Raw genomic sequence first — 72,089 nt, 5'->3', positions numbered from 1 at the left:
ATATAATTAAGCTAAGTTCAAGGATAAATTCGAAACTCATGTACTTCTTGTTCTTTTGAATTAAAACATTTTTCATTTAAGAGAGGTGATGGATTCATAGGACATTTATAACTTTAAGACAAAGTTACTAACTACTAATGATCATGTAATGAAGACACAAACACAGATAAGCACATAACATAGAAAACGAAAAAAACAGAAGAAATAAGAACAAGGAATGAATCCACCTTAGTGATGGTGGCGTTTCCTTCTTGAGGAACCAATGATATCCTCGAGCTCTTCTATGTCTCTTCCTTGTCTTTGTTGCTCCTCCCTCATTGCTTTTTGATCTTCTCTTATTTCATGGAGCATGATAGAGTGCTCTTGATGTTCCACCCTTAGTTGTCCCATATTGGAACTCAATTCTCCTAGGGAGGTGTTAATTTGCTCCCAATAGTTTTGTGGAGGAAAGTGCATTTGAGGCATCTCCGGGATCTCATGGTGATGAGCTTCATACGCCTCTTGAGCTCCATGAGTGGGCTCTCTTGCTTGCTCCATCTTTTTCTTAGTGATGGGCTTGTCCTCTTTGATGAGGATATCTCCCTCTATGTCAATCCCAGCCGAATTGCATAGGTGGCAAATGAGGTGAGGAAAGGCTAACCTTGCCATGGTGGAGGGCTTGTCAGCCACCTTGTAGAGTTCTTGAGGTATAATCTCATGAACTTCCACCTCTTCTCCAATCATGATGCTATGGATCATGATGGCCCGGTCTATAGTAACTTCAGACCGGTTACTAGTGGGAATGATTGAGCATTGAATGAACTCCAACCATCCTCTAGCTACAGGCTTGAGGTCCAATCTTCTTAGTTGAACCGGCTTGCCTTTGGAGTCAACCTTCCATTGAGCTCCTTCTACACATATGTCCATAAGGACTTGGTCCAACCTTTGATCAAAGTTGACTCTCCTTGTGTAGGGGCGTGCGTTCTCTTCCATGTTTGGCAAGTTGAACGCCAACCTCACATTTTTCGGACTAAAATCTAAGTATTTCCCCCGAACCATTGTAACATAGTTCTTTGGATCCGGGTTCTTACTTTGATCATGGTTCTTGGTGATCCATGCATTGGCATAGAACTCTTGAACCATTAGGACGCCGACTTGTTGGATGGGATTTGTTAGAACTTCCCAACCTCTTCTTTGAATTTCATGTCGGATCTCCGGATACTCATTTCTTTTGAGTTTGAAAGGGACCTCAGGGATCACCTTCTTCTTGGCCACAACATCATAGAAGTGGTCTTGATGGGCTTTGGAGATGAACCTTTCCATCTCCCATGACTCGGATGTGGAAGCTTTTGTCTTTCCTTTCCCCTTTCTAGAGGATTCTCCAGTCTTAGGTGCCATCAATGGTAATGGAAAAACAAAAAGCTTATGCTTTTACCACACCAAACTTAGAATTTTGCTCGCCCTCGAGCAATAAAAGAAAGAATAGATGAAGAAGAGGAAGAAATGGAGGAGAGGGAGAGTGGGGAGTGTTTCGGCCAAGAAGGGTGTAGAGGGGTGTGTTGTGTGAATTTGATGAAGAATGGAGGGCTTTATATAGGGAAGGGAGGGGGGGAAAGGTTTCGGCCATATGGGTGGGTTTGGGTGGGAAATTGGTTTTGAATTTTTGAAGGTAGGTGGAGTTTATGAGGTAGGTTTATGGGGAAGAGTGGATGGATGTGAGTGGTGAAGAGGTGATGGGGAAGAGAGTTTGAGGTGATTGGTGAAGGGTTTTTGGGGAAGAGTATTTATGGGGTTGTGTGAAAGAAAGTGGTGAAAAGAAGTAAGTGGAGGTAGGTGGGGATCCTGTGGGGTCCACAGATCCTGAGTGGATCCTGTGGGGTCCACAGATCCTGAGGTGTTCAAGTATTTACATCCCTGCACCCATTAGGCATGTAAAAATGCCTTAGCACACAACTCTGGGCATTCAGCGCCAGGTTCGTGGCCATTTTGGGCGTTCAACGCCCAATTGTGTGCCATTTCTGGCGTTGAATGCCAGAACCATGCCTGTTCTGGCATTCAGCGCCCAGAAGATGCCCATTTTGGGCGTTCAGCGCCAGAACCATGCTCTGTTCTGGCGCTGAACGCCAGACAGATGCTCCTCCAGGGTATGATTTTTCTTCTGCTGTTTTTGATTCCGTTTTCAATTTTTTTATATTTATTTTGTGACTCCACATGATCATGAACCTACAAAGACATATAACTAAGAAAAATATAGTTAGATAAATAAAAATTGGGTTACCTCCTAACAAGCACTTCTTTAATGTCAATAGCTTGACAGTGGGCTCTCATGGAGCCTCACAGATGTTCAGAGCATTGTTGAAACTCTCCAACACCAAACTTAGAGTTTGGATATGGGAGTTCAATACCAAACTTAGAGTTTGACTGTGGGGGCTCTGGTTGACTCTGTTTTGAGAGAAGCTTTTTCTGCTTCCTCTCCATGGTTGCAGAGGGAGATCCTTGAGTTTTAAACACAAGGGAGTCCTCATTCCATTGAAGGACTATTTCACCTCTGTCAACATCAATCACAGCTCTTGCTGTGGCCAGGAAAGGTCTTCCTAGGATGATGGATTCATCCTCTTCCTTTCCAGTATCCAGGACTATGAAATCAGTAGGGATGTAAAGGCCTTCAACCTTTACTAACACGTCCTCTACTTGTCCATATGCCTGTTTTCTAGAATTGTCTGCCATCTCTAATGAGATTTTTGCAGCTTGCACCCCATAGATTCCCAGTTTCTCTATTACAGAGAGGGGCATGAGGTTTATTCCTGAACCAAGGTCACACAGGGCCTTAAAGATCATGGTGCCTATGGTACAGGGTATTATGAACTTTCCAGGATCCTGTCTCTTCTGAGGCAATGTCAGTTAATCCAGATCACTTAGTTCATTAATGAACAAGGGAGGTTCAACTTCCCAAGTATTAATGCCAAATAATTTGGCATTCAGCTTCATGATTGCACCAAGAAACTTGGCAGTTTGCTCTTCAGTAACATCCTCATTCTCTTCAGAAGAGGAATACTCATCAGAGCTCATGAATGGCATAAGGAGGTTCAATGGAATCTCTATGGTCTCTAGATGAGTCTCAGATTCCTTTGGTTCCTCAGAGGGAAGCTCCTTATTGATCACTGGACGTCCCAGGAGGTCTTCCTCCTTGGGATTCACATCCTCTCCTTCCCTTACAGGTTCGGCCATGGTGCTTATGTTAATGGCCTTGCACTCTCCTTTTGGATTCTCTTCTGTATTGCTTGGGAGAGTACTAGGAGGGATTTCAGTGATTCTTTTACTCAGCTGGCCCACTTGTGCTTCCAGATTTCTAATGGAAGATCTTGTTTCATTCATGAAGCTCACAGTGGCCTTGGATAGATCAGAGACTAGATTTGCTAAATTAGAAGCATTTTGTTCAGAGTTCTCTGTCTGTTGCTGAGTGGATGATGGAAAAGGTTTATTATTGTTAAACCTGTTTCTTCCACCATTATTAAAGCCTTGTTGAGGCTTTTGATCCTTCCATGAGAAATTTGGATGATTTCTCCATGATGAGTTATAGGTGTTTCCATAAGGTTCACCTAAATAATTTACCTCTGCTATTGCAGGGTTTTCAGGATCATAAGCTTCTTCTTCAGAAGATGCCTCTTGAGTACTGTTGGATGCAGCTTGCATTCCATGCAGACTATGAGAGATCATATTGACTTGCTGAGTCAATATTTTATTCTGAGCCAATATTGCATTCAGAGTATCAACTTCAAGAACTCCCTTCTTCATAGGCGTCCCATTACTCACAGGATTCCTTTCAGAAGTGTACATGAACTGGTTATTAGCAACCATGTCAATGAGTTCTTGAGCTTCTGTAGGAGTTTTCTTTAGGTGAATAGATCCACCTGCAGAAATGTCCAGTGACATCTTTGATAGCTCAGATAAACCATCATAGAATATATCCAGGATGGTCCATTCTGAAAGCATGTCAGAAGGACACTTTTTGGTCAACTGTTTGTATCTTTCCCAAGCTTCATAGAGGGATTCACCTTCTTTCTGTCTGAAGGTTTGAACATCAGCTCTAAGCTTGCTCAGCTTTTGAGGAGGAAAGTACTTGGCTAAGAAAGTCGTGACCAGCTTATCCCAAGAGTTCAGGCTGTCTTTGGGTTGAGAATCCAACCATAATCTAGCTCTATCTCTTACAGCAAAAGGGAAAAGCATGAGCCTGTAGACTTCAGGATCTACTCCATTAGTCTTAACAGTATCACATATCTGCAAGAATTCAGTTAAGAACTGAAAAGGATCTTCAGATGGAAGTCCATGAAACTTGCAGTTCTGCTGCATCAGAGAAACTAATTGAGGTTTCAGCTCAAAGTTGTTTGCTCCAATGGCAGGAATGGAGATGCTTCTTCCATGTAAATTGGAATTAAGTGCAGTAAAGTCACCAAGCATCTTCCTTACATTATTATTATTTTCGGCTGCCATCTCCTCTTCCTGTTCGAAAATTTCTGAAAGGTTATCTCTGGATTGTTGTATTTTAGCTTCTCTTAGTTTTCTCTTCAGAGTCCTTTCAGGTTCCGGATCTGCTTCAACAAGAATATTCTTGTCTTTGCTCCTGCTCATATGACAAAGAAGAGGGCACAGAAAAAATAATAATAATAATAGAGACCCTTTATACCACAGTATAGGGATCCCTTTGTGAGTGGAAGAAAAGAGGGAGAGATAAAGAATGTAATGTAATGGAAGAAACACAACTGTGAGGAGGGTTGAGATGTGAGATGAGATGTTACTAAATGAATGAATAAATAGAATAAGATGGGAGAGGGAGAATTTTCGAAAAATATTTTTGAAAAAGAGTTAGTGATTTACGAAAATGGTTTTTGAAAAATGTTAGTATTTTTCGAAAACTTTTTTTTAAAATCAAAAATAAAAATAAGAATAATTAGTTAATTAAAAAGAAATTTTTGAAAAAGAGGGAAGATATTTTCGAAAATTAGAGAGAGAGAGTTAGTTAGGTAGTTTTGAAAAAGTTAAGAAACAAACAAAAAGTTAGTTAGTTAGTTGAAACGAATTTTGAAAAGATAAGAAGTTAGGAGGTTAGAAAAGATATTTTGAAACCAACTTTTTGAAAAAGGTAAGATAAGAAGATATTTTAGAAATTAGTTTTGAAAAAGATTTGATTTTTAAAATCTCAATTAATGACTTGATTCATAAGAAATCACTAGATGTGATTCTAGAACTTAAAGTTTGAATCTTTCTTAACAAGCAAGTAACAAACTTCAAATTTTTTAATCAAAACATTAATTGATTATGTTATTTTCGAAAATTTGATATAAAAATAAGAAAAAGATTTTTGAAAAATATTTTTGGAATTTTCGAAAATAACTAAGAATTTTGAAAAAGATTTGATTTTTGAAAAAGATTTTGAAAAAGATAAGATTTTCAAATTGAAAATTTGATTTGACTCATAAGAAACAACTTGATTTTAAAAATTTTTGAAAAAGTCAACTCAAATTTTCGAATTTGATGAGAGAAAAAGGGAAAGATATTTTTTTGTTTTTTTAAATTTTTATGATGAGAGAGAAAAACACTAAAGAGATGCAATGCATGAAATTTTTAGATCAAAACATGTGATGCATGCAAGAATGCTATGAATGTCAAGATGAACACCAAGAACACTATGAATGTCAAGATGAACATCATAGACACAATTTTGAAAAATTTTTAATGCAAAGAAAACATGCAAGACACCAAACTTAGAATTCTTTAATGCTTACGCACTAAGAATTCAAGAATGCATATGAAAAACACCATACAACACAAAACAAAAAATCATCAAGATCAAACAAGAAGACTTACCAAGAACAACTTGAAGATCATGAAGAACACTATGAATGCATGAGAATTTTTGAAAAATACAAGATGCATATGCAAGTGACACCAAACTTATGATATGACTCATGACTCAAACAAGAAACACAAAAATTGTTTTTGATTTTTATGATTTTCTAATTTTTTTTGTACTTTTTTTTCGAAAATTATTTGTAAAAGAAAAAATAAGGATTCCAAAATTTTTTAATATGAATTCCAGGAGTCTTGCATTCTTATTCTAAAGCTTCAGTCCAGGAATTAGACATGGCTCACTAGCCAGCCAAGCTTTCAATGAAAGCTCCGGTCCAAAACACTAGACATGGCCAATGGCCAGCCAAGCTTCAGCATATAATTCAGACATGACACGCCTGACATACTCATTCCCAAAGGAATTAGACATGGCTTTACAGCCAGCCAGGCTTCAACATGCCTCATGAAACACTAGAATTCATTCTTAAAAATTTTGAATAAAATTTTTGAAAACATTTTTATTTTTTCGAAAACAGATGAGAAAATTTTAGAAATATTTTTGAAAAATTTTTGAAAATAAAATAAAAAGAAAATTACCTAATCTGAGTAACAAGATGAACCGTCAGTTGTCCAAACTCGAACAATCCTCGGCAACGGCGCCAAAAACTTGGTACGCGGAATCGTGATTACACTTTAATTATGTAAAGTTCATTGCTCTTTCTTTTCCTGGAAATGGTGCCAAAAACATGATGCCAAAACCACGGTTCACAACTCCGTGTAACTGACCAGCAAGTGCACTGGGTCGTCCAAGTAATACCTTACGTGAGTAAGGGTCGAATCCCACAGAGATTGTTGGTATGAAGCAAGCTATGGTCACCTTGAAAATCTCAGTTAGGCAGATATAAATTGATAATAGTGTTTTCGAATAATAATTAATAGAATAGGGATAGAAATACTTATGTAATTCATTGGTGAGAATTTCAGATAAGTGAATGGAGATGCTTTCGTTCCTCTGAACCTCTGCTTTCCTGCTATCTTCATCCAATCAGTCTTACTCCATTCCATGGCTGGCTTTATGTGATACATCACCACTGTCAATGGCTACTTTCGGTCATCTCTCGGGAAAATGATCCAATGCCCTGTCACGGCACGGCTAATCGTCTGGAGGCATCACCCTTGTCAATGGCTTCATCTTATCCTCTCAGTGAAAATGGTCAACGCACCCTGTCACGGCACGGCTATTCATCTGTCGGTTCTCGATCATGCTGGAATAGGATTTACTATCCTTTTGTGTCTGTCACTAACGCCCTGCAATCGCGAGTTTGAAGCTCGTCACAGTCATTCATTCATTGAATCCTACTCAGAATACCACAGACAAGGTTTAGACTTTCCGGATTCTCTTGAATGCCGCCATCATTCTAGCTTATGCCACGAAGATTCCGATTAAGAGATCTAAAAGATATTCATTCTAGCTTGTTGCATGTAGAACGGAAGTGTTTGTCAGGCACGCGTTCATAAGGGATAATGATGATGAGCGTCACATAATCATCACCTTCATCATGTTCTTGGGTACGAATGGATATCTTAGAAGCGAAATAAGATGAATTGAATAGAAAACAGTAGTACTTTGTATTAATCCTTGAGGAACAGCAGAGCTCCCCACCTTAATCTATGGAGTGTAGAAACTCTACCGTGAAAATACATAATTGAAAGGTCCAGGCATGGACGAGATGGCCAGCCCCCAAAACGTGATCAATAGATCAAAAGATAATCCAAAGATCCAAAGATCTCTAATACAATAGTAAGAGGTCCTATTTATGATAAACTAGTCACTAGGGTTTACAGAAGTAAGTAATTGATGGATAAATCCACTTTCGGGGCCCACTTGGTGTGTGTTTGGGCTGAGCTTGAGTGTTACACGTGTAGAGGTTATTCCTGGAGTTGAACGCCAGTTTCTGTGCCAGTTTGGGCGTTCAACTCTGGTTTTGGATCCTTTTCTGGCGCTGGACGCCAGAATTGGGCAGAGAGCTGGCGTTGAACGCCAGTTTGCGTCATCTATTCTTGGCCAAAGTATGGACTATTATAAATTGCTGGAAAGCCCTGGAAGTCTACTTTCCAACGCAGTTAGAAGCACGCCATTTCTAGTTCTGTAGCTCCAGAAAATCCACTTTGAGTGCAAGGAGGTCAGAATCCAACAGCATCAGCAGTCCTTCTTCAACCTCTGAATCTGATTTCTGCTCAAGTCCCTCAATTTCAGTCAGAAAATACCTGAAATCACAGAAAAACACATAAACTCATAGTAAAGTCCAGAAATGTGAATTTAACATAAAAACTAATGAAAACATCCCTAAAAGTAACTAGATCCTACTAAAAATATACTAAAAACAATGTCAAAAAGCGTATAAATTATCTGCTCATCAGTCTTCCTCATCACTCGAGTCATAGATTGGAGGTTGAGAGAAATCTACCTCTGCATCATCTTCGTATTCATCTGGGGAAGACTCTTCAATCTCAGAGACTTCACTTGCGGATGCAAGTTCATTACTAAGAGAGCTAGACTTGTGACTATCATCATCAAGGGAATTTGTGTCCTGGGTTATTCCGTCTGATTCTTCATAAACAACTTGCCTTGGAGATTGTACAATATCCTCCTTAGCATCAACTGTAGCGTCCTTGATGGAGTTCTCCTCAGTTCTGGATTCCCATGGAGGTTCAGCATCTCCTAGATCTTCAACCAACTCTTCTTCTTGAACAATGACAGTTTCTTCTACTTGTTCTAGTACGAATTCATTCTCTGTCTTGTTCATTGGAGTTTCTGGTATCTCCTTCATGCTACGCTCTTTTTTTAGACTGTTCACATGGGGCTGCGGCTGATCCTTGTGTAATTGAGCGCCTAGAAACCCATTGAATTACTACTTGCTCCAGTTGTCGAATGGTTGTTTGAAATTTATTTACTGTTTCCTTTAGGCGAACCTCTGCTTCGCGGGTTGCCGGACTTGGACATGATACATAGGAAAGTGGAGGTGATTGGGAGTGATTGGATTGATACTGGGGTAAGGAAGGATCATATGGTGGCGAATGGTGAAGAGAAGCTTGTGAGTGTGGTGGTTCGAGGTTATGTTGAAAGGATGGTTTATATACACGGGGTGGGGCTTGTTGGTAGTTACAAGGTTGTCCACCATATCTTTCAGCTGGGTATGCACGGTAGAATGGTCTTTGTCCAGGATATCTCGGAGGGTGTTGCTGCCTAAAGGGTTGATTAGATCCTCTTGGCTCCATCCATCCTTGATTGGTCTGACCTTGATGCACATTCCTGCTGTAACTTCTATTTCCTTCAACAAAGTTAGAACCAAACTCAAAGCGAGAGGGGTGAGAGTTCATGGTAGCAAATAAAGATAAAAAGGAAGAACAAAAATAAATAAACAAGTAAAAGAAAAATATTTACAATAATCAATAATAAGGCACACGTTAGCAGTTCCCCAGCAACGGTGCCATTTTGAAGAACTGAAGATTGATAGTTTAGAGGTTATAAAAACCCTCGTTGTAAGTATAGTTACTAAACCAAGCAATCAACCTTTCTTACAAACATTTTGGTTGTCACAAGTAACAAACCCCTTTTAAAATTGATAACCGAGTATTTAAACCTCGGGTCGTCTTCTCAAGGAACTGCAAGGAAGTATGTTCTTATTATTGGCTATAAAGGTCGTAATTGGGGTTTAGAAGGTGAGAAGCAAGTGATTTGAATGACAAGTAAAGTAAATGGCAATTAAAATAAATAAATACTTGTAAAGTAAACTTTTGGCAAGGTAAGAGAAATTGGAAGTCCAACTTAACTATCTCTCTCAACAATAATGAAAGTTGAATCTAAATTCCACTTAGTTGACCTTTACTAAAGCAAAAGAAAGTCAAGGGGCTAATTAGTTTAACCTTCGAATCCTATTTATTTCCTAAGAAAAAGTTGGGATTAGTGAAGTTCAGTTCAATTAGCAAGATAGCGATTATCAGTTATGTTGAGTTTGATAATGTTGAGTTACTGATTTCTTAACCAAGACCAAAAGGGGAAAAAGTAAAATTGCTGGAATAAAGATGTCCTTAGATGGAAAGCAATGGTAACACAAATTAAAGAGAAAGCAATCAATAACTGAAATACCTCAAATAATCATTAATTCAAATCATAACATGGAAAGGGTTCATAAGTCAAGTTGGCAATATTTATAGATACGAATAAAAGCATTAAAGTAAAAGTAGCACAGAAACATAAATCAAAGTAAATAGTAAACTTGGATCAAGAGTTACTCTTAAAAACTAAGAGAAGTCCTAAATCCTTATCCTAATCCTACGAGAGAGAGGAGAGAACCTCTCTCAAACTAAATCTAAATCATGGAAAGTGAAAATTGGCGAGCTCTCTCTTTAATGGATGCATTTCCTCACTTTATAGCATCTAATCTGTGTTTTCTGGGCCAAAAATTGGGTAAAAACCAGCCCAGAAATTGCCCCCTGCGTATTCTGGTACGTTCAGGTCGCGGACAAGTGACGCGGAGGCGTCGTCCATGCGGCCGCGCGGATTGAAGTTCGCAGATGCAACGCGTCCAAGTGGATCACGCATTCGCGTCGCCTAGCATCAAGGAAACTATTGCCTATTATATATCAAATCGAAGCCCCGGACGTTAGCTTTCCAACGCAACTAGAACGACATCGTTTGGACCTTTGTAGCTAAAGTTATAGCCATTTGAGTGCGAAGAGGTCAAGCTGGACAGCTTAGCAGTTTCTCCAACTTCTTGTATTCCTTCCACTTTTGCATGCTTCCTTTCCAACCTCTGAGCCATTCCTGCCCTGTAATCTCTGAAAGCACTTAACACACATATCAAGGCATTTAATGGTAATAAGAGAGGGTTAATAATAAGCAAATATAAGATCAAAGAAGCATGTTTTCAATCATAGCACAAAACCAGGAAGGAAAATATAAAACATGCAAATAGTATGAATAAGTGGGTAAAGAGTTGATAAAAACTACTCAATTGAGTACAAGATAAACCATAAAATAGTGGTTTATCAACCTCCCCACACTTAAACAATAGCATGTCCTCATGCTAAGCTCAAGAGAAGCTATAAAAATGAAGAGGAATGGTAGGATGTATGAAATGCAATCCTATCTATATGAATGCAACTACATGCAAAATGTTTCTACCTACTTGGTTTAAAAGTAAACAAGTTCTCCAAGACAAATACAAACCAATTTTCACTAATTCAAATCGTACAATAAAAAGCAAGTAAACTTGTAAGAAGACAGCTCATGAAAGCAGGGAACATAGAATTAAGCACTAAACCCTTACTGGTAGTGTATATCACTCTATCTCTCAAGTGTCTAGGGTTAATCACTGTACTCTTCTCTAGTCATGCTTTCTAAACTTTGTTCTTCATCTAACCAATCAACAAGTATTTAATGTATCAATGCAAACATCATGAGGTCTTTTCAAGGTTGTAATGGGGGCAAGGTATGGGTGAGGGTATATATATGGCTAAGTGAGCTATAAATTGAATCCTTGACTAGTCTAAGATCTCACCTAACATATACATACTTTATACAATTTTAAAATACTTTACCTAGCTACCCAAATTTTTCCCAGTTTTGTATTACATGCTCATGTATCAAACTTATTTTTGAATTTTGTTCCATGTGCATTGATTCTTTTTATTTTGTATTTGGGATAATATTATTATTTTTTTCTCTTTTTTTTTGTATCCCCTTATTTAATTACTTATAATTTTTTTTTTCAATGCACATGGTAATTTAATTATTTTGATTTCACATGAGCATGCTTTCCAAATTTTCAAATAACTCATTTAATTCCCTACTTTTTCATATCATCCCATGTTCTAATAAAATTCTCCATACTTAAATTATACACAATAACTGTCTTAAGCTAACCAAGGATTCAACTTGGGATTTTTAATTTGTTTTTCTGCTTAAGGCTAGTAATGTGGTTATAAAACAGAATAAATGGGGATTAAAAGGCTCAAAGTGGTTGACAAGGGTGATTTAAAGGGTAGGCTTTATTTGGGATAAGTGAGATAAAATCAAACAATGGCCTCAATCATATGCAAGCATGTAACACATTAAACATTGGACATATAGAATGGAACAAAGCAAAGATTGCAATAATAGAGAAGAAAACACTCAAGAATAAAAATTTATGGTTAAATAATGTAACCATGTAAATAAGCTCAAAATCTCACAGGTTGTGTGTTCTTTGACTCAAAAATCATGTTCCAAATACAACTTCAAACAAGTTTTAATAGAAAAATTTTTAATTTAAATTAGTGAAATTTTTCAAAAATAGGGTCTTTAGAAGAATTTTATTACTTTAACCAAGTAGTAACTAGATGCATAAAATCAAACAAATATGCAAATGCAACAACTAATTTAACAAAGAAAATTAAATATTGGTGCTAAAATATGAAGTGACTAACCCATGGAAGTCGGTATCGACCTCCCCACACTTAAAGATTGCACAGTCCTCGGTGCATGCTGAGATGTGCAAGTGGACAGGCTATTCCAACTGATGCTTTTCTTCAAGGATTGTGCTGATGGACTTGTTTCTCTCCCCATGTAAACGTCTTCCGGTTCCCTTCCGGGTGGCCATCCTGAAAGAAAAAGGGAAGAAGAGTAACCCAGAAATAGAGATAAGAAAATAAAAGAAGTATGGGTGGGTTAATGCCAAATGATAAGGGTCTCATTTACATGGAAGCTTCAACATGTAAGTGAGAAAACAATAGAAGCCATGGCATACCAGTGGTGCAAAATTGCAACAATGGAGAAGAGAGTGGGGAAAGAGAGATAATATAAATTCATGTCAATGCAAAAAGTAATACAGGTATAAAAAATTGGCATTGATTTAAATAATATTATCTAACCAGAATAAAACAAGTCATAAGCACCAAGATAATACCAGAAAAGATATAACAGTTGAATAAGAACATTTGAACACCATATAAAAATATGCAATGAATGAAAGTATGCAAATAAATTAAATAAAATAAAATAAAAGATAAGAAGAATGGGAAGGGAAAGAAGGGAAGAAGAAGTAAGTAAGAAAGGAGGGAGGAAAAATTAGGATTGGGGGAGAAAATAAAAGATATTTGGCAAATTAGGATAAGCTGTGCGGCGCAAACGACGTGGTCGCATTGGTGACGCGATCGCGTGACCCGTTTTATGCTACTGGCGCGAGGGCTGCGGCTGATCCTTGTGTATTTGAGCGCCTAGAAAACCATTGAATTACTACTTGCTCCAGTTGTCGAATGGTTGTTTGAAATTTATTTACTGTTTCCTTTAGGCGAACCTCTGCTTCTCGGGTTGCCGGACTTGGACATGATACATAGGAAAGTGGAGGTGATTGGGAGTGATTGGATTGATACTGGGGTAAGGAAGGATCATATGGTGGCGAATGGTGAAGAGAAGCTTGTGAGTGTGGTGGTTCGAGGTTATGTTGAAAGGATGGTTTATATACACGGGGTGGGGCTTGTTGGTAGTTACAAGGTTGTCCACCATATCTTTCAGCTGGGTATGCACGGTAGAATGGTCTTTGTCCAGGATATCTCGAAGGGTGTTGCTGCCTAAAGGGTTGAATTAGATCCTCTTGGCTCCATCCATCCTTGATTGGTCTGACCTTGATGCACATTCCTGCTGTAACTTCTATTTCCTTCAACAAAGTTAGAACCAAACTCAAAGCGAGAGGGGTGAAAGTTTATGGTAGCAAATAAAGATAAAAAGGAAGAACAAAAATAAATAAACAAGCAAAAGAAAAATATTTACAATAACCAATAATAAGGCACACGTTAGCAGTTCCCGGGCAACGGCGCCATTTTTGAAGAACTGAAGATTGATGGTTTAGAGGTTATAAAAACTCTCGTTGTAAGTATAGTTACTAAACCAAGCAACCAGCCTTTCTTACAAACGTTTTGGTTGTCACAAGGAACAAACCCCTTTTAAAATTGATAACCGAGTATTTAAACCTCGGGTCGTCTTCTCAAGGAACTGCAAGGAAGTATGTTCTTATTATTGGCTATAAAGGTCGTAATCGGGGTTTAGAAGGTGAGAAGCAAGTGATTTGAATGACAAGTAAAGTAAATGGCAATTAAAATAAATAAATACTTGTAAAGCAAACTATTGGCAAGGTAAGAGAAATTGGAAGTCCAACTTAATTATCTCTCTCAACAATAATGAAAGTTGAATCTAAATTCCACTTAGTTGACCTTTACTAAAGCAAAGGAAAGTCAAGGGACTAATTAGTTTGACCTTCGAATCCTATTTATTTCCTAAGAAAAAGTTGGGATTAGTGAAGTTCAGTTCAATTAGCAAGATAGCGATTATCAGTTATGTTGAGTTTGATAATGTTGAGTTACTGATTTCTTAAGCAAGACCAAAAGGGGAAAAAGTAAAATTGCTGGAATAAAAATGTCCTTAGATGGAAAGCAATGGTAACACAAATTAAAGAGAAAGCAATCAATAACTGAAATACCTCAAATATTCATTAATTCAAATCATAACATGGAAAGGGTTCAAAAGTCAAGTTGGCAACATTTATAGATACGAATAAAAGCATTAAAGTAAAAGTAGCATAGAAACATAAATCAAAGTAAATAGTAAACCTGGATCGAGAGTTACTCTTAAAAACTAAGAAAAGTCCTAAATCCTAATCCTAATCCTAAGAGAGAGAGGAGAGAACCTCTATCAAACTAAATCTAAATCATGGAAAGTGAAAATTGGCGAGCTCTCTCTTTAATGGATGCATTCCCTCACTTTATAGCCTCTAATCTGTGTTTTCTAGGCCAAAAACTGGGTCAAAAACAGCCTAGAAATTGCCCCCTGCGTATTCTGGTACGTTCAGGTCGCGGACAAGTGACGCGGAGGCGTCGTCCACACAGCCGCGCGGATTAAAGTTCGCAGATGCGACGCGTTCGCGTGGATCACGTGTTCGCGTCACCTAGCTTCAGGGCAACTATGATATATTATATATCAAATCGAAGCCCCAGACGTTAGCTTTCCAACGCACTTGGAACCGCATCGTTTGGACCTCTGTAGCTAATGTTATAGCCGTTTGAGTGCGAAGAGGTCAGGCTGGACAACTTAGCAGTTTGTCCAACTTCTTGTATTCGTTCCACTTTTGCATGCTTCCTTTCCATCCTTTGATCCATTCCTGCCCTGTAATCTCTGAAAAAACTTAACACACATATCAAGGCATCTAATGGTAATAAGAGAGGATTAATAATAAGCAAATATAAGATCAAAGAAGTATGTTTTCAATCATAGCACAAAACCAGGAAGGAAAATGTAAAACATGAAAATAGTATGAATAAGTGGGTAAAGAGTTGATAAAAACCACTCAATTGAGTACAAGATAAACTATAAAATAGTGGTTTATCACGCCCGCACAAGCTACGTTCCATCTTCTGCTCGCAGCGCCCGCACGACCCTGCGCGTGCGCATAACCCTTTCTTTTTCCCTGTGTGCGTCTGCACAAGACCTTATGCGTCTGCACAGGTCACTTTTCGAACGTTAATCCAAAAAGGGGTCTCGCGCTTCAGTTTCCCCAGTAACCCTTCCTTCTTCTCTTCTTCTCTCTGAACACACACACACACACACACACAAAGTCCCCTTCTCCCTCCACCGCGACCAAGCACACCACCGGCGACCACATTACCACCGCCGACACTCTCTCTCTTCCCTTCTCTCTTCTTTTCTCCCTCTCCTACATTTCCCCCTCTCTCCCTTCTCTCTCGTTCCTGGCTCTACACCAGTGCTTCCCTAGGCCGCGCCCCTCAGTCCGGCGAGTAGCCACCAGCAGCGGCAGTTCCCTGTGCCGCTGTGCCCCTCTCTGCCTCGTCCTCACCTTCCTTCATTCCTTCCTCTACATTACAGGTTGACCCCTATTTTTCCCCTCCCCTGTTTCATTTCTTTTCTGCTTTTTTATTGCTTTTTTTTATTCTGATTTTAATTCTGTTCTAGTTATTAAGTGGTATTAGGATAGATGATTCCTGTTCTTTGGATTGAATATATGTGATGCTGGTTGTCTGTTATTGAATGTTATTGAGACTGGATAATGTTGCTTTTCTTACTTGAACTGTGATTGCTGCCATGTATATAGAACTATGCTTGCTGCTGCTAAATTTTGTACATACTATGCTTATTGAATGCTTGAATGGGATTTTTGACTCACCTTCTATGACTGATCACCATAGCTTTTAATTTTCTTGCCATTCTGCATTCTTACTTCATGCTTGTGCAATACATTCTGTTAAATGTAACTGCTGTTAGAGATGATTTGCTTAGTATATTCTGTGTTCCTGCTGAAAACATCAATCTGAACTTCGCTTTGCCTTTGTGATTATTGTGTTTGATGTCAAATCTTGCTGAGCATATCATCCTTTGATAATTAACATGCCATTATGCATGGTGCACAAAATCGTGATCGTTCATTCCTTGGTAACGGCGCCAAAAACTTAATACGCACGTTCATAATTTTAGTTCTTTGTCACAACTTCGCACAACTAAAGTGTACTAGGTCGTCCAAGTAATAAACCTTACGTGAGTAAGGGTCGATCCCACGGAGATTGTCGGCTTGAAGCAAGCTATGGTCACCTTGTAAACCTCAGTCAGGCGTATTCAAATGGTTATAGAGTTTTAATAATTAAAAGATAAATAAAACGTAAAATAAAGATAGAGATACTTATGTAATTCATTGGTGAGAATTTTAGATAAGTGTATGGAGATGCTTAGTTCTTTCTGAATCTCTGCTTTCCTACTGTATGTTGGGCATCACCGTTGTCAATGGCTATATCCCGTTCTCTCAGTGAAAATGGTCCAAAATGCGCTGTCACCACACGACTAATCATCTATCAGTTCTCGATCATACTGGAATAGGATTCAGTAATCCTTTTGCGTCTGTCACTACGCCCAGCACTCGCGAGTTTGAAGCTCGTCACAGCCATCTCTTCCCAGATCCTACTTGGAATACCACAGACAAGGTTTAGACTTTCCAGATCTCAAGAATGGCCGCCAATAATTCTAGCCTATACCACGAAGACTCTGATCTCACGATCAAGAGGCTAAGAGATATGCATTCAAGCTTGTTTGCATGTAGAACGGAAGTGTTTGTCAGGAACGCGTTCATAAGTGAGAATGATGATGAGCGTCACATAATCATCACATTCATCATGTTCTTGTGTGCGAATGAATATCTTAGAGAAGAAATAGGCTTGAATTGAATAGAAAAATAATAGTACTTTGCATTAATTCATGAGGAACAGCAGAGCTCCACACCTTAATCTGTGGTGTGTAGAAACTCTACCGTTGAAAATACATAAGAACAAGGTCTAGGGACTAAACGTCCAAAGATATAAAAGTGATCCAAAGATGTAAAAATAATAGTAAAAAGTTCTATTTATACTAAACTAGTTACTAGGGTTACAGAAATAAGTAAATGATGCAGAAATCCACTCCCAGGCCCACTTGGTGTGTGCTTGGGCTGAGCATTGAAGCTTTCACGTGTAGAGGTCTTCCTTGGAGTTAAACGCCAGTTTGTAACCTGTTTCTGGCGTTTAACTCCAGAATAGGGCAGAAAGCTGGCGTTGAATGCCAGTTTGCATCATCTAAACTCGGGAAAAGTATGAACTATTATATATTTCTGGAAAGCCCTAGATGTCTACTTTCCAACGCAACTGAGAGCGTGCCACTTGAACTTTTGTAGCTCCAGAAAATCCACTTTGAGTGCAGGGAGGTCAGAATCCAACAGCATCTGCAGTCCTTCTTCAGCCTCTGAATCAGATTTTTGCTCAAGTCCCTCAATTTCAGCCAGAAATTACCTGAAATTACAGAAAAATACACAAACTCATAGTAAAGTCTAAAAATGTGATTTTTATTTAAAAACTAATAAAAATATACTAAAAACTAACTAAATCATACTAAAAACTATGTAAAAACAATGCCAAAAGCGTATAAATTATCCGCTCATCACAACACCAAACTTAAATTGTTGCTTGTCCCCAAGAAACTGAAATTCAAATAGGATAAAAAGAAGAGAATATACTATAAATTCTAAAATATCAATGAAACTTAGCTCCAATCAGATGAGCGGGACTAGTAGCTTTTTGCCTCTAAACAGTTTTGGCATCTCACTTTATCCCTTGAAGTTCAGAATGATTGGCATCTATAGGAACTCAGAATTCAGATAGTGTTATTAATTCTCCTACTTCAGTATGTTGATTATTGAACACAGCTACTTTATGAGTCTTGGCCGTGGCCCTAAGCACTTTGTTTTCCAGTATTACCACCGGATACATAAATGCCACAGACACATAACTGGGTGAACCTTTTCAGATTGTGACTCAGCTTTGCTAGAGTCCCCAATTAGAGGTGTCCAGGGTTCTTAAGCACGCTCTTCTTTTTGCTTTGGACCTCGACTTTAACCGCTCAGTCTCAAGTTTTCACTTGACACCTTCATGCCACAAGCACATGGTTAGGGACAACTTGGTTTAGCCGCTTAGGCCAGGATTTTATTCCTTTGGGCCCTCCTATCCATTAATGCTCAAAGTCTTGGATCCTTTTTACCCTTGCCTTTTGGTTTTAAGGGCTATTGGCTTTTTGCTCTTGCCTTTTGGTTTAAAGAGCTTTTGGCTTTTTCTGCTTGCTTTTTCTTTTTCTTTCTCTCTTTTTTTTCTTTTTTTTCGCCATTTTTCTTTTCTTTTTTTTCGCAAGCTTTTGTATTCACTGCTTTTTCATGCTTCAAGAATCAATTTTATGATTTTTCAGATTATCAATAACATTTCTCCTTTTCATTATTCTTTCAAGAGCCAACATATTTAACATTCATAAACAACAACATCAAAAGACATATGCACTGTTCAAGCATTCATTCAAAAAATAAAAAGTATTGTCACCACATCAAAATAATTAAACTAATTTCAAGGATGAATTTGAAATTCATGTACTTCTTGTTCTTTTGTAATTAAAGCATTTTTCATTTAAGAGAGGTGATGGATTCATAGGACATTCATAGCTTTAAGACATAGACACTTAAATGCTAATGATCATGTAATAAGACACAAACATGAACATAAAGCATAGTAAACGAAAAACAGGAAAATAAGAACAAGGAGATTAAGGAACGGGTCCGCTTTAGTGAGGGTGGCGTCTTCCTCTTCTTGAAGAACCAATGGTGCTCTTGAGCTCCTCTATGTCTCTTCCTTGTCTTTGTTGCTCCTCCCTCATAGCTCTTTGATCTTCTCTAATCTCATGAAGAATGATGGAGTGCTCTTGGTGTTCCATCCTTAGTTGTCCTATGTTGGAACTTAATTCTCCTAGGGAGGTGTTAATTTGCTCCCAATAGTTTTGTGGAGAAAAATACATCCCTTGAGGCATCTCAGGGATTTCATGGTGAAGAATTTCCTCATGCTCTTGTTGAGGTCCATGATCTCTTGTTTGCTCCATCCTTTTCTTAGTGATGGCTTGTCCTCATCAATGAGGATGTCTCCCTCTATGTCAATCCCAACCGAATTGCATAGGTGGCAAATGAGGTGAGGAAAGGCTAACCTTGCCAAAGTGGAGGACTTATCAGCTACCTTGAAGAGTTCTTGAGGTATAATTTCATGAACCTCTACTTCCTCCCCATTCATGATACTATGGATCATGATGGCCCAGTCTACAGTAACTTCAGACTGGTTGCTAGTAGAAATAATTGAGCGTTGAATAAACTCCAACCATCCTCTAGCTATAGGCTTAAGGTCCGGTCTTCTCAATTGAACCGGCTTGCCTCTTGAGTCAACTTTCCATTGAGCTCCTTCCACACATATGTCCATGAGAACTTGGTCCAACCTTTGATCAAAATTGACCCTTCTAGTGTAGGGGCATGCGTTTTCTTGCATCATTGGCAAGTTGAACGCCAACCTTACATTTTCCGGACTGAAATCTAAGTATTTCCCCCGAACCTTGGTAAGCCAATTCTTTGGATTCGGGTTCACACTTTGGTCATGGTTCCTAGTGATCCATGCGTTTGTATAGAACTCTTGAACCATTATGATCCCGATTTGTTGAATGGGGTTGGTGAGAACTTCCCAACCTCTTCTTCGGATCTCATGTCGGATCTCCGTATACTCATTCTTTTTGAGCTTGAAAGGAACCTCAGGGATCACTTTCTTCTTGGCCACAACTTCATAGAAGTGGTCTTGATGGACCTTTGAGATGAATCTCTCCATCTTCCATGACTCAGAGGTGGAAGCAATTGTCTTCCCTTTCCTCTTTCTTGAGGTTTCTCTGGCCTTAGGTGCCATTAATGGTTATGGAAAAATAAAAAGCAATGCTTTTACCACACCAAACTTAAAATGTTTGCTCGTCCCCGAGCAAAAGAAGAAAGAAAGAAGGAAAAGAAGAAGAAAAATGGAGGAGAGGGAGAGAGGTGTGTATTCAGCCAAGGGGAAGAAGAAAGGGTTGTGATGTGTGAAAATGAAGAAGGAATGAGGGGTTTATATAGGAGTGGGGGGAGGTTTAGGGTTCGGCCATTAGGGTTGGGTTTGGGAGGGAAAAGAATTTAAATTTTGGAGGTAGGTGGGGTTTATGGGAAAGAGTGGAGGGATGTGAGTGGTTAAGAGGTGATGGGGAAGAGTGATTGAGGTGATTGGTGAAGGGTATTTGGGGAAAAGAGTTATGAAAAGGTGTGAAGAGGAGAGAAGAAGAGGTGGGGTAGGTGGGGATCCTGTGGGGTTTACAGATCCAGAGGGGTCAAGGATGTATCATCCCTGCTCCTATTAGGCGTGTAAACGCCCTTGCAGTGCAATCCTGGCGTTTAACGCCAGACTGCTGCCTGATTTTGGCGTTAAATGCCCAAATGTAGCCTGTTTCTAGCGTTTAACGCCAGGTTGATGCTTGTTTCTGGCGTTGAACGCCAGCTTGGTGCTTCGTTCTAGCGTTAAACACACTAGACTGATGCTTGTTTCTGGCGTTTAAACGCCAGAATGCTCTTCCTCCAGGGTGTGCTTTTTTTATGCTATTTTTCATTCTGTTTTCGATTTTTCTGTAGTTTTTGTGACTCCACATGATCATCAACCTAAAGAAAACATAAAATAGCAATGGAAAATAAATAGATATAATTAAATAACATTGGGTTACCTACCAACAAGCGCTTCTTTAAAGTCAATAGCTTGACAGTGAGCTCTCATGGAGCCTCGCAGATGTAAGAGCATTGTTGGGACCTCCCAACAACAAACTTAGAGTTTGAATGTGGGGGTTCAACACTTAACTTAGAGTCTGGTTGTGGCCTCCCAACACCAAACTTAGAGTTTGACTGTGGGGGCTTTGGTTGACTTTGCAGTGAGAGAAGCTTTTCATGCTTCCTCTCCATAGTTACAGAAGGAGATCCTTGAGTTTTAAACACCAGGTTTTCCTCATTCAGTTGAAGGACCAACTCTCCTCTGTCCACATCAATCACAGCTTTTGCTGTGGCTAGGAAGGGTCTTCCAAGGATGATGGATTAATCCTCATCCTTCCCAGTGTCTAGGATTATGAAATCCGTAGGGATGTAAAGGCCTTCAACCTTTACTAACACGTCCTCTACTAGTCCATAAGCCTGTTTCATGGATTTATCTGCCATCTCTAATGAGAATTTGGCAACCTGTACGTCAAAGATTCCTAGTTTCTCCATTATTGAGAGTAGCATTAAGTTTATGCCTGACCCCAGGTCACACAGAGCCTTCTCAAAGGTCATGGTGCCTATGTTACAAGGAATTAGGAATTTACCAGGATCCTGTTTCTTTTGAGGTAGAGTTTGCTGAACCAAGGCATTTAGTTCCTTGATGAGTAATGGAGGTTCATCCTCCCAAGTCTCATTACCAAATAGTTTGGCATTCAGCTTCATGATTGCTCCTAAATATTGAGCAACTTGCTCTTCAGCAATGTCTTCATCTTCTTCAGAAGATGAATAGTCATCAGAGCTCATGAATGGTAAAAGGAGGTTTAATGGAATCTCTATGGTCTCTAGATGAGCCTCAAATTCCTTTGGTTCCTCAAAGGAAAACTCCTTATTGGTCACTGAGCATCCCAGGAGGTCTTCCTCACTAGGATTCACGTCCTCCTCCTCCTCTTTGGGTTCGGCCACACCAAGTAAGGTAATAGCCTTGCACTCTCTTTTTGGATTCACTTCTGTATTGCTTGGGAGAGTACTAGGAGGGGTTTCAGTGACTCTTTTACTCAGCTGGCCCGCTTGTGCCTCCAAATTTCTAATGGAGGACCTTGTTTCATTCATGAAACTTAAAGTGGCCTTAGATAGATTAGAGACTATATTTGCTAAGCTAGATGGATTCTGCTCAGAATTCTCTGCCTGTTGCTGACTGGATGATGGAAAAGGCTTGCTATTGCTAAACCTGTTTCTTCCACCATTATTAAAGCCTTGTTAAGGCTTTTGTTGATCCTTTCATGAAAAATTTGGATGATTTCTCTATGAGGGATTATAGGTGTTTCCATAGGGTTCTCCATGTAATTCACCTCTGCTATTGCAGGGTTCTCAGGATCATAAACTTCTTCTTCAGAAGATGCCTCTTTAGTACTGTTGGATGCAGCTTGCAATCCATTCAGACTCTGAGAAATCATATTGACTTGCTGAGTCAATATTTTGTTCTGAGCCAATTGATGCACGGAAACTTGTCTCTCAACAAATCTCCCTTCGCCAAGTATACCGAATTGTCATCAAGTAAAAACTCACAATAGAGTGAGGTCGAATCCCACAGAGATTGATTGGTCAAGCAACTTTAATTGGAGGAATGTTCTAGTTAAGCTAAGCAGGATTTGATTGGAGAATTGCAGGAAATCAAATGGCGGGAAAGTAAATGGCAGAAAATGTAATTGCTGGAAATAAAGAACTGAATGTAAATGACGGAAAGTAAATTTCAAAATCTTAAATGGGGAATGGGGAAGATGAACATAAAAGTAAATGGCAGAAAGTAAAGAGAATGGGTAAGATCAGAAATGGGGAGTCCATTGGGCTCAAGAGATGTTGTATTCTCCGGATCAAGTTCATTTTCATCTCTTCCTCAATCAATGCATTCATTGATCTCCTTGGCAATCTTAAGTGATTGAATTCCAATTCCTTGGTAATTCAATCTCTCAAATCTTGATCAATAGCCAATTCCTTGGTCTAATTGCTCATGAGAAGAGATGAAGTATGGTCACTGATTATACCACATGTATTTCCAAATCAAAGTATTGGGAGAATTATATGTCACTATATCCGTCCAAACCCTAATTTGGTCCAACATGAGAAAGCATTTCTAGCATGATCTCCTCATTCCTCTTCCAAGGTTCCGAAGAGATCCAAGTATGAATAGCTTCTTTTCTAAGACAACTACCCAATTGGATGAAGATTGAAAGCTTTCTAGTAAAATCAAGAGAAAAGAAAGAAGAAGAAAAATGGAAACTATTATTGATCCATCAAATTACAACAGAGCTCCCTAACCCAATGAAAGGGGTTTAGTTGTTCATAGCTCTGGGAATAGAAAGCAAAGATGGAAAATACATTCTAAAAGTAAAACTAGAAGTTGCAGAAAAAGTAAAATTATACAGAGAGTTGTTCTCCCAATGGCCAAAAGCTCTCTCTCTAGTTCAAAACTACTCCTATATATACTACTCTTCTGATCTTCTAGTTGGATCTTCAAGTATTGGATATGGGCGTTTGGATCTTTGAGTTAAAGCAGTTGCAGTCTTCAGTGGGCTCAGCTTTGCTTGCAGAGAAAGTGTGAGTTAGGCATGGACGTTAGTTAGGACATTAGTGGTGTTAACGTTAAGTGAAAATGTGGGTTCGAGAACGTTAGTGACAATCACCTTTTTCACTAACGTTCCTAACCCAAGATGGTCCACGTTAACTTCAACGTTAGTGGCACCAACGTGACAACTAACGTTTCCTCTTGGTCCTTCGCAAACGTTATTGGCATTCACCTTTTCCAATAACGTTTACTTGTTGTTCTTACTCCCTACATTAGAGTACACGTTAGTGTAGCTAACGTGACCCTTAACGTGGGCATGCCTCAGCTTTGAGAGCGTTAGTGACACTTACCTTTGTCACTAACGCTCCAAACACCCCTTCTCACGTTAGTGCCTCACGTTAATTGTATTAACGTAGCCACTAACATGGTGGTGATTGCCATCTCCAACGTTAGTGACAAAGGTGAGTGTCACTAACGTTGGCTCATCATTTCTTTCCCCCACGTTAGCTTCCACGTTAATGTAATTAACGTGGCAACTAACGTGGCTAATAGTGGCTTGATCCAACGTTAGTGACAAAGGTGAGTGTCACTAACATTGGCACTTCTTTGTTCCTTCCACGTTAGAGTTCACGTTAATGTAATTAACGTGACTCTTAACGTGGCTAAGTGTGTCCCTTTTTCCAACGTTAGTGGTATTCACTTTTACCACTAACGTTGGAGCTTTACTTCTCCCCCACGTTAGCTTCCACGTTAATGTAGTTAACGTGGCAACTAACGTGGGCTATGATGGCTCACGAAGGCGTTATTGGCGATCACTTTTCTCATTAACGTTGCAAGCTAGCTCCCATTCCACGTTAATGGTCACGTTAGTTAGACTAACGTGGCTATTAACGTCGCATCTTCCTTGCTTCCTTTGTCCTGAAACCAAGCAAGTACAGTACATCAAAGCTAGGTTCTAACTCATGAGATCATGCATCATCCATTTTATCATTCAATTCATGCATAATTCTCATAAAATCATATAAAATTCACAATGTTTGCTTGAATCAAGATGTAAGTGATTATCTATCCAAAACTTGCTTATTAACTAAGAAAATGCATGAAACTACCCTAAAACAGTAAGGAAAAGGTCAGTAAAACTGGCCTAAATGCCCTGGCATCACAACACCAAACTTAAAGCTTACTTGTCCCTAAGCAAGTACTGAAACATGAGAATGATGAATGAAATGACAAGGGAAATGAGTCATTATTGTGGAAGTCATGTCCTTAGTTTTATGGAGTTTCATGCATAGAAACTTAGGTTCATTCCTTCACTGGCTTTCAGACCTTTATCATGCCCTGGAATACTCACTTGATTGTACCCTATGAGACTTTTATTTATTGATCCCTTTGTCTTTCCAGGGTTTAATTGTGTTCTTAGACTAGGTGTTTTATGAGAGGGCGACTCTTTAAGATAAGCTTTCAGTTAGCACTCCCGAACCAGTTGGTCCAAGGTGCTGGGTGTTAAGACACCCCTAAGGACTTACTCCCTCAAGTTTCTTTCCCCCATACATACACACCACAGGCACATGATTTGTTATTTTCCTTCTTGAGACCTTGGTGTCCAGCACCTCTTTAGGTTACTAAGTGTTCTGTAGCAAAGGTTACTCTTGATAGTGGACTTTTAGGTGATAATTCCGGGTTAGTTAACCCAAGTTACCAAGTGATAAGGCACCCCTGAGAGCTTATTCATCCAAGTATATCCTTTACACAGGAGCACCACAGACACATGCCTCAAGATTCAACCCTTGGTGCCTAGCCTTATTTCTTACTCTTTTTCTTTATTTCTTAACTTTCATTTTTCTTTCCCTTTTTCTTATTAGGATCTTGTTATTTAGCTAGTCTCATGGGGTGTGTTTCAAGCATATGATTTAGGACAGATAGTTGCCTTCCTACTTTGTTGGTGAACCAACTTAGCTAAGTAATTACTACACCATAAGCTTAAGAACTTATTCCACAATTTGAACCTCACTCTGGTCTTTCATAACATTTATTTTTATTTGACTTAAAGGACACGCATATAAGTAAGTAGGGTGAAAATGCAGCAGTGACTTAGACTAGCAAGCATAGACCTAAGCAATGCAAACTTAAAGGCAGAATTGAAAATCCTAAACTACCATGGAAACATGTTCTATTTCATACATGATTTTCCTTATTTAAAACTTGAAAAAGATAGGACAATGAGGGAACTCCACCACCTTTTACTCATAGGGGTGCTCATGCTCTCCCTCTAGTTTGTCCTCCTTGTGTCCACTTGTGTTTCCTTGCATCTGTGCCAGTCTGGCTTTTTTTCCAATCCTCAAGTGCCTTCCTTACTGATTCATGACTCTTTTCTACCCTCTCTCTTTCTTCTCGCGCTAATTCATCTTTCACCTCTTCATATCTTGTGATTCCCGGATGCAATATAGGCAGTTGTCCAACTAAGTATCCGAGCTTGGCTTGAGTGTTCACATGATGTCCAGTCTCGTTCATGTAAACTCCTTCTGAGAACGCCCTGTATTCGTCGAAGACTTCTGCCTGTTCTAATTGTTTCCGATGCATTTCATGTATATGTGCACCTTGATGTGCTTGGATGTTGATTAGCTTTTGGATGGCTTCTTGTTGTTGATCCTGCCTTTGTTCCAACCTGTGGAAGGATTTACTCCATTGTTTCCCTTGTTCAAGTTGCTGCTCCATCATTTGCCTTTGCCACTCCCCCTGTTGATTCATCCATCTAGAGAGTGATTCTTCTTGACGGTCCATCAACTGTAGTTGAAGCTCTTTTTGTGCTCCTTGATTTTCCAAGTATTGTCTAGATAAGCCATCAATGGCTTCTTGTAGTTGGTGCATGTCCAGAGGGGCTTGTTCCTCTAGGTTTTGTTCTTCTACCACTTGATGGGCTGGCCTTTTTCTTGGCTTTCATTGAGGTAGGGGAGATGCAACAGCATGCATCCGTCGAACAGTAATTAGGATGCCCACTTTTATCCACTCGGGGTTCTCATCCTCGAACACCACCCCAGCCCTGTCACACAGACGAAAAATAGTGCTGGGGTAGCCTAACCTTCCTCCAGAATCGCTTTTCTCAGCCATCTTCCTAATGCCTTGGGCTATGAGTTCATGAACCTTGATCTCTCCCCCTTTAAGTATACATTGCACCATTGTTGCTCTCTTAAGATTCACCTCTGAGTTATTCCCGGCAGGAAGGATGGATCTCCTTACAATTTCAAACCACCCCTTTGCTTCAAGGGTGAGGTCCCCTCTCTGATGAACTTGGGCTTCCCCTGAGGATCTCGTACCCAATCAGCTCCTTGCATGAAAATGTCTTGCACTATTTGGTTATAATTGGGACTGCTATCTATTCTGGAGTGATAGCTTTCTTCTGCAAATAGTATGGTTCGTAGTTTTAACGCCCGCATGATGCTCATGGGACTAAAATCCATGGTCACCCCTCTTACAAAGCTTGTATAGGACTCATCTGCCTTATCACACCTGACTGCATTTGCGTAAAACTCTCTTACAAGAGTTGCATTTACTTTTGTGACCGGATTAGTGAGGAGCTTCCATCTTCTCTTTTCCACCTTCTCTGCGATTTCGGGGCACTCCGTTTTTCTGACTTGAAAGCCTAGCTCGTATATGATCTCCTTATCAGCAATCCACCCAAATTGAAATACATGGTGAAAGGTTCTAAACTTCTTTTCATCAAAAGGGAGCTGCTCCATAGGCTCCTTCCCCTTTCTTCTTTTAGAGCTTGATGATGCCATAAGTGATTTTTTTTTTTGAGATGTGAAGGTGTTGAGAGGTGTGAATAGGTGGTGGAATTCGGCTGGGTTAGGATAGGGTATAGTTAAGGGAGTGGGTGAGAGTGCTTTTGATGGGGTAAGAGGAGATGGGTGCCGAAAGTGGGAAGTACATAGAATGGGAATAGAATGTGAAGGGGGTATGGAATAAGAACCACTTATATAGGGAGGTGGTGAGTGAATGAAAGGTGTGGATTGATGGAGTGGATGTATGATGAACGGATGGAGTTTAGCATGGGATGAGCACAAGGATCATCAACTTTATGATGGGGTTGGTTCGATTTCCAAGCGTGTCATTCTTTCAATGTTGCATGGCAAAATTTCCCAATGCATTCCCCTTGAAGACACGTGTATAGTCCTCTTCTTTTGAAGTGGCCGAACCCTTCCTCCTTCAATTGTCCCATCAATTCTCCTATAAAACAAAAGGAATGTGATTAATGAATTTGTGGATAGTGGCGGCAAAATTTAAAAATGGGATAACTACTTTTTAAAGTTTTTGTTTCTAACTAACTAAGTGCTATTCATGAATGCAAACCAACTGACTATTTAATTGTCCATGTATGCAACATTGGTGACACCAAACTTAGTTTGTGGTCATGTGGTGTACAAAGTTTTGTTCAAGGCTCTAAGAGTGACATGATATGAATTGCATTTATGCTCTCTTAGTATGCCTTGAACACCAAACTTGTTCTTCACTATGTGCTGCATAAAAGGATTCATTCAAGTATATGTCAAAGTTGATTTGGAATTCATGAACCTTGCATTATTAACTACTTTGAAAGCATATAAAACATGGGTTTCCTCCCATGAAGCGCTTCTTTAGCGTTACTAGCTTGATGTTCTGCCTTTGTCAGGGTGGTTGGTAATGCTTCAAATCTTCCCCCCTCGCAGTAAATCTATCTCCATTGGCTTCATCAAGGATCTCCACATGTTCTAGGGAGAGAATTCTGTTGATGGTGAAAACTTTAGGTAGCTAAGATGGGATGGTGGGGAGATGAGGTGGGATAACTGGGAAATAAGCTGAGATTACTTTATCCCATGGAGAGAAGTCCTTTGTAGGGATCTTCTTGTTCCTCCATCTCCTTGGTTCCTTCTTCTTTGTTCCTTTTGATGTTGCCCTGTGCTTTGTGGCCTCTTTTTCCAAGGAAATTTTGTTGCTGGTCTCATATGACTCTGGTGGTTTAGGTTCCTCCTGGTTTTCCTTTAGCTGTGACAACTACTGATTGTCTTGTTCATCAACCAAAGGAGTTCCCAGGTGTACAGCTTGTGCTTCAATGCTTGTTTCTTCCACCAATGCTTTGTCGTGCTCTGCCCTTGGCTCCTTGTTTTCCTGATCTACTTCTTGTGAGGGTTTGAAGACATTGAATGTGAGTTGTTCATCATGTATCCTCAGTATTAGCTCTCCTCGCTCCACATCTATGAGCGCTCTGGCTGTAGCTAGGAATGGTCTTTCCAATATGATTGGGTGAAGGTGACTCTCTTCTATTTCCAATATGACAAAGTCTGTGAGAAGGAAGTAGTTCCCAACGTTCACCAACACATTTTCAACCACTCCTACTGCTTGTTTCTGAGTTTTGTCAGCCAGCCTGATGACTACGTCTGTAGGCATTAGCTCATTAATCTGCAGCTTCTTCATGAGAGATAGAGGCATTAAATTAATGCTTGCTCCCAGTTCACAGAGTCCTTTATCAATCAGTGTGTCTCCTATGGCATAGGGGATGTGAAAACTCCCTGGGTCCTTCCTTTTTGTAGGCAACTCTGGTTGAATGAGAGCACTGCACTCCTTATTCATCACTATTGTTTGCCCTCCTTTGAGTGAGCTTTTCCTAGTCAGCAGCTCCTTCATGTACTTAATGTATGAGGGCATCTGTTGGAGAGCTTTGATGAATGGTATGTTTACATGAAGAGATGCAAACATATCAAGGAACTTTGAGTATATTCTCTTGTTTACACCACCCTTGAGTCTTTGGGGAAAAGGTGCATAGAGTTTCAGCATCTCCTTCTGTGTACTTTTGGTTTCTTGGTGACCTTCTTCCTGCTTCTCTGCTGAGGTGTCTCTAGGTTGTACGAATGGTTTGTTCAGCTATTTCTCAGTCTCTTTATCACTTATAGTGACCATCTTGCATTCTTCCCATCTTACTTTCTTTGCTTCACTTCTCGGGTTTTTCTCTATGTCACTTGGGAAGCTGTCAGTAGGTTTGGAAATCTTCTCAGAGAGGTATCCCACTTGAAATTCTAGCCTCTTGATGGTGTCTCCCTGGTTTTTGATATTGGCTCGCACCTCCTCCTTGAACACCTTGTTATCTTGGAGTTCCTTACATATGCCTTCAAGTAGAGTCTCAATCCTTGAGAGCCTATCTTCGGATGATGGTGAGTTGGGGTTGGAGGGATGAGAATGGCCATTTTGGTTTTGATATGGATGTTGGGAGGTGTTGTTAGGTGGGTGCTGATATGATCTCTGTGTGTAATGTTGGTGAACTGCATTGTTGTTAGGGTTATGACGCCTCTGTTCTTGGCCTTGATCTTGTTGATTTTCCCACCCAAAGTTTGGGTGGTTCCTCCAACCAGGATTATAAGTTTTGGAGTATGGATAATGAATCTACTTAGGTGAGTTTCCAATATAGTTGGCTTGTTCCTGATTATCCTCTGCATTCACTCCTTCTTGGGTTGCTGATGAGGTGGTGATTGCTGCTACTTGGTTCCTCTCCATCTTCTTGGTAAGGTCAGCCAGCTGCTTAGTGATCATCTTGTTTTGGGCCAGCAGTGCATCCACATTGTTTAGCTCTATTACTCCTCTAGTGTTGCCTCTTTCAGAGGCATAGAAGTAGTCATTCTCAGCTACAGTCTCAATGACATCTATGGCCTCTTCAATGGTCTTCTTCTTGTTCAGAGATCCCCCGGATGAGTGGTCTACTGCCTTCTTTGATTCATAAGAAAGACCTTCATAGAAAATATGTAACTGCACCCATTCATTGAACATATCTGGCGAGCACCTTCTTGTCAAGTCCTTAAACCTCTTCCATGCTTCATATAGAGTTTCACCATCTTATTGCCTGAAGGTTTGTACCTCAGCTCTCAACCTGTTAATTCTTTGAGGAGGATAGAATCTCGCCAAGAATTTGTTTACCACATCTTCCCAGGTTGTTAAACTCTCCTTCAGGAAAGATTCCAGCCATTTAGATGCCTTGTCCTTGAGTGAAAAGGGGAACAAAAGTAATCTATAGGTGTCAGGATGAACACCATTAGACTTCACAGTATCGCATATCCTCAGGAATGTAGTGAGATGTTGATTGGGATCCTCTTGGACACTTCCTCCGAATGAATAGTTGTTCTGAACAAGGGTGATGAGCTGTGGCTTTAGTTCAAAGTTATTGGCATGTATGGTTGGCTTTTGGATGCTACTTCCACAGTTTCCTGGGTTTGGGTTTATGTAAGACCCCAGAACTCTTCTCTCTTGCTCGGCATGATGCACTGGACCTTCTCTACCATGGTTGTGAGCTTCTTCTTTATGATGGTTTTCCATATTCTCATCCATGTCTGGTTCAAAGTACTCTTCCTCTTTCTCAGCACCAACAACTCTCTTTCCTCTTGCTTCCCTCCTTAATCTAAGGAAGGTCCTCTCAGGTTCAGAATCAAAGGAAGTTGAAGCCCCGCTTCTTCTACCTGTCATACAACTAACAAGGCCAAAGCAAAAGGGAGATAGAGAGTATTCTTGTAAAAAAAATGCTGTTAGTGTGAGTGATGCAGTATATCAAACAGTTAGTGGGTTAGTGAACTAAATTGTAACAAATAAGAGAACACCACAAATGGGTAGGGTAAAGGGAAGAAAATAACTGAAACTAAAAGTAAATCAATCAAACAGAAATTAAATCAAACAAAAAAAAATGCTCAATCTAGTTATCCACCAATTTAATCATTCTTGATACAAAATTATTCCCCGGCAACGGCGCCATAAACTTGATGCACGGAAACTTGTCTCTCAACAAATCTCCCTTCGGCAAGTATACCGAATTGTCGTCAAGTAAAAACTCAATAGAGTAAGGTCGAATCCCACAGGGATTGATTGGTCAAGCAACATTAATTGGAGGAATGTTCTAGTTAAGCTAAGCAGGATTTGATTGAAGAATTGCAGGAAATCAAATGGCGGGAAAGTAAATGGCAGAAAATGTAATTGTTGGAAATAAAGAACTGAATGTAAATGACGGGAAGTAAATTTCAGAATCTTAAATGGGAAATGGGGAAGATGAACATAAAAGTAAATGGCAGAAAGTAAAGAGAATGGGGAGTCCATTGGGCTCAAGAGATGTTGTATTCTCCGGATCAAGTTCATTTTCATCTCTTCCTCAATCAATGCATTCATTGATCTCCTTGGCAATCTTAAGTGATTGAATTCCAATTCCTTGGTAATTCAATCTCTTAAATCTTAATCAATAGCCAATTCCTTGGTTTAATTGCTCATGAGAAGAGATGAAGTATGGTCACTAATTATACCACATGTATTTCCAAATCAAAGTATTGGGAGAATTATATATCACTATATCCGTCCAAACCCCAATTTGGTCCAACATGAGAAAGCATTTCTAGCATGATCTCCTCATTCCTCTTCCAAGGTTCCAAAGAGATCCAAGTATGAAAAGCTTCTTTTCCAAGATAACTACCCAATTGGATGAAGATTGAAAGCTTTCTAGTAAAATCAAGAGAAAAGAAAGAAGAAGAAAAATGGAAACTATTATTGATCCATCAAATTACAACAGAGCTCGCTAACCCAATGAGAGGGGTTTAGTTGTTCATAGCTCTGGGAATAGAAAGCAAAGATGGAAAATACATTCTAAAAGTAAAACTAGAAGTTGCAGAGAAAGTAAAATTATACAGAGAGTAGTTCTCCCAATGGCCAAAAGCTCCCTCTCTAGTTCAAAACTACTCCTATATATACTACTCTTCTGATCTTCTAGTTAGATCTTCAAGTCTTGGATATGGGCCTTTGGATCTTTGAGTTGAAGCAGTTGTAGTCTTTAGTGGGCTAAGCTTTGCTTGCAGAGAAAGTGTGAGTTAGGCATGGACGTTAGTTAGGACGTTAGTGGTGTTAACGTTAAGTGAAAATGTGGGTTCGAGAACGTTAGTAACAATCACCTTTTTCACTGACGTTCCTAACCCAAGATGGTCTATGTTAACTTCAACGTTAGTGGCACTAACGTGACCACTAATGTTGCCTCTTGGTCCTTCGCAAATGTTATTGGCATTCACCTTTTCCAATAACGTTTGGTTGTTGTCCTTCCTCCCTACGTTAGAGTCCACGTTAGTGTAGCTAACGTGACCCTTAACGTGGGCATGCCTCAGCTTCGAGAGTGTTAGTGACACTTACCTTTGTCACTAACGCTCCAAACGCCCCTTCTCACGTTAGTGCCTCATGTTAATTGTATTAACGTAGCCACTAACGTGGTGGTGATTGCCATCTCCAATGTTAGTGACAAAGGTGAGTGTCACTAACGTTGGCTCATCATTTCTTTTCCCCACGTTAGCTTCCAAGTTAATGTAATTAACATGGCAACTAACATGGTTAATAGTGGCTTGATCCAACGTTAGTTACAAAGGTGAGTGTCACTAACGTTGGCACTTATTTGTTCCTTCCAAGTTAGAGTTCACGTTAATGTAATTAACGTGACTCTTAACGTGGCTAAGTGTGCCCCTTTTTCCAACGTTAGTGGTATTCACTTTTACCACTAACGTTGGAGCTTTACTTTTCCTCCACGTTAGCTTCCACGTTAATGTAGTTAACGTGGCAACTAACGTGGGCTATGATGGCTCACGAAGGCATTATTGGCGATCACTTTTCTCATTAACGTTGCAAGCTAGCTCCCATTCCACGTTAATGGTCACGTTAGTTAGACTAACGTGGCTATTAACGTGGCATCTTCCTTGCTTCCTTTGTTCTGAAACCAAGCAAGTACAGTACATCAAAGCTAGGTTCTAACTCATGAGATCATGCATCATCCATTTTATCATTCAATTCATGCATAATTCTTATAAAATCATATAAAATTCACAATGTTTGCTTGAATCAAGATATAAGTGATTATCTATCCAAAACTTGCTTATTAACTAAGAAAATGCATGAAACTTCCCTAAAACAGTAAAGAAAAGGTCAGTAAAATTGGCCTAAATGCCTTGGCATCACCAATATGGCATTCAGAGCATCAATTTCAGGAACTCCCTTCCTCTGAGGCATCCCATTACTCACAGGATTCCTTTCAGAAGTGTACATGAACTGGTTGTTTGCAACCATGTCAATGAGTTCCTGAGCTTCTGCAGGCGTTTTCTTTAGGTGAATGGATCCACCTGCAGAATGGTCCAATGGCATCTTTGATAATTCAGACAGACCATTATAGAATATATCCAGGATGGTCCATTCTGAAAGCATGTCAGAAGGACACTTTTTGGTCAGTTGCTTATATCTCTCCCAAGCTTCATAGAGGGATTCACCTTCTTTCTGTTTGAAGGTTTGAACATCCACTCTAAGCTTGCTAAGCTTTTGAGGAGGAAAGAACTTAGCTAAGAAAGTCGTGACCAGCTTATCCCAAGAGTTCAGGCTGTCTTTAGGTTGAGAGTCCCACCATATTCTAGCTCTGTCTCTTACAACAAACGGGGAAAGCATAAGCCTGTAGACCTCGGGATCAACTCCATTGGTCTTAACAGTATCACAGATTTGCAAGAATTCAGTTAAGAACTGAGAAGGATCTTCTGATGGAAGTCCATGAAACTTGCAGTTCTGTTGCATCAGAGAAACTAGTTGAGGCTTTAGCTCAAAATTGTTTGCTCCAATGGCAGGGATTGAGATGCTTCTTCCATGGAAGTTGGAATTTGGTGCAGTAAAGTCACCAAGCATCTTCCTTGCATCTCCACCATTATTATTATTTTCGGCCATGTCTCCTTCTTTTTCGAAAATTTCTGTCAGATTTTCTCCAGAGAGTTGTGCTTTAGCTTTCCTTAGCTTCCTCTTCAGAGTCCTTTCAGGTTCCGGATCAACTTCAACAAGAATGTTCTTATCCTTGTTCCTGCTCATATGAAAAAGAAGAGAACAGAAAAGAAAATATGAAATCCTCTATGTCACAATATAGAGATTTCTTTATGTGAGTAGAAGAGAAAAAAAAAGAGAATTCGAACATAGAAAGAGGGAGAGGGTTCAAATTTTTGAGAAGAAGAGGGGTGTTAGTAGATAAATAAATAAATAGAAGGAGATGGGAGAGGGAAGAATTCAAAAATTAATTAAAATAAAATAAAAATATTTATGTTTTCAATTTAAAAATAAAGTTAAAATTCAAAAATAAAAAAATTAAATTAAATTAAATTAAAATTTAAAACAATTAGTTAATTAAAAAGGAATTTTGAAAAAGAGGTTAGTGATTTTCGAAAATTGGAGAGAGAAAAGTAGTTAGGTGGTTTTGAAAAAGATATGATTGAAACAAATAGATAGGATTAATTTGAAAAAGATTTGAAAATTAATTTTGAAAAGATAAGAGGTTAGAAAAGATTTTGAAATTGATTTTGGAAAAGATGTGATTGTCATTTATTTTGGAAAAGATTTGAAAAAGAAATTTAAAAAGATTTGATTTTGAAAATTAAAGTTGATTACTTGACTAACAAGAAACAAAAAGATATGATTTTAAAATTTAAAGATTGAACCTTTCTTACTAGGCAAGTAACAAACTTAAAATTTTTGAATCAATCACATTAATTGTTAGCATTAATTTCGAAAATATGAAATAGAAATAAGAAAAAGATTTTGAAAATTTCAAAATTATGAGAGAAAAAATGAAAAAGATTTGGTTTTTGAAAAAGATTTGAAAAAGATAGAATTTTTAAATTAAAAATTTGATTTGACTCATAAGAAACAACTAGATTTTAAAAATTTTTGAAAAAGTCAAGTCAAATTTTCGAATTTTATGAGATGAAAAAGGGAAAGATATATTTTTTTTTTTTGAATTCTTTTATGATGAAAGAGAAAAACAATGAAAAGACTCAAAACATGAGAATTCAAAATCAAAACACATGATGCATGCAAGAACACTTTGAATGTCAAGATGAACACCAAGAACACTATGAATGTCAAGATGAACACCAAGAACTTATTTTTGAAAAATTTTTTTAGAAAAGAGAGACATGCAAGACACCAAACTTAGAAATTTTCAAACTTTAGACACTAACAAATTGAAAATGCATATGAAAAACAAGAAAAGACACAAAACATGAAAATGCAAAGATCAAACAAAGAAGATCATCAAGAACAACTTGAAGATTATGAAGAACACCATGCATGGGTTTTCGAAAATTTTAATGAAATTAAAAATATGCAATTAACACCAAACTTAAAAATTGACACAAGACTCAAACAAGAAACATCAAATTATTTTTTATTTTTATGATTTTATTAAATTTTTTGGATTTTTCAAAAATTAATTGGAAAAAGAAAAATAAGGATTTCAAAAATTTTTAATAAGAATTCCAGGGATCATGCAATGTCAGTCTAAAGCTCCGGTCCAGGAATTAGACATGTCTTAATAGCCAGCCAAGCTTTTCATGAAAGCTTCGGTCCAAAACACTAGACATGGCCAATGGCCAGCCAAGCTTCAGCAGAACATTACATACAAAAGCTAAATTGCTGAGAAAGACAAAGAAGCTCTTCTCTAATGATAGTTGAAACCTCGGTCCAAAGGATTAGACATGGCTTAACAGCCAGCCAGACTTCAACAGATCATCATGAAACTCTAGAATTCATTCTTAAAAATTCTGAAGCCATAGAATAATTTATTATATATATATATATATATATATATATATATATATATTTGAAAATTTTTTCAAAAATAAAAATAAAAATAATAAAAACAAAAAGCTTAAAATTAAAATAAATTTACCTAATCTGAGCAACAAGATGAACCGTCAGTTGTCCAAACTCGAACAATCCCTGGCAACGGCACCAAAAAATTGGTGCACGAAATCGTGATCGTTCATTCCTTGGTAACGGCACCAAAAACTTAATACGCACGTTCATAATTTTAGTTCTTTGTCACAACTTCGCACAACTAACCAGCAAGTGCACTGGGTCCTCCAAGTAATAAACCTTACGTGAGTAAGGGTCGATCCCACGGAGATTGTTGGCTTGAAGCAAGCTATGGTCACCTTGTAAATCTCAGTCAGGAGGATTCAAATGGTTATAGAGTTTTAATAATTAAAAGATAAATAAAACATAAAATAAAGATAGAGATACTTATGTAATTCATTGGTGAGAATTTCAGATAAGCGTATGAAGATGCTTAGTTCCTTCTGAATCTCTGCTTTCCTACTGCTTTCATCCAATCCTTCATACTCCTTTCTATGGCAAGCTGTATGTTGTGTATCACCGTTTGTCAATGGCTACATCCCGTCCTCTCAGTGAAAATGGTCCAAAATGCCCTGTCACCACACGGCTAATCATCTGTCGGTTCTCGATCATACTGGAATAGGATTCAGTAATCCTTTTGCGTCTGTCACTACGCCCAGCACTCGCGAGTTTGAAGCTCGTCACAGCCATCCCTCCCCAGATCCTACTCGGAATACCATAGACAAGGTTTAGACTTTCCGAATCTCAAGAATGGCCGCCAATAATTCTAGCCTATACCACGAAGACTCCGATCTCACGATCAGGAGGCTAAGAGATATGCATTCAAGCTTGTTTGCATGTAGAATGGAAGTATTTGTCAGGCACGCGTTCATAAGTGAGAATGATGATGAGCGTCACATAATCATCATATTCATCATGTTCTTGTGTGCGAATGAATCTTAGAGAAGAAATAGGCTTGAATTGAACAGAAAAACAATAGTACTTTGCATTAATTCATGAGGAACAACAGAGCTCCACACCTTAATCTGTGGTGTGTAGAAACTCTACCGTTGAAAATACATAAGAAAAAGGTCTAGGCATGGCCGAATGGCCAGCCTCCAAGGTCTAGGGACTAAACGTCCAAAGATGTAAAAATGATCCAAAGATGTAAAAACAATAGTAAAAAGTTCTATTTATACTAAACTAGTTACTAGGGTTACAGAAATAAGTAAATGATGCAGAAATCCACTCCCGAACCCACTTAGTGTGTGCTTGGGCTGAGCATTGAAGCTTTCACGTGTAGAGGTCTTCTTGGAGTTAAACGCTAGTTTGTAACCTGTTTCTGGCGTTTAACTCTGCTTTGCAACCTGTTTCTACCGTTTAACTCCAGAATAGGGCAGAAAGCTGGCATTTAGAGACACATGCCGTCAAAGAGTACAAAGTTCAGATCTAAAAATGTCATAAGGTACAAAATAAATCTCTAAAATTTGTTTAAATACTAAACTAGTGACCTAGGTTTATAGAAAACGAGTAAACTATGATAGATAGTGCAGAAATCCACCTTCGAGGCCCACTTGGTGTGTGCTGGGGCTGAGACTTGAGCTTTACACGTGCCTAGGCTGTTTTTGGAGTCAAACACCAGGTTGTAACCTGTTTCTGGCGTTTAACTCCAGAATAGGGCAAGAAGCTGGCGTTGAACGCCAGTTTGCGTCATTTATCTTCGAGCAAAGTGTGGACTATTATATATTGCTGGAAATCCCTGGATGTCTATTTTCCAACGCAATTGAGAGTGCGCCATTTGGACTTCTGTAGCTCCAGAAAATCTACTTTGAGTGCAGGGAGGTCAGAATCCAACAGCATCTGCAGTCCTTTTTCAGCTTCTGAATCAAATTTTTGCTCAGGTCCCTCAATTTCAGCCAGAAATTATCTGAAATCACAGAAAAACACACAAAATCATAGTAAAGTCTAGAAATGTGATTTTTATTTAAAAAATAATAAGAATATAATAAAAAGTGACTAAAACATATTAAAAACTACCTAAAAACAATGCCAAAAAGCGTATAAATTATCCGCTCATCACAACACCAAACTTACATTGTTGCTTGTCCCCAAGCAACTAAAAACAAATTAGGATAAAAAGAAGAGAAGATACAATGAATTCCAAAAACATCTATGAAGATCAGTCTTAATTAGATGAGCGGGGCTATTAGCTTTTTGCTTCTGAACAGTTTTGGCATCTCACTTTATCCTTTGAAGTTTAGAATGATTGGCATCTATAGGAACTCAAAATTCGGATAGTGTTATTGATTCTCCTAGTTCAGTATGTTGATTCCTGAACACAGTTACTTTATGAGTCTTGGCCGTGACCCTAAGCATTTTGTTTTCCAGTATTACCACCGGATACATAAATGCCACAAACACATAACTGGGTAAACCTTTTTAGATTGTGACTCAGCTTTGCTAAAGTCCCCAATTAGAGGTGTCCAGAGTTCTTAAGCACACTCTGTTTTTGCTTTGGACCTTGACTTTAATCGCTCAGTCTCAAGTTTTCACTTGACACCTACACACCACAAGCACATGGTTAGGGACAGCTTGATTTAGCCGCTTAGGCCTGGATTTTATTCCTTTGGGCCCTCCTATCCGCTGTGCTCAAAGCCTTGGATCCTTTTTATTACCCTTGCCTTTTGGTTTTAAGGGCTATTGGCTTTTTGCTCTTGCCTTTTGGTTTTAAGAGCTCTTGGCTTTTTCTACTTGCTTTTTCTTTTTTTTCTCTTTTTTTTTTCGCCATTTTTCTTTTCTTTTTTTTTGCAAACTTTGTTCTTCACTACTTTTTCTTTCTTCAAGAATCATTTTTTTGATTTTTCAGATTATCAATGACATTTCTCCTTTTCCATTATTCTTTCAAGAGCCAACAATTTTAACATTCATAAACAACAAATTCAAAAATATGCACTGTTCAAGCATTCATTCAGAAAACAAAAAGTATTGCCACCACATCAAAATAATTAAACTATTTTAAAATTCGAAATTCATGTACTTCTTTTTCTTTTTCAGAAAACATTTTTCATTTAAGAAAGGTGATAGATTCATACGACATTCATATATTTAAGACATAGACACTAGACACTAATGATCATGTAATAAAGATACAAACATAGATAAAACATAAAGCATATAAATCGAAAAATAGAAAAACAAATAGACAAGGAGATTAAGGAACGGGTCCACCTTAGTGAGGGTGGCGTCTTCTTCCTCTTGAAGAACCAGTGGTGCTCTTGAGCTCCTCTATGTCTCTTCCTTGCCTTTGTTGCTCCTCCCTCATGGCTCTTTGATCTGCAGTCAAATGCTCTACCACTGAACTATGGACCCTTGAGATGAACCTCTCCATCTCTCATGACTCGGGGGTGGAAGCAACTGCCTTCCTTTTCCTCTTTCTAGAGGTTTTCCTAGCAACGGCGCCAAAAACTTGGTGCACGAATTGTGAATCACACTTTTCACAACTCGTACCACTAACCAGCAAGTGCACTGGGTCGTCCAAGTAATATCTTACGTGAGTAAGGGTCGATCCCACTGAGATTGTCGACTTGAAGCAAGCTATGGTTATTTTGTAATTCTTAGTCAGGAAATCAATGATAAGAGTGATTATATTTATGAAGAGTAAAAAGCATAAATTAAATAGTACTTATTATGCAGTAATGGAGAATATGTTGGAGTTTTGGAGATGATTTGTCTTCTGAATCTCTGCTTTCCCCCTATCTTCTTCTTCATGCACGCAAGATTCCTCCTATGGCAAGCTGTGTGTTGGTGCATCACCGTTGTCAATGGCTACCATCCGTCCTCTCAGTGAAAATGGTCCAGATGCGCTGTCACCGCACGGCTAATCATCTGTCGGTTCTCACTCATGCTGGAATAGGATCCATTGATCCTTTTGCGTCTGTCACTACGCCTAACCCTTGTGAGTTTGAAGCTTGGAATACCACAGACAAGGTTTAGACTTTTCAGATTCTCAAGAATGCTGCCAATGGATTCTAGCTTATACCACGAAGATTCTGATTAAGGAATCCAAGAGATACACATTCAATCGAAGGTAGAACGGAGGTGGTTGTCAGGCATGCGTTCATAGCTTGAGAATGGTGATGAATGTCAAGGATCATCACATCCATCATATTGAAGTGCGAATGAACATCTTAGATAGAAACAAGCGTGTTTGAATAGAAAACAGAAATAATTGCATTAATTCATCGAGACACAACAGAGCTCCTCACCCCCAACAATGGAGTTTAGAGACTCATGCCGTCAAAGAGTACAAAGTTTAGATCTAAAAATGTCATGAGGTACAAAATAAATCTCTAAAAGTTGTTTAAATACTAAACTAGTGACCTAGGTTTACAGAAAATGAGTAAACTATGATAGATAGTGCAGAAATCCACTTTCGGGGCCCACTTGGTGTGTGCTGGGGCTAAGACTTGAGCTTTATACGTGCCTAGGCTGTTTTTGGAGTCAAACGCCAGGTTGTAACCTGTTTCTGGCATTTAACTCTGCTTTGCAACCTGTTTCTGGCGTTTAACTCTAGAATAGGGCAGGAAGCTGGTGTTGAACGCCAGTTTGCGTCGTTTATCTTGGAGAAAAGTGTGGACTATTATATATTGCTAGAAAGCCCTGGATGTCTATTTTCCAACGCAATTGAGAGCGCGCCATTTGGACTCCTATAGCTCCAGAAAATTCACTTTGAGTGCAGGAAGGTCAGAATCCAACAGCATCTGCAGTCCTTTTTCAGCCTCTGAATCAGATTTTTGCTCAGGTCCCTCAATTTCAGCCAGAAATTACCTGAAATCACAAAAAAAATACACAAACTCATAGTAAAGTCCAGAAATGTGATTTTTATTTAAAAAGTAATAAGAATATAATAAAAAGTGACTAAAACATATTAAAAACTACCTAAAAACAATGCCAAAAAGCGTATAAATTATCCGCTCATCACCAACCAACAAGAGACTTTGACAATTCAAGAGTTTCTAATTACTCAATCTAAGCTAAGAACATAAAAAGCTAATTTAGAATCCAACCAAGCATTTTATCAAACACTTGGAAGGAACAACATAAAAACATAGAAAAGCAACAAGAGAATGTAAATAATAAAACCAACAATTGCAAAATCAATGATAACAAATAATGGAAGAAGCAATAAATATGAAATAACTCAAATTGCATTAAATAGAAAATCAAATCTAACATGAGAATTCATAAACTAAATTAGCAATATAAAGTAACCAACAAGGGAAATAAATAAACTAGAATTCTAACACAAATAAAAGTAGAAGAGAAACTGAATTGAAATAAGATAGAATTCAGAAATTGAAAAAGGAATAAAACTAAGAACCCTAAAACCTAGAGAGAGGAGAGAGCCTCTCTCTCTCTAGAAAACTACATCTAAAACCTAAAATTATGTGAATGAATATTGTATCAATGATTCCCACACTCTGCAGCCTCTAATCTGTGTTTTCGGGCTTGGAACTGGGCCAAAAACAGTCCAGAAATTGCCCCCAGTGCTTTCTGCAGATTACAGCATGTGACGCTTTGTCACGCATACGTGTCGTCCACGCGTACCCGTCACTTTGGCAAAAATCCTTGTCACACAAACGCATCGGCCATGCGTACGCGTCACTCGTCTTCTACGCCAGTCACGCGTACGCGTCGCCCACGCGTACGCGTTGATGCCAGCTTCTCAAAACACCATTTTCTTTCGTTCCTTCCACTTTTGCATGCTTCCTTTCCATCCTCTAAGCCATTTCTGCCCTATAAAGCCTGAAGATACTTAACACATAGATCACGGCATCGGATGGTAATAAAGGGTAATTAAAAATTGACAATTTATAGGCCTAGGAAACATGTTTTCAACTATATCACAGAATTAGGAAGGAAAATATAAAACACGCAATTTATATGCATAAGTGTGAGAATAATGGATAAAATCCACTCCATTCAATACAAAATAAATCATAAAATAGCGGTTTATCAATCTCCCCACACTTAAACATTAGCATGTCCTCATGCTAAGCTCAAGAGAACCAAAAGATTGAAGGCAGAATAGTGGAACTTATGCAATGCAACCTATCTGTATGAATGCAACTAAATGCAAAATGCTCTTACGTACTTGGTTAAAAGTAAGCAAATCTTTCAAGAAGAAATATGAACTGGATCTCACTGATTCAAATCATAATATAAAGTACAGGTAAACTTGTAGAAGAAAATAGCTCATGAAAGACGGGAACAAAGAATCGAGGATCGAACCCTCACCGGAAGTGTATGCACTCTAATCACTCAAGTGTTTAAGGTTCGATTTTCTCAATTCTCAACTAGCCTTGCTTTGTAAGGCTTGCTCTTCTTCTACCAATCAATAAATAATTTGATGCACAAATACACATATCAAGAGGTCTTTTAAGGGTTGTAATGGGTTTAGGGTCAAGGTAGGATTGTATTTGGCCAAGTGGACTAAAATCTGAATCCTTAATTAACTTAAACTTTCCACCTAACTTAAGCCAGTCCATGTAATCATAATATAAAACCTAACTATCCATTAACTATGCTTTGTCACATATTCATGCATCCTAATTTGAGTACAACTCATATGCATCGGTAACACTATTTACTTTGGGGCATTTTGTCCCCTTTTTATTATTTGCTCTCTTTTTTTTTCTTTTTCTTTCTCTTTTTTTCTTTTTATTTTCCTTTTCTTTTCTTCTATTTTTCTCGATGCATATGATTAAATTATTGAATACAATAATATGTGCTCAACTATTGTTTTGCGCATTTTCACAAGAATATACAACGCCCAATTCTCAAACCAAATATTTCCAAACCCAACTTCCCCACACTTAAATCATGAACACTCTCACTAGTCTAAGCTAACCAAGGATTCAAATTAAGGACATTATTATTTTTTGCTTAGAGTTAATGATGAGCTAAAGTAAAGAATAAATGGGGTTAAAAGGCTCAACATTGGTTTACAAAGGATAATAAAAAGGTTAAGGCCATATGGGTATGTAAGCTCAGTGAAACAAGGCCTCAATCATATAAGTGCATACATACATCAAAAAATGGAAATATAGAATTAAGCAAGACAATGATCACAATTTTAGAGAGAACAGCACACACCAAAAATAAAATATTGGTTGATAAAATGCAACCAATCGAGTAGGCTCAAAATTTCACTAGTTTTGTGCGTTCGAGCTCTAAACCATGCTCCAGTATAATATTTCTTCAAACAAGTTCAATAAAAATTTTAATTCAAATTAGTGAAATGCTATAAAATAATTTCTTGGAAAAGAATTCATCGCTTCAACCAAGCAGTGGTAGAATATGCACAAAATCAAACAAACATGCAATCAAACATGCAAATGCAACAACTAATTTAACAAGAAAAATTAAACTTTGGTGTCGAAATAGGAAATAATTAACCCACGAAAGTCGGTATCGACCTCCCCATACTTAAAGATTGCACCATCCTTGGTGCATGCTAAGATGTGCAAGTGGACGGATTGCTCCAACTGATGCTTTTCTCCAAAGGCTGTGTAGAGGGACTTGTCTGTTGCCCCATGTAAAAGTCTTCTGTTTCCCTTCTTGATGGCCATCCTGAAAGAAGAGAAAAGGGAAAAAAAGTAACCCAGAAACAAAGATAGAAAACAAATAAAATATGGGTGGGTTAATGCCAAATAATGAGGGTCACAATTACATGGTAGCTACAACATGTACATGAGAAAACAATAGAAGCAAATGGCATATCAATAGTGCAAAAATTGCAACAATGGGGGAGAGAAAGTGGGTCATGAAAGACTATAAATTCATGTCAATGCAAAAGGAATACAAGTATCACAAAAGATTAGCATTGACTTAAATAATATTACCCAATCAGAATAAAACAAGTCATGAAGCACCAGAATAATACAAGACATATTCAACGGTTGAGCAAGAAAATTCAACACTGAAAAAAAGTATTAAATTTAGAAAGGAAAATAAAAACATGCACAAAATTAAAATGCAATGAGTGAAGGTATGCAAATGCAATAAGGAAAATAGAATGAAAGAGAATAAGGATGAGAATTTAAAGAGATGAAGAAGACAAAAGGAAGAAAGGAGGAAGAAAGAAGTAAGAAATGAAAAACAGGGCGCGACGCGCGCGTGTGCATCACGCGTACGCGTGAAAACTGAAATTGCCATGCGACGCGTAAGAGTCGCCCACGCGTAGGCGTGGATGGCCAAAAATTGAAAATTGACGCGTGACTACTCGCCCGACTCCAGCATCATGGCTGCACAACTCTTTGTTCAATTCACTATTAACGCCGTTTTTCATGTCCACGCCTACGCGTAGATGATGCTTACGCGTGGATTGAAAAAATTGTAAGGGACGCGTACGCGTGGGTCACTCGTATGCGTGGGGTAGCTTTACGCCCAGCACCCCTTTCGCGCGTCTCCATTGCAACTCTCTGTTCATTTCATAACATTACGCGCTGACATATGACGCGTGCGCGTCATCGACGCTTATGCGTCGAGTGCAATTTTCTTTTTTTAATAAACTAACAAACTACCAAAATAAATCCAAATATTATTAAACCAATAAAACCACAATTTAACTAAATAGTTCTAACTAAAAATAAAAATTTAATTAATTACCAACATAAATAAAAGAAATAAAATTGGGAGAGTTTACCATGGTGGGCTGTCTCCCACCTAGCACTTTTAGTTAAAGTCCTTAATTTGGATATTTGGTAAGCTCCTTGTCATGGTCGCTTGTGCTTTAACTCATCTTGGAACTTCCACTAATGCTTGGACCTCCAATAAGCTTCAACATCTCCAAATAAATTCACCAAGCCTTGATGAAGTTCTCCACAAGCTTTGAGCTCCCAAAGTTGATCCTCTTGTATGCCCGGATCCCAAATCTTGTTCATACACCCGTCTCTAAGTTGATCATCATGATTCCATCCTAGTTGTTTAGCCTTGGAATTCTCACTTAAGAACCCAAACATCCTCCTAGACCCAATCAGTTGAGAATTTTACCAACCCTTGCAATTAGGCCTTGAGCTTCCAACCATAACGAACCTAGGATGGTGTTGCCAACCACTAACCATCTCCCTTTTACTCTTAAAACTGCAGATAGCTCTAAGTTATCCATCCGTTTCAAGAAAACTGTATTCAAGAGGGATGGTAGAGTTTAAGGATAAGAATTTTACCCACTTGAATGTTGTGTTGGATGGTAATGGCTTGGGGAAAGGAATCTCCAGTGGCGGCCTTACCAATGTATGCTTCAATTTCTTGGGCTCCTCTTTGATGATCTCCACCTCTTGACAAGCTTTTGCAACATTGACCTCTTCTTTAAGTCCAATGGGGGAGGATTCAATTGTCGATAAAAACTCATCAATTATTGAATCCATCTCATGATCAACCTCCTCCAAGTTATCAACCATGACATGCCTTGGAGGTTGTACACCCTCCTCAACATCAAATTCAAATTTTTTGGAAGGAGGCTCTATGACTTGATATTCCCATGGAGGTTTCGCATCTCTGAATTCCTCGACCACTTCCTCCTCTTCAATAATTTCTGTTTTCTCCACTTGCTCTAGTACAAATCTAACTCCTCCTTGATAACTTCCAACTCTTGAAAACTTTCTTCAATTCCCCCTAATTCTTCAACTACTCTTTCATCTTCAAGGGTCTCTTCTACCTCCACTTTTTGGGCCTCCTCTTGCTTCTCTTGAAGTAAGGATGTGTGAACCCAATCCATTACGTCCCTAAGACGATCCCTTCTCTCTTGTTCCATGTCAATAGCGTAATTGGGATCATGTTGCTTTTGAATTGATGGATATGGGTGAAAAGTAAGTGTACCAGAGCTTGAGGGTTGAGTATTGAGGGTAAAGGATGGATCCACATGGGATATAAGAGCTTGGAGAGTAGAGGTGAGACCGGTGAGAGTAGAGGTAAGTGTGGTTTGAAGCTCTCTTTGCCCTTGGCGAATAGCACTAAAGGTATCATCTATGGAAGATTGGGGTGGATAGGAGGGTTCATTTGTTGGGAGAAAAGGCTCATAATACGGAGGTGATTCTTCTTGATAAGGGTATGGAGATGGTATATATTGGTGGTTTTGGGTATGGTTCATGTGGTTCTTATGGTGGTTGGTGTGGTGGATAAGGGTTAGGGTCATATGGAGGTGAATGGTGGAAAGAGGCTTGTGAGTATGGTAGTTCAAAGCTATGTTGATGAGGGGGTTCATAGGTATATGGTGGTGCTTGTTGGTAACTACAAGGGGGTCCACCATATCCATTGTCTTCGTAGGCACCTTGGAATGGCTCTTGCTCATAGTAAGTTGGAGGAGGTTGTGTCCAAAAGGGTTGATCAAATCCTTGTGGCTCCTCCCATTTCTGATTGTCCCAACCTTAATGCATGTTCTCATTATAACTTCCATTTCCTACAACATAATTTGAACCAAACTCATAGCCAAAGGAGTGAGAATTCATAGTATCAAGAGAAAATAAAAACAAAAACTAATAAGAACTAATGAAAATAAACTCCTAAAACTAGAAACAACTAACAAAGAAACGAAAAAGCAAAATTATTCACAATATTCACAATAACTAATAATAAGGCACACATTTGCAATTCCCCGGCAACGACGCCAAAAAATGATGGGGAAAAATCGTCGGTAAAGAATTTCACAAAATAAGTGCGTTGTAAGTATAGATCTAAACCAACAATTAAACCTCAACCAAATTTAATTTGTTTGTCACTTAAGCAAACCCAATAAAAATAACTGAAGTATTAAACGTCAGGTCGTCTCTCAAGAAATTGCAGGGAAGTGTACTTATAATTGGTTATGGGATTTTATCTTTTTGGGTTTTGAAATAAGGAACAAGTAATGTAAATAACAAGGAAATAAAATAATAATTAAGAAATGTCTTAGCAAGGATTGATAATTGGAATTCCTATCCCCAGTATCATAGTCACTTGTGATGGTAATTGCCTTTTGCTATCACTTAGTTAACCTCTAACAATTGAAGGTAAGTCATGTGAGAAAATCAACATGAACCCTCAAGTCCTGGTCAACTCCTAAGGAAAGACTAGAGTTAGTGAAATTCAAGTCAACTAGCAACTTTCAATTGTCAATCAACAAGAGACTTTGACAATTCAAGAGTCTCTAATTACTCAATCTTAGCTAAGAACATAAAAAGCTAGTTTAAAATCTAACCAAGCATTGTATCAAACACTTGATGGGCTCAAAGTAAAAGCATAGAAAAATAATAGAGAATGTAAAATCTAAAACCAACAATTGCAAGCGTCAATGATAACAAATAAAGGAAGAAGCAATAAACATGAAATACCTCAAATTGCATTAAAAGGGAAATCAAATCTAACATGAGAATTCATAAACTAAAATAGCAACATAAAGAGATCAACAAGAGAAATAGATATACTAAATTACTAGAACAAATAAAAGTAGAAGAGAAACTAAATTGCAATAAGATAAAATTCAGAATTTGAGAAGAACTAAACCAAAAAATCCTAAAACCTAGAGAGAAGAGAGAGGCTCTCTCTCTAGAAACTACATCTAAAACCTAAAATTATGTGAATGAAATTTGTATCAATGTTTCCCCCACTCTACAGCCTCTATTCTGTGTTTTCGGGCTTGGAACTGGGCCAAAAGGAGCCCAGAAATCGTCGCTAGCGTCTTCTGTGTAATGCAGCACATTACGCTCTCTCACGCATACACGTCACTTGGAAAAAATCCTGGTCACGCGTACGTGTTGCTTGTCTTCTGTGCCAGTCACACATACGCGTCGCCCACGCGTACGTGATAAACCCCGATTTTGTGGTTTATCTTGTGCTTATTTTAGGGGATTTTATCACCTTTTTCCACATTTATTCAATGGAATAGCATAGTTTTGTAATTCTCCCTTAAATTTTTCTTAAGTGTAAAAACATGCTTTTTAGGCCCTTAAATTGGTGATTTTGATTCACTTTAATTCCATTCGATGCCTTGATGTGTTTGTTGAGTGATTTCAGGTTCATAAGGCAAGTATTGGATGGAAGAAATGAGGAGAAAAGCAAACAGAGTGGAGAATGCATGAAGAAACAAGAATTGGGAATTCATCGATGGGCGCACGCACGCGTACATGCCGTGTCAGCGCGTATGAAGAATCAGCCAATCGACGCGCACGCGCACATGGCGCGTACGCGCCAATACTAGCACGTGGCCCACTTAAAGGCAAAACGCTGGGGGCGATTTCTGAGCTGCCCAGGCCCAAATCCAGCTTGTTTCTGAGTGTATTTCATGCAGAATTGAAGTCCAAGCAAAGGAGGAGCAATTAGTTAGTCAACATGAGCCTTTAGTTAGTTTTCTAGAGAGAGAAGCTCCCTCTTCTCTCTAGAATTAGGTTAGGATTAGGTTAAATTGTTATAGATCCATGTTTAATTCCTTGCTTTCATCTTGTTTCTTTTATAATTTCTCATGTCTATGTCTTGATCTCCTTAGTTGTAATGTTGGTTTCTCATTTTGTTCTCTTTTGTGATGATAAACTCATGATGGATTTGGTTTACAATTAATGTAATTTGATGTTGATGTTTCTTTCATGTTGATCTTGCTTGTTATTGTTGAGTTCTTGCTTATGATAGTCATGGTTCTCTTTAATTTTAGCATTTTATGATGTTTACTTTCATTGCACATTAGGTGTTTGATATAATGTTTCCTATAGTTTTTGAGTAGTTCTCTTGACCCTTGGCCTAGGCTAAGGGGATTGAGTGATCTTGAGTCCTTGGGCCTTGTTGAATTGGTAAATTTAGAACCCTTGGGGATCAATTTGATAACCATTGACTCTAGCCTACTACTAAGTCAATTAGTAGCTAGGTTGGGACTTATGGATTGATATTGATCAAGCCATTTGATGTACTCCAAGCCTAGGAGTACACATTACATACTTAAGGCTTTAGTGAGTAGACCTAATGAGCTCGGTTCCGCATAATTATCAATGTTTGAATTGTTGACAGGGATAGTGATCTCAATTGCCAAAGTCTTAGCCAAGAGTCCCTTATCTTACTGCTCTAATTGCTTATTTTATTTACTTTTCTTGCCATTTATTTTATTGCCCCTTTTATCAACCAAACCTCCCTTTTACCCCTTGCATTCTCATAGCTAATAATTGACCATTTCATTATTATCCTCGTGAGACGACCCGAGTCTAAATACTTCGGTTAATTCTTATTTGGGGTTTCTTCTTTGTGACAACCAAAATTTTTGATTGGGATGATTGTTTGTTGGTGTGGAACTATACTTGCAACGTGATTTCAATTGTGAAATTCTATACCGATACGACAATCATATTCAAAATTAGTATGCGTCGCTGCCAGCTTCTCAAAACACCATTTTCTTGCGTTTTTTCCACTTTTGCATGCTTCCTTTCCATCCTCTAAGCCATTCCTGCCCTATAAAGCATGAAGATACTTAACACACACATCACGGCATCGGATGGTAATAACGGGTAATTAAAAATTTACAATTTAAAGGCCTAGGAAACATGTTTTCAACTATATCTTAGAATTAGGAAGGAAAATGTAAAACACGCAATTTATATGCATAAGTGTGAGAATAATGGATAAAATCCACTCAATTCAATACAAAATAAACCGTAAAATAGCGGTTTATCAGCGGTGAAGGAATGCAATTTAGGACTGGGGGAGCCGATATTGAAAGAAAGCTGTAACTACGGGAGTTAGAGTGCCTTCGACTAGAGGCGTACGAGAACTCAAGGCTTTACAAGGAGAGGGTGAAGGCGGTGCATGACAAGAACATCAAGAGGATAGAGTTTAGAGCTGGAGATTTAGTCCTCCTCTACAACTCAAGGTTGAGAGTCATGCCAGGCAAGCTAAGATCAAGGTGGGAAGGCCCTTATAGGGTGGAAAAGGCTAAGCCATATGGAGTCTTCCACCTGAGTCATCCTTCAAGCCCTACTTTCTTCACGGTCAATGGCCACCGCATGAAGCTATATCATGGTGAGAAGATGAAGATCAATAAGGATCTGAAGATCTTCCTCTTGGTTGATCCAGCAACAGAAGAAAACTAAGCTTGTGGACCGTCCAACTTAAGGATGTTAAAAAAAAGTACTAGGTGGGAGACAACCCACCATGGTACGATCTTCCCTTTTTATTAGTTATATTTTATTTTTATCAGTGTTAAATTCTACATAATTACTTCTATTAGTCATTATTTTTACATAAAAAAATGACACTCGACGCGCAAGTGTCTATGACGGGCACGCGTCATGTGTGTGAGCTCAATATTCAAAATTGAACAGAGAATTACGCTGGAAACGAGCGGGAGGGGTGCCTGGCGCACAGGCCACCCCATGCATATGCGTGACCCACGCGTACGCGTCCCCTGCAGATTTTTCAATCCACGCATAAGCGTCATCGACGCGTACACAGGGACATGGAAATCGGCGTAAAAGAGTGTTTTGACAGAGAGCTATGATGGAATCGCACGGAAAGTGTGTTGGAGGCACAATTCAACCCACGCGTACGCGTCCCTGACACATACGCATCGTCTTCACTTTAAGACTATCCATGCGTGGGCGTCACACACGCGCACGCGTCGTACATAATTGCGGCCCCAGTACAAACTGAACAGAGTTGTAAGGCCATGGGGCTGAAGCTGTGCGTTTAGCACGGTGGTGCACGAAATCGTGATCGTTCATTCCTTGGTAACGGTGCAAAAAACTTAATACGCATGTTCTTAATCTTAGCTCTTCTTCACAATCTTGCACAAATAACCAGCAAGTGCACTGGGTCGTCCAAGTAATAAACCTTACGTGAGTAAGGGTCGATCCCACGGACATTGTCGGCTTAAAGTAAGCTATGGTCACCTTGTAAATCTCAGTCAGGAGGATTCAAATGGTTATAGAGTTTTAATAATTAAAAGATAAATAAAACGTAAAATAGGATAGAGATACTTATGTAACTCATTGGTGAGAATTTCAGATAAGCGTATGGAGATGTGTTGTTCCTTCTGAATCTCTGCTTTCCTACTGCCTTCATCCAATCCTTCATACTCCTTTCTATGGCAAGTTGTATGTTGGGCATCACCATTGTCAATGGCTACATCCCGTCCTCTCAGTGAAAATGGTCCAAATGCGCTGTCACCGCACGGCTAATCATCTGTCGGTTCTCGATCATGCTGGAATAGGATTCGGAAATCCTTTTGCGTCTGTCATTACGCCCAGCACTCGCGAGTTTGAAGCTCGTCACAGCCATCCCTTCCCAGATCCTACTCGGAATACCATAGACAAGGTTTAGACTTTCCGGATCTCAAGAATGGCCGCCAATAATTCTAGCCTATACCACGAAGACTCTTATCATAGATCAGGAGGCTAAGAGATATGCATTCAAGCTTGTTTGCATGTAGAACGGAAGTGTTTGTCAGGCACGCGTTCATAAGTGAGAATGATGATGAGCGTCACATAATAATCACATTCATCATGGTCTTGTGTGCGAATAAATATCTTAGAGAATAAATAGGCTTGAATTGAATAGAAAAACAATAGTACTTTACATTAATTCATGAGGAACAGCAGAGCTCCACACCTTAATCTATGGTGTGTAGAAACTCTACCATTGAAAATACATAAGAACAAGGTCTAGGCATGGCCGAATGGCCAGCCTCCCCAAATGGCATATGAATTCGAAAATAGGGAAAAATACCTTTTACACAATAGTAAAAAGTTCTATTTATACTAAACTAGTTACTAGGGTTATAGAATTAAGTAAATGATGCAGAAATCCACTTCTGGGCCTACTTGGTGTGTGCTTGGGCTGAGCATTGAAGCTTTCACATGTAGAGGTCTTCCTTGGAGTTAAACGCCGGTTTGTAACTTGTTTCTGGCGTTTAACTCTATTTTGCAACCTGTTTCTGGCGTTTAACGCCAGAATAAGGCTGAAAGCTGGCATTGAACGCCAGTTTGCGTCATCTAAACTCGAGCAAAGTATGGACTATTATATATTTCTGGAAAGCCCTAGATGTTTACTTTCCAACGCAATTGAGAGCGTGCCATTTGGACTCCTGTAGCTCCAGAAAAGCTACTTTGAGTGCAGGGAGGTCAGAATCCAACAACATATGCAGTCCTTCTTCAGCCTCTGAATCAGATTTTTGCTCAAGTCCCTCAATTTCAACCAGAAATTACCTGAAATCACAGAAAAACACACAAACTCATAGTAAAGTCCAGAAATGTGATTTTTATTTAAAAACTAATAAAAATATACTAAAAACTAACTAAATCATACTAAAAACTATGTAAAAACAATGCCAAAAAGCGTATAAATTCTCCGCTCATCACAACACCAAACTTAAATTGTTGCTTGTCCCCAAGCAACTGAAAATCAAATAGGATAAAAAGAAGAGAATATACTATAAATTCCAAAATATCAATGAAACTTAGCTCCAATTAGATGAGCGGGACAAGTAGCTTTTTGCTTCTGAACAGTTTTGGCACCTCACTTTATCCCTTAAAGTTCAGAATGATTGGCATCTATAGGAACTTAGAATTTAGATAGTGTTATTGATTCTCCTAGTTCAGTATGTTGATTCTTGAACACAGCTACTTTATGAATCTTGGTCGTGGCCCTAAGCACTTTGTTTTCCAGTATTACCACCGGATACATAAATGCCACAGACACATAATTGGGTGAACCTTCTCAGATTGTGACTCAGCTTTGCTAGAGTCCCCAATTAGAGTTGTCTAGGGTTCTTAAGCGCACTCTTTTTTTTGCTGTGGACCTAGAATTTAACCGCTCAGTCTCAAGTTTTCGCTTGACACCTTCACGCCACAAGAACATGGTTAGGGACAGCTTGGTTTAGCCGCTTAGGCCAGGATTTTATTCCTTTAGGCCCTCCTATCCATTAATGTTCAAAGCCTTGGATCCTTTTTACCCTTGCCTTTTGGTTTTAAGGGCTATTGACTTTTTTCTCTTGCCTTTTGGTTTAAAGAGCTTTTGGCTTTTTCTGCTTGCTTTTTCTTTTTCTTTCTCTCTTTTTTTTTTTTCTTTTTTTTCTCCATTTTTCTTTTCTTTTTTTTTTCGCAAGCTTTTGTATTCACTACTTTTTCTTGCTTCAAGAATCAATTTTATGATTTTTCGAAATCATGTACTTCTTGTTCTTTTGTGATTAAAAGCATTTTTCATTTAAGAGAGGTGATGGATTCATAGGACATTCATAACTTTAAGACATAGACACTTAAAAACTAATGATCATGTAATAAGACACAAACATAAACATAAAGCATAGTAAATGAAAAATAGGAAAACAAGAACAAGGAGATTAAGGAACGGGTCCACCTTAGTGAGGGTGGCGTCTTCCTCTTCTTGAAGAACCAATGGTTCTCTTGAGCTCCTCTATGTCTCTTCCTTGTCTTTGTTGCTCCTCCCTCATAGCTCTTTGATCTTCTCTAATCTCATGGAGAATGATGGAGTGCTCTTGGTGTTCCATCCTTAGTTGTCCCATGTTGGAACTTAATTCTCCTAGGGAGGTGTTGATTTGCTCCAAATAGTTCTGTGGAGGGAAGTGCATCCCTTGAGGCATCTCAAGGATTTCATGGTGAGGAAAGGCTAACCTTGCCAAAGTGGAGGACTTCTCAGCCACCTTGTAGAGTTCTTGAGGTATAATCTCATGAACTTCCACTTCCTCCCCAATCATGATACTATGGATCATGATGGCCCGGTCTACAGTAACTTCAGACCGGTTGCTAGTAGGAATAATTGAGCGTTGGATGAACTCCAACCATCCTCTAGCTATAGGCTTAAGGTCCAGTCTTCTCAATTGAACCAGCTTGCCTCTTGAGTCAGCTTTCCATTGAGCTCCTTCCACACATATGTCCATGAAGACTTGGTCCAACCTTTGATCAAAGTTGACCCTTCTAGTGTAGGGGCGTGCGTTTTCTTGCATCATTGGCAAGTTGAACGCCAACCTTACATTTTCCGGACTGAAATCTAAGTATTTACCCCGAACCATGGTAAGCCAATTCTTTGGATTCGGGTTCATACTTTGGTCATGGTTCCTAGTGATCTATGCGTTTGCATAGAACTCTTGAACCATTAAGATCCCGAATTGTTGAATAGGAATAGAGAGAACTTCCCATCCTCTTCTTCTAATCTCTTGTCGGATCTCTGGATATTCGCTCTTTTTGAGCTTAAAAGGGACCTCAGGGATCACCTTTTTCTTGGCCATAACTTCATAGAAGTGGTCTTGATGGACCTTTGAGATGAATCTCTCCATCTCCCATGACTCAGAGGTGGAAGCAATTGCCTTCCCTTTCCTCTTTCTTGAGGTTTCTCTGGCTTTAGGTGCCATTAATAGTTATGGAAAAACAAAAAGCAATGCTTTTACCACACCAAACTTAAAAGGTTTGCTCGTCCCTGAGCAAAAAAAGAAAGGAAGTAGTAGAAGAAGAAGAAAAGAGAGAAGATGGAGGGAGAAGGTGTATTCGGCCAAGGGGGGGAGTGATGGTTGTAATGTGTGAAAATGGAGTAGTGTTGAGGGATTTATATAGGGGTGGGGGAAAGGTAGGTTTCGGCCATTAGGGTTGGGTTTGGGAGGGAAAAGAATTTGAATTTTGGAGGTAGGTGGGGTTTATGGGGAAGAGTGGATGGATGTGAGTAGTTAAGGGTATTTTTGGGAAAGAGGTATGGAGGTGATTGATGAAGGGTATTTGGGGAAGAGAGTTATGAAAAAGGTGTGAAGAGGAAAGAAGAAGAAGTGGGGTAGGTGGGGATCCTGTGGGGTCCACAGATCCAGTGGGGTCAAGGACTTAGCATCCCTGCTCCAATTAGGCATGCAAAATGCCCTTAGAATGCATGTCTGGCATTAAACGCCAGGTTGCTACTTGTTTCTGGCGTTTAACGCCAGCTTGATGCTTCTTTCTGGCGTTAAACGCCAGTTTGATGCTTCTTACTGGCGTTTAAACGCCAATAAGCTCTTCTTCTAGGGTGAGCTGTTTTTAATGCTGTTTTTCATTCTGTTTTTGATTTTTCAGTTGTTTTTGTGACTTTACATGATCATCAACCTATGGAAAACATAAAATAGCAATGGAAAATAAATAGATATAGTTAAATGACATTGGGTTGCCTCCCAACAAATGCTTCTTTAAAGTCAATAGCTTGACAGTGAGCTCTCATGGAGCCTCACAGATGTTCAGAGCATTGTTGGGACCTCCCAATACCAAACTTAGAGTTTGAATGTGGGGGTTCAACACCAAACTTAGAGTTTGGTTGTGGCCTCCCAACACCAAACTTAGACTTTGACTGTGGGGGCTTTAGTTGACTCTACAGTGAGAGAAGCTTTTCATGCTTCCTCTCCATGGTTACAGAAGGAGATCTTTGAGTTTTAAACACAAGGTTGTCCTCATTCAGTTGAAGGACTAATTCTCCTCTGTCCACATCAATCACAGCTTTTGCTGTGGCTAGGAAGGGTCTTCCAAGGATGATGGATTCATCCTTATCCTTCCTAGTGTCTAGGATTATGAAATCAGTAGGGATGTAAAGGCCTTCAACCTTTACTAACAAGTCCTCTACTAATCCATAAGCCTGTTTCATTGATTTGTCTGCCATCTCTAGTGAGATTCTTATATCTTGTACCTCAAAGATTCCCAGTTTTTCTATTACAGAGAGTGGCATGAGGTTTATCCCTGACTCAAGGTCACACAGAGCCTTTTCAAAGGTCATGGTGCCTAAGGTACAAAGTATGAAGAACTTTCCGGGATCCGGTTTCTTATGAGGCAATGTCTGCCTTATCAATGCACTGAGTTCATTGGTGAACAAGGGGGGTTCATCCTCCCAAGTCTCATTACCAAATAAGCTGGCATTCAACTTCATGATGGCTCCTAGATATTTAGCAACCTGCTCTTCAATGATGTCTTCATCCTCTTCAGAGAAAGAATAGTCATCAGAGCTCATGAATGGTAAAAGGAGGTTCAATGGAACATCTATGGTCTCTAGATGAGCCTCAAATTCCTTTGGTTTCTCAAAGGGAAACTTCTTATTGGTCAGTGAACGTCCCAGGAGGTCTTCCTCACTAGGATTCACATCCTCCTCCTCCTCTCTGGGTTCGGCCACACCAAGTAGGGTTATGGCCTTGCACTCTCTTTTTGGATTCTCTTCTGTATTGCTTGGGAGAGTATTAGGAGGAGTTTTAGTGACTCTTTTACTCAGCTGGCCTACTTGTGCCTCCAAATTTTTGATGGAGGACCTTGTTTCATTCATGAAACTTAGAGTGGCCTTAGATAGATCAGAGACTATATTTGCTAAGCTAGATGGATTCTGCTCAGAATTCTCTATCTGTTGCTGAGAGGATGATGGAAAAGGCTTGCTATTGCTAAACTTGTTTCTTCCACCATTATTAAAGCCTTGTTGAGGCTTTTGCTGATCCTTCCATGAGAAATTTGGATAATTTCTCCATGAGGGATTATAGGTGTTTCCATAGGGTTCACCCATGTAATTCACCTCTGCTATTGCAGGCTTCTCAGTATCATAAGCTTCTTCTTCAGAAGATGCCTCTTTAGTACTGTTGGATGCAGTTTGCAATCCATTCAGACTCTGAGAAATCATACTGACTTGCTGAGTCAATATTTTATTCTGAGCCAATATGGCATTCAGAGTATCAATTTCAAGAACTCCCTTCCTCTGAGGTGTCCCATTACTCACAGGATTCCTTTTAGAAGTGTACATGAACTGGTTATTTGCAACCATGTCAATGAGTTCCTGAGCTTCTGCAGGCGTTTTCTTTAGGTGAATGGATCCACCTGCAGAATGGTCCAATGACATCTTAGATAATTCAAACAGACCATCATAGAATATATCCAGGATGGTCCATTCTGAAAGCATGTCAGAAGGACACTTTTTGGTCAGTTGCTTGTATCTCTCCAAAGCTTCATAGAGGGATTCACCTTCTTTCTGTTTGAAGGTTTGAACATCCACTCTAAGCTTGCTAAGCTTTTGAGGAGGAAAGAACTTGGCTAAGAAAGCCGTGACCAGCTTATCCCAAGAGTTCAGCCTATCTTTAGGTTGAGAGTCCAACCATATTCTAGCTCTGTCTCTTACATCAAACGGGAAAAGCATAAGCCTGTAGACCTCGAGATAAACCCCATTGGTCTTAACAGTATCACAGATCTGCAAGAATTCAGTTAAGAACTAAAAAGGATCTTCAGAGAAACTAATTGAGGCTTTAGCTCAAAATTGTTTTCTCCAATGGCAGGGATTGAGATGCTTCTTCCATGCAAGTTGGAATTTGGTGCAATAAAGTCACCAAGCATCTTCCTTGCATCTCCACCATTGTTATTATTTTCGGCCATGTCTCCTTCTTTTTCGAAAATTTCTGTCAGATTTTCTCTAGAGAGTTGTGCTTTAGCTTCCCTTAGCTTCCTCTTCAGAGTCCTTTCAGGTTCAGGATCAGCTTCAACAAGAATGTTCTTATCCTTGTTCCTGCTCATATGAAAAAGAAGAGAACAAAAAAGAAAATATAGAATCCTTTATGCCACAGTATAGATATTCCTTATATGAGTATAAGAAGAGAAGGATGGAAGAAAGAAAAGATAAGAATTCGAACACAGAGGAGAAGAGTTGGTTCGAATTTTTGAGTAGAAGAGAAGTGTTAGAAAATAAATAAATAATTAGAAGGAGATGAGAGATGGAAGAATTCGAAAATAAAAAAAAATAAAAATATTTTTGTTTTTAATTTAAAATTAAAGTTAAAATTCAAAAATTTTAAAAAGAAAAATGAAATTAAATTAAATTAAAATTTAAAACAATTAGTTAATTAAAAAGGAATTTTGAAAAAGAGGTTAGTGATTTTCGAAAATTAGAGAGAGAGAATTAGTTAGGTAGTTTTGAAAAAGATAAGAATCAAACAAGATAAGATTAATTGAAAAAAAAAATTTGAAAATCAATTTTGAAAAGATAAGAAGTTAGATAAGAAGTTAGAAAAGATTTTGAAATTGATTTTGAAAAAGATGTGATTGAAATTTATTTTGAAAAAAAAATTGAAAAAGAAATTTAAAAAGATTTTATTTTGAAAATTAAAGTTGATTACTTGACTAACAAGAAACAAAAAGATATGATTTTAAAATTTAAAGATTGAACCTTTCTTACTAGGCAAGTAACAAACTTAAAATTTTTGAATCAATCACATAAATTGTTAGCATTAATTTTGGTAATATGAAATAAAAATAAGAAAAAGATTTTGAAAATAAATTTTGAAAATTTCGAAATTATGAAAGAAAAAAAATGAAAAATATTTGATTTTTGAAAAAGATTTGAAAAAGATAGAATTTTTAAATTGAAAATTTGATTTGACTCATAAGAAACAACTAGATTTTAAAAAGTTTTGAAAAAGTCAACTCAAATTTTCGAAAATTTATGAGAAAATAAGGAAAAGATATTTTTTTTATTTTTGAATTTTTAATGAAGAAAGAGAAAAACAACCAAAAGACTCAAAACATGAAAATTATGAATCAAAACAACTAATGCATGCAAGAACACTTTGAATGTCAAGATAAATACCAAGAACACTTTGAATGTCAAGATGAACATCAAGAACATATTTTTGAAAATTTTTAAGAAAAGAAAAACATGCAAGATACCAAACTTAAAAATTTTTATTCTCTAGACACTAATAATTCAAGAATGCATATGAAAAACAAGAAAAGACACAAAACATGAAAATGCAAAGATCGAACAAAAAAAAGATCATCAAGAACAACTTGAAGATCATGAAGAACAAATGCATGAGTTTTTGAAAATTTTAATGAAATTAAAAAGATGCAATTGACACCAAACTTAAAAATTGACACAAGACTCAAACAAGAAACATCGAAATTTTTTGGTTTTTATGATTTTATTAAAAAAATTTTGTAATTTTTTTTATAATTAATTGGAAAAAGAAAAATAAGGATTTCAAAATTTCTAATGAGAATTCCAGCAATCATGCAATGTTAGTCTAAAGCTCCAGTCCAGGAATTAGACATGGCTTACTAGCCAGCCAAGCTTTCAGTGAAAGCTCCGGTCCAAAACACTAAACATGGCCAATGGCCAGCCAAGCTTCAGCATACATAGTTCAAGCATGTGAAGAGGAAGCCTCAGTCCAAAAGAATTTAGAGATGGCTTTACAGCCAGCCAGGCTTCAACATGTTATCTTGAAACTCTAGAATTCATTCTTAAAAATTCTGAAGTCATAGAATAATTTATTTTATATTTTTTTTAAAATTTTTCGAAAATAAAAAGAATAAGAACAAAAACTTAAAATTAAAATAAAATTACCTAATCTGAGCAACAAGATGAACCGTCAGTTGTCCAAACTCAAACAATACCCGGCAACGGCGCCAAAAACTTGGTGCACGAAATCGTGATCGTTCATTCCTTGGTAACGGCGCTAAAAACTTAATACGCACGTTCTTAATCTTAGTTCTTCTTCACAATCTCGCACAACTAACCAACAAGTGCACTGGGACGTCCAAGTAATAAACCTTACGTGAGTAAGGGTCGATCCCACGGAGATTGTCGGCTTGAAACAAGCTATGGTCACCTTGTAAATCTCAGTCAGGCGGATTCAAATGGTTATAGAGTTTTAATAATTAAAAAATAAATAAAATGTAAAATAGGATAGAGATACTTATGTAATTCATTGGTGAGAATTTCAGATAAGCGTATGGAGATGCGTTGTTCCTTCTGAATCTCTGCTTTCCTACTGCCTTCATCCAATCCTTCATACTCCTTTCTATGGCAAGCTGTATATTGGGCATCACCGTTGTCAATGGCTACATCCCATCCTCTCAGTGAAAATGGTTCAAATACGCTATCACCGCACGGCTAATCATCTATCGGTTCTTGATCATGCTGGAATAGGATTCAGTAATCCTTTTGCGTCTGTCACTACGCCCAGCACTCGCACGTTTGAAGCTCGTCACAGCCATCCCTTTCCAGATCCTACTCGGAATACCACAGACAAGGTTTAGACTTTCCGGATCTCAAGAATGGCTGCCAATAATTCTAGCCTATACCACGAAGACTCTGATCATAGATCAGGAGGCTAAGAGATATGCATTCAAGCTTGTTTGCATGTAGAACGGAAGTGTTTGTCAGGCACGCGTTCATAAGTGAGAATGATGATGAGCGTCACATAATCATCACATTCATCATGTTCTTGTGTGCGAATGAATATCTTTGAGAAGAAATAGGCTTGAATTGAATAGAAAAATAATAGTACTTTGCATTAATTCATGAGGAACAGCAGACCTCCACACCTTAATCAATGGTGTGTAGAAACTCTATCGTTGAAAATACATAAGAACAAGGTCTAAGCATGGCTGAATGGCCAGCCTCCCCAAATGGCATATGAATTCAAAAGTAGGGAAAAAGACCTTTTACATAATAGTAAAAAGTTCTATTTATACTAAACTAGTTACTATGGTTACAGAATTAAGTAAATGATGCAGAAATCCACTTCCGGGCCCACTTGGTGTGTGCTTGGGCTGAGCATTGAAGCTTTCACGTGTAGAAGTCTTCCTTGGAGTTAAACGTCGGTTTGTAACTTATTTCTGGCGTTTAACTCTGCTTTGCAACCTGTTTCTGGCGTTTAACGCCAGAATAGGGCAGAAAGCTGGCGTTGAACGCCAGTTTGCGTCGTCTAAACTCGGGCAAAGTATGGACTATTATATATTTCTGGAAAGCTCTGGATGTCTACTTTCTAACGAAATTGAGAACACGCCATTTGGTCTCCTGTAGCTCCAAAAAATCCACTTTGAGTGCAGGGAGGTCAGAATCTAACAGCATCTGCAGTCCTTCTTCAGCCTCTGAATCAGATTTTTGCTCAAGTCCCTCAATTTTAGCTAGAAATTACCTGAAATCACAGAAAAACACACAAACTCATAGTAAAGTCCAGAAATATGATTTTTATTTAAAAACTAATAAAAATATACTAAAAACTAACTAAATCATACTAAAAACTATGTAAAAACAATGCCAAAAAGCATATAAATTATCCGCTCATCACACGGCCAGTGGTCGACACTTACGCATCCCCTGAATTTTCGCCCACCCACGCGTACGCGTGGGCGATGCATGCGTGTCATATGCGCCGCGTCACTTATTCAGCGCGCCGCCCAGATTTTCTTTCTTCCACTCTTCTTCTCTTTTCCTAATCCTAATTCTTCTTCATTCTTTATACTTCTTCATTCTTTCTTCCTCCCTTCTCCTACCACCACCGGCAGACCACCACCGGAGACCGCCAAACTCCGGTAGCTACAATTTCCTTCTCTTTTCTTCCTCCCTTCTTACTCTTCTCTTATTTTTACTCCCATTCATCTCCCTATTTTCATCTTCTTCTTAAGGTCCCCTTTCTTTCCCTCTTCTACTCTTTCATTCTTCTTTTATTTATTGCATTTAATTATTTTCTTTAATTTTAAGTTTATATTAGCTTAGTTATTTATAATTCCTTTTTCCTTCTTTTATTTTACATTTTTATGTTGGTGTCGGAGCTTTATTTGAGTGATTACATTGCTATATTTTAGGTTGTAGATATTATGAGGAGTAATTTGACAATTGACATTTCATTTTGGTTCTTATATACACTTGGATTAATTCCTTTAATTCCTATTTTAAGTTGCACACCAAGTATTTGTGAAAAAGCTCTCATGGCATTTTGAATTCTTTTCTATTTTATTCTTACACTTTAATGCCTCTTTTTCACAACCCTTGCAATCCATGTGTGTTGAGTTTATTATTCATAATTGTCATCATACAAGTGCTCATTATTTTGCTATATATTATTGTTGATATTAATGCTTGATCCATTCTTCTTATGCCTATTACTTGCATGCTTTTAACACTCTTGCATCTAATTGTTATGATATGCCTTCATGATTGTTTATTGATGTCTTCCATGCATGTAGTAGCTACCATGTATTTAAGACATTCTCTTTTCCTTTGGCATTCATTATTACTTGGACTTTCTTCCTTCCGGTTTTTAGCAATCTATATTTGACATTACTTCTCTTCTTCCTTCTTTAGGATGGCTACCAAGAGAGGAAAAGAGAAGGCTTCTGACAAGACACCGGCAAGGAAAGGCACTAAAAGAGCCCCAGCTAAGGCGCAACCATCCACAAGCGTCAAGCCACCTACCAAGCGGGTGAAGAGGATAATTGCCCTGTAATCTCTGAAAATACTTAACACACATATCAAGGCATCTAATGGTAATAAGAGAGGATTAATAATAAGCAAATATAAGATCAAAGAAGCATGTTTTCAATCATAGCACATAATTAGGAAGGCAAATATAAAACCATACAAATAGTATGAATAAGTGGGTAAAGAGTTGATAAAAACCACTCAATTGAGCACAAGATAAACCATGAAATAGCGGTTTATCAATAATCAAAGTTGATGAAGCAGAAAAGGCATTTCCTGCAAGAGATTTTGCACGGTTCACTAACCGTTACTATGAGCAGATGTTCCCCATCCTGGCAGAGAGAAATTACAATAATGAATATCTACTCTTCCTTCCAACACATTTCGTTGACTTTGTGGAGCCCCGCATTGAGAGGAGACATTGGGGATTCTTAATGAGGCATCCACAGGAGGCCAATCTATCTTGGGTAATCAAATTCTACTCTAACTTTCACTCACCTACCCTGCATTCTGTCTATGTTCACCAACAGCAAGTCCCCGTTTCTAAAGGTGCCATTCAGAGAGTACTGGATCTTCCACCTAGCCCAGAGCGGTTGGATGCCTATCAAGAGGCCCAACTTAAGTGCCAGACATATCAGTTTAACTGGAATAGCGTCCTTGGAGTTATAGCTCAACCTGGTAGCAAATGGATCTATGGACAACTGAAGAACGAAAGATTGATGGTTTAGAGGTTATAGTAAACTCTCGTTGCAAGTATAGTTACTAAACCAAGCAATCAACCTTTCTTACAAATGTTTTGGTTGTCACAAGTAACAAACCCCTTAAAAATTGATAACCGAAGTATTTAAACCTCGGGTCATCTTCTCAAGGAACTGCAGGGAAGTATGTCTTATTATTGGTTATGGAGATTGTAAATCGGGGTTTTGAAGATGAGGAACAAGTAATTTAAATTGCAATTAAAATAAGTAAAAGACTGTAAAATAAATAAATAACTATAAAACACACTTTTGGCAAGGTATGAGAAATTGGAAGTCCTATCCTAGTTATCCTTATCAATGATGATAAAAATTGAATCTTAATTCCACTTAGTTAGCCTTTACTTAAAGTAAAGAAAGGTCAAGTGACTAATTATGTTGATCTTCAAATCCTAGTTAATACCTAAGGAAAGATTGGGATTATTGAAGTTCAATTCAATTAGCAAAGATAACAATTATCAATCATGTTGAGTTTGATAACTCCTGAGTTACTGATTTCTTAACCGAGACCAAAAAGGAAAAAAGTAAATCTATTGGAATAAAAATGTCTTAAGATTGGAAGCAACAGTAACGTAAATAAAAGAAAGCAATAATAAACTGAAATACCTCAAATAACATTAATTCAAAGGATAATTTGTAACATAAAAGAATTCATAAACTAAATTGAGAAGATAAATAGAAAGGAATGTTGAACCTGATAAAGAGATATAATCCTGAAAGCAAAAGAAATCCTAATTCTAAATCCTAAAAGAGAGAGGAGAGAACCTCTCCCTCAAAACTACATCTAATTCATGAAAAAGTAACTAATTGGAGACTCTCCTTTGAATGGATGCATTTTCTCACTTCATAACCTCTGATCTGTGCCTTCTGGACTTGGATTTGGGTCAAAAAGGACTTCAGAAATCATTGGGAGCGTTTTCTGTACTTTCTGGTGCGTGGCCTCTGTCACGCGTCCGCGTAGGTCACGCGGTCGCGTCAATTGGAGTTTTCCTTGCCACGCAGTCACTTCAATCATGCGTCCGCGTCATATGCGTTTCGCTCAAGGCGCACGGTAGAGTCAATCACGCCGTCTCGTCACTACCATTTCGCGCTGGCATGCGGTCGCGTCGTCCATATGATCGCGTCACTGCCAGTTTCTTCAAAAACTCCGTTTTGTGCTTTCCTTCCATTTTTTGTATGCTCCCTTTCCATTCTTTAAGTCATTCCTGCCTTAGAAGATCTAAAACTACTCAACACACGAATCACGGCATCGAATGGAAGTAAAGGGTAATTAAAATAATTACTTTTAAAGCATAGAAAACATGTTTTTCACATACATCACATAATAAGGAAGGAAAAGTAAAACCATGCAATTAACATGAATAAGTGAGTGAAGGATTGAATAAATCACTTAAATTAGGCACAAAATATATCATAAAATATGGGTTTATCAACCTCCCCACACTTAAACAATAGCATGTCCTTATGCTAAATCCAAGACAAAGAGTAAGGTAAGGTTGAAGTGGTGGAATCTAATGCAATGCAATCTATTCTAAATGCAACTACCTAAATGAATCATGCAATTCTAATTTTTATTCACTTGTATATAAAACTTACATGTAGTCAAATTAATTCACATTCTCAAGGAATCATATATGCATAGCCAAACCTTGGATAATGATAAAACATTTTTACAATTGAGACGGGAAAGAAAAATATTTTACAAACTTGCAAGACCATTAGCAATTTAAGCAGAGATATATGTTGATAAGCTATTGAACCCTCACTAGATTTTGTGTTTACTCTCTAGTCACTCAGTGTTTATTGGGTTACTCACTCTATTCTTCTTTTTATCCTTACTTTCCATAACTTTGTTCTTCATCTAACCAATCAACAATTATAGAATATAGGCATACAAAAATCATGAGGTCTTTAATTAAGGTTGTAATGGGGCCAAGGTAAAGGTAAGGGTATATGTATAAGGCTAAGTGAGCTAATTAAGTGAATCCTTGATTAGTCTAAGATCTCACCTAACATACATATTTTGTAAAGTAAAGCTTCTTTACCTATTCTCCCATATTTTTCCCACTTTTTATGTTACATGCTCATGCATTAGTTTTAATTTTGTCCTATTTGCATTTACTTTATTTTGCATTTGGGGAATTCTTTTGTATCCCCTTTATTCAAATACTGAAAAATTTTTTTAATGCACATGGTAATTCAATTATTTTGATTTTACATGAGCATGCTTCCCAAAATTTTTATTTTGAATTATTTTATTTTTTTTAACTTTCTACCCTTTGTTTTTATCATCCATGTTCCCAATAGGTTTCCCATACTTAAACAATACACACTTTCTATCTTAAGCTAACCAAGGATTCAACTTGGGATTTTTATTTTATTTTTCTACTTAAGGCTAGTAATGTGGATATAAAACAATAGGGGTTTTAAAGTCTCAAGGGGGCTAACAAGGGTGATGTAAAAGGTAGGCTAATTTGGGAATAGTGAGCTAGAATCAAACAATGGCCTCAATCACTTTCTTGGTATGTATCTATATTCTACAATTGGACATATAGATTAAAACAAAGTAAAGAACACCAGAATAAATAAGAAGGGCGGAACACACAGGAATAAAATATTATGGTTTAAATGTAACCATGCAATTAAGCTCAAAACTCACAGGTTGTGTGTTCTCTAACTCAAAAATCATATATCAGTTGTATATGTCAAGCAAGTAAAAATTAAGAGTTCCCATTATTCTCAATGTAAATCTTAAGGTGGCTTTAAAGTTCTAGTGTTTCTCCTTGATGAAATATTGTTAACTAACTAACATGTAATGCTATATATACAAGGTGTGGGTTATTTTTATTTTGTTAAAGTCTCTAGTTTACTTCCTTTTTATATTTTCAATTTGAACTAAGTTATCTTATGCTAAAAAGGGTAAACTATACTTATTAATCCACATTTTCTATAACTAATAAGTTAGAATTGCAACTGAACTAAATGGCTAAAGTATGAACTAAAGTGCAACATGTAGAAATATAGTAAAAATACATGAAAATAGCAATGTATAAGTACTGAGAAAATAAAAATAAAAATAAAGAGAAAAATACAGAAAAATAATAAAGTAAAAAGAGTCTGTAGTGGTTCACCAAAAAATATATGCCAGAGATGGCAACCTCTCCACACTTAAAATGAAGCATCGTCCCTAATGCTCACTCAAGCAGGGTGTGAAGGGGTGTCATCACTGGAAGGATGGGTAGCCGGAGTCTCTGTGGTGGTGGTCGGAGGATCAGCCTGCTGCAGAGGAGGTGCTGACTGAATAGGAACTTCTGGGTCTGCAGCCTGAATCTGATGCGGGGCCTCCTGATGTGATGCAGCCTGCTCTGTGCCTGCCGCGCAGCCTCGCTCTGTGGATGGGTCTCGGCCTCGTGGTCATCCACCTCCTCCTCAGATGACTCTGATGGAGTGTCAAGCTCGGAGGGGATGTCGCTGCCAGAACGGATCATCAGCTTCAGGTGCTCAGAGCGTCACTTGCTGCGACGCTCAGTTCTCTCGTATCGCCGCCGGTTGCGGTGATCCATCTGGTCTAGCTGCCGAAACAGGCAGTGCACTAAGTGATAAACTGGATCTGAGGTAGGTGGAGGTGCAGTGGTGGTAGCAGGGGTAGTTGTAGAGGAAGAGGGGCCGGCAGATGGTGTGGCTGTCGCATCAGTAGGAGTAAGGAATGGAGGTCTGTAGCCCAAAGCCAGAAAGTTCCTGCTGTGAGGGATAATTTTCTTGCATTCTGTAGTAGGTGGCCTCTCATCAGCATCCTCCCAAGGCACGTCAGCTCGATGGCCAAGCTGTGTAATCAGATATGGAAAGGGGAGAGTGCCTCGGACGTGGACCCTGGCCATGTAGTACCGAATGAAGCGTGGCAGGTACAGGTCCTTACCCTCCATCACACACCATAGGAGGGTGATCATAGCAGCAGGTAGCTCTGTGTCGTGAGTACTCGGCATAATAAAGTTTCTTAGGATCTGATGCCATAGCCAAGCTTCATCATTCAAGTATTCCCGCTTGATTCCCTTAGGCATGGTGGTGTTCTGACCCATGACCCAAGGAACAGTCGGGTCAAGGGCTATCCTTGCCTTGACGGAATCCCAGTCAAACTTCAGGATATCCTCTATGGCCTCTTCAGTGACCAGTATCTGCTTCCCTCTTAGGTTTACTGCATCTAGGGAAGTTTTGAAGTAATTGCAGTAAAATTCCGTTACCCAAGATGCATTGACCTCAGTCAGGTTTCTCTCCAGGAAGAACCAGCCTCGTTGTTTGATCTGATCAGAGGTGTATTACTGGAGATCTTCTGGGATCTTCAGAGTCCTCTCCAGGTACAGGTTCCTAGTGTTTGCAAACACCGGATACTTCAGCTCGCAGTATCGGTTTGCAAACTTAATAGGATCAGTAGCAGGGAGTAGCTGGTCAGCCTTCTCCTGTGGGGTAAAGTGTTTCTCCCGCCAGGAGTCATCATGCATGAAGTCCAGGATGGACATGGAGGATTCTCCTCTTTTCCGTTTTCCAGTTGTTGCCTTTCCCTTTCCTTTTCTTTGGGTGTCAGACATCCTGAAAAATAGAAAACCAGGATATAATAAAAACAAGAAAAACAGGTGTGCAAATCACAAAATAAGCATATAGTGGCAAAGGAGCAGTGGAGTAAAGAAAATGAGTTAAGTAAATGTGCATTAAGGATTGAATAGGGATTAAAAGTCCGAGAAGAAAAATTAACAATCCAAAATGTAATAGAAAGCATGTTAATTAGGAAAAATTATCATCATGCCTTGGTTAGAAGGTTAAAGAGAATAGTGAAAAACTAGAAGAGATGTTTTGAAAGGTGAGGTTGGTTAGGAATGAAAAAAGAATTTAGGAGGTTAAAATTAGTGAATTAGTAAAAAGTGGGTTAGAGTAAGTGGCATGATGATCATTTTCTAAGTAACAAGCATTCGCAATTAGAAGGTACCGTTAACTCATATCCAAACATGGGAATCAGGTTGATGATGAATCAAAAATTGGAAGCTAAACATAAAAAATGCAGATTATGAATCAGGAAATCAAAAAGAATAAGAAAGCCTGCCCTGGTATTCATGAATTGGTTTGGTAAAAGCAGAGTAAAGCAGAGTTCAAAGTGCCAAAACCAAGACATGAATGGAAATAAAATAGTTTACAGAAAATTGGGCAGCATTCTGGCTAAAATTGGATGTTCCCGGAAAATAAACAGTAAACAGGACAGTTCATATGAATTAAGACAAACTGCAATTAGGTATGAACAAGAAATAACATTCATAATAGCAGCATGAACAGTACGAACAGCATATGAACAAAACTAACATCACAGCAATAGCAGAATTGTGAAAATTATAAAACAAGAAACATGAATAGCGCAATTAAACAGGCCTAAATCCACTAACCACATCCTAGGCTACCTAACTACCTAGAATCCACTACAACATGCATATCTAACTAGCCTAATTATGAACATAAACAGAAAAATATGTAATTAGCTAGGAATTGAAAGAAGGGTGGGATTCGATGGAACCTAGTAGGCGTATGAATAAAAGTGGGGCAAAGGGCTGACTGGGGGATGGTGGTGGCAGCGACTGACGCGGCGGTTGAGGGTGGTTGGCGCAGCGGTGGTTGTTCTGAGACAGGGGGGTTTCGGGTAGTTTAATGGGGGTAGGGGTTAAGGGGGAAGGAAGGGAAAGGGGTGTGGGTGGTGGGTGGAGGCACGGCGATGACGGTGGCGCGGTGGGTGTGGCGGTCGCGGAGGGGGGGTAGTGGTGGTGGAGGGAAGAAGAGGAAAGAAAAGAAGAAAGAAGGGGAAGGGGAAAGGGGGTAGCGTGGCGGTGGGTTCTAGGTGGTCGACTGGGGTGGCGGTGGTCGGTGGTGGAATGGGGGTTGACGGTGGTTGGTTGGAGAGAAGAGAGGAAGGAGAAGGGGCTGGGGGGCGCGAATAGGTAGGGTTCGCATGGCTGGGGGGTTATCGAATTTGAATCCACGCGATCGCGTGGGGCACGCGGTCGCGTGGCTGGGGTGGAATGGGGGTTGACGCGATCGCGTGAGTGATGCGATCTCATGGAATGGGAGAAAGGATGAATGACGCGGTCGCGTGAGGCATGCGACTACGTCACTGGAAATTGTGCTAAACGCGCAATTCCAGCATCGTTTCAGCGCAACTCTCTGTCTCCTTTGGGGTGTTGTTCAATCCATGCGACGCGATCGCGTCGCTCATGCTATCGCTTGGGATTGGTGTTGTGCAAGTGACGCGATCGCGTCATGGACGCGACCGCGTGGGTCGTTTTGTGCGAAATGCACAACAGCCGCACGATTCCAACACAACTTTCTGGCCGTTGGATCCTTACGCCGATTTCCAGGTCACGCGGCCGCGTGAATGACGTGGACGCGTGGGGGTTGTTTTTCGCAACTGATGCGATCGCATGAGTGATGCGGTCACGTCGCACGCCCTTTCTCTTTTTTTTATGCAGGTATGCAATTATGCAGTATGCAATGCGAATGAATAATATTCAGGTTTAATTGAAAAGAAAAACAAAAAAAATAACACGAAATAAAACTGAAAAAGAAACGACTATACCATGGTGGGTTTTCTCCCACCTAGCACTTTTAGTTAAAGTCCTTAAGTTGGACATTGGATGAGCTTCCTGTTATGGCGGCTTGTGCTTAAATTCATCCAGAAATCTCCACCAATGCTTGGAATGCCAATAGCCTCTGGGGTCCCAAACTAGGCATGTAAAGCTTCTAAGCAGCTTCAAACAGATTCTCAGGCTCCCGGGGTGACGAATGTCAGAATAGATTCCAGGATCCCAAACTTTGCTTTTAAATCTGCCTCCGTCTTGATCTATATTTTTCCATCCGGGCAGTTTAAAAATTAGATTCTCACCAAGGTGACCAAACGTTTTCCTAGATCCATTCGATTGATCATGATGCCAATCCGTGCACTTCGAGTTGAAGCGTGGAACCTTATTGAACCTTGTGCACCAGCTCTAAGTACGAGCCATTTCCCTCTTACTCTTAAAGCCGCAGAGAGCTCTAAGCTGGCCATCTGTTTCAAGCAAACCATATTTAAGTGGGAAAATAAAGCTAAAGGTTAAAGATTGTACCCATTTGAAGCTTGTATTGGGTGGTAATGGCCTTGGGATAGGTGTTTCCAGTGGTTCTGTGAGTTCTACTCCCTTGTGCTCTTCGGTGAATTTCTTCATTTCCTTGCAGACTTCTTCAATTGCATCCATGTCCTGATCAAAGCCTTCTATGTCTTCCTCGTCACTTAAGTCATAAACGGGAGGTTGAGAGAAATCTATCTCCGCATCATCTTCGTATTCACTTGGGGAAGATTCTTCGATCTCAGAGAATTCACTTGCTGATGCAAGTTCATTACTGGGAGAACTTGACTTGAAATTATCATCATCAAGGAAACTTGCTTCTTGGATTATTCCCTCTAGTTCTTCATAAAAGACTTGCTTTAGGAGTTGTGCACTATCCTCCTTAGCATCAATTGTAACGTTTTTAACAGAATTCTCCATGACTCTGGATTCCCATGGAAGTTCAGCGTCTCCTAAATTTTCGACCAACTCTACTTCGTTTACAATGACAGCTTCCTCTACTTGTTCCAGTATGAAGTCATACCCTGTTCTGTCCACTGGAATTTCTAGTATCTCCTTTATGCTACGTTCTTCTTTAGATTGTCCACATGGGGCTGTGGGAGGTCCTTGAATGTTTGAACGTCTAGAAGATAATTGACTTATAGCTTGCTCCAGTTGATGAAGGGTTGTTTGGAGTTGATCTACTGTTTCCTTGAGGCGGACCTCTGATTCTCAGGGTGATGGATTTGGACGTGGTACATGGGGAAGTGGTGGTGTTTGGGAGTAATTGGATTAGAATTGGGGTAAATGAGGATCATATGATGGTGAATGGTGAAAAGGAGCTTGTGAGTGTGGTGGTTCGAAGTTATGTTGAGAGGATGGCCTATAAGCACAGGGTGGGGCTTGTTGGTAACTACAAGATTGTCCACCATGTCTATTGGCTTGGTATGCATTATAGAATGGTCTTTGTCTATGATATCTTGGAGGGTGTTATTGCCTAAAGGGTCGATCAGATCCTCTTGGCTCCATCCATCCTTGATTTCTCTGACCTTGATGCATGTTCCTGTTATAACTTTTACTCCTTTCAACAATATTAGAACCAAAATCAAAGCGAGAGGGGTGAGAATTCATAGTAGCTAATGAAAATAAAAAGGGAAAATAAAGAAAAATAAACAAGTAAAAGAAAAATATTTATAATAACCAATAATAAGGCACACGATTGCAGTTCCCCGGCAACGGCGCCATTTTAAAGAACTGAAGATTGATGGTTTAGAGGTCATAGTAAACTCTCGTTGCAAGTATAGTTACTAAACCAAGCAACCAACCTTTCTTACAAACATTTTGGTTGTCACAAGTAACAAATCCCTTAAAAATTGACAACCGATGTATTTAAACCTCGGATCGTCTTCTCAAGGAACTGCAGGGAAGTATGTTCTTATTATTGGTTATGGAGATTGTAAATCGGGGTTTTGAAGATGAGGAACAAGTAATTTAAATTGCAATTAAAATAAGTAAAAGACTGTAAAATAAATAAATAACTGTAAAACACACTTTTGGCAAGGTATGAGAAATTGGAAGTCCTATCCTAGTTATCCTTATCAATGATGATGAAAATTGAATCTTAATTCCACTTAGTTAGCCTTTACTTAAAGTAAAGAAAGGTCAAGTGACTAATTATGTTGATCTTCAAATCCTAGTTAATCCCTAAGGAAAGATTGGGATTATTGAAGTTCAATTCAATTAGCAAAGATAACAATTATCAATCATGTTGAGTTTG

The 72,089-nt window shown here is 38.7% G+C and overlaps 3 non-coding genes across 3 annotated transcripts; all 3 read left to right on the top strand.

The window, feature by feature from the left end:
• Positions 1 to 3,966: 3,966 nt before the first annotated feature.
• LOC112752461 (small nucleolar RNA R71) lies at positions 3,967 to 4,074 on the top strand. The gene has a single exon (XR_003176897.1). It is a non-coding gene; the product is annotated as a small nucleolar RNA R71 (small nucleolar RNA).
• A 29,724-nt stretch (positions 4,075 to 33,798) lies between these two features.
• LOC112752367 (small nucleolar RNA R71) lies at positions 33,799 to 33,906 on the top strand. The gene has a single exon (XR_003176807.1). It is a non-coding gene; the product is annotated as a small nucleolar RNA R71 (small nucleolar RNA).
• A 23,238-nt stretch (positions 33,907 to 57,144) lies between these two features.
• Positions 57,145 to 57,252, top strand: LOC112752950 (small nucleolar RNA R71). Its single transcript, XR_003177358.1, has one exon. It is a non-coding gene; the product is annotated as a small nucleolar RNA R71 (small nucleolar RNA).
• Positions 57,253 to 72,089: the final 14,837 nt, after the last annotated feature.

This window comes from Arachis hypogaea, chromosome 15, assembly GCF_003086295.3.
Source record: "Arachis hypogaea cultivar Tifrunner chromosome 15, arahy.Tifrunner.gnm2.J5K5, whole genome shotgun sequence".
NCBI classification, from domain to species: domain Eukaryota; kingdom Viridiplantae; phylum Streptophyta; class Magnoliopsida; order Fabales; family Fabaceae; genus Arachis; species Arachis hypogaea.
Note: the sequence above shows the minus strand (reverse complement) of the source record. Positions and strands in the feature narration are given on the sequence as shown.